The sequence below is a fragment of the Elaeis guineensis genome, chromosome 8, assembly GCF_000442705.2.
Source record: "Elaeis guineensis isolate ETL-2024a chromosome 8, EG11, whole genome shotgun sequence".
NCBI classification, from domain to species: Eukaryota; Viridiplantae; Streptophyta; class Magnoliopsida; order Arecales; family Arecaceae; genus Elaeis; species Elaeis guineensis.
The window spans coordinates 133,799,760-133,854,266 of NC_026000.2; the positions used below are offsets into that span (position 1 = coordinate 133,799,760).

The following is a 54,507-nucleotide window of genomic DNA, read 5'->3' on the forward strand; positions in this document are numbered from 1 at the left end:
CTCTCCAAAAAAATCATCGATTAAATTGTTATTTCTCTTCCTTCATCTCATCCTATTTAACCAGTGATTTGATCTTACTTTGGTCATCAAAAATCCAATCAAATCCAATCAAATCCCATCAAAAAATCAAGTAAATTCCTCTAATCATCTTCCACTCAATCTTCAATATGTTTTAAGTTACGATTTTTGCCAATTTTTCGGACAAAAATCTGTTGAAATTGTGGATTTTTGGGTTCCCCTATTTTTCTATTTTGTTTTGATTTTCCATCACCATTGGGCTGCCGCCAGTCATCGGACCCAGCCAATTGGCATCATCGGGAGCTGCCCCACTGGCTTGAGTGGTGGTCGGCTGGAGGGAGAGGTCTCTTAGTTCGGGAATAAGAGGGAGGAAGACCTCTCCTGTTCTGAGAAAGAAAAAAAAAAGAAAGAGAGAAGACGCATGCGGTCCTCTGCTTTCCCGCAAAGAAGAAGAAAAAAAGAAAAATAAAGAAAAATAAATAAATAAATAACTAAAAAATAAAAATGAGAGAGAATTTTTTTTTTCTCTCTCTTTTCAGTCTAAATCTTAATTTTCTCTCTCTAAAAATTTTTGCTTTCTCTCTCTACTTTTTCTTTAAAATTTTTTCTCTTTAGAATGTTTCTCTCTTTTGATAGATTTTTCTCTCTCAAAATTATCTTTCTAAAATTAGCATAGTGAAAAAAAAAATTTTGATGATTTTCATTGAGCTTAGTGAAGGATCCGATCTTAAATGAAATTTTGATTTGAGATTTGTTTAGATCTAATTCTTAATTAAAATTAATATAAGAATATAATTTAGAATAATAAATACTGAAGAATCTCTTAAAGGTTAATCGATCTGTTCGTTCAGTGGTCTGTGAAAAGTAAGTAATGAATCATCTTCTCAAGATATTTCATATTTATTTTGAAAGTAAATAGCTATTCTTTAAAATTATATATGATTTATAAAATTGTGTTTCGACGGAAAAGTAATTCTGAAATACTATGATTTATTGATTATACATATGTTCAATAAAAATTATGATATGTTATGATACAAAAGTATTTTGATATAGATCGAATTTATGTTCTCAGCCTAACTATGTTTCAATAGGCCCCGTCAATAGAGATTATATATTGGTACTCAGTGAATCCTGCCAGCAGAGGTTATGCGTTAGTATTTAGTGGACCCTGCCAGTAGGAGTTGGGTGCTGGTATTCAGAGGATCCCGTCAATGGAGATTAAACGTTGGTCATAGTCGAGGCTGTTGAGTTATGAGTGTTTTAATTCGAATCAAATTTATAATTATATTGTATATAAATATTTAAAAAGATTAGATTTGCATTGAATTAGCATGAAATATATTTTTATATTTATTCATAATATTATTTTTGAATATTATATAATATCTGAAATGTCTGGTTAAGATATTTGTTACTTACTAGGCTATCTAGCTTATTACCTCTCTTTTTATTTTTTTTAGATTCAGATAATTAATTAGGAGCATGGATAATAATATTGAAATAGAGCTTTTAGAGGTGAGATTTAGCATTATCAATTTCATTGAACTTAGATCTATTTTTATATTTTTATTAGAATTTTATTGGATGTAAGATATTCGATTTAGTTATTTGAATTAAACTTAAATAATAATTACTTAAATTTTTATTCTATTGTGATGCATTGATATTGTGATGAGATGCCTTGCATGCTTATGGAGAAAGTTTTTTATAAGTATGCGATGATTGCCATAACCCTCGGTTCATGATCTCAGATTGAGGGCGTGACAATTAATATGGTATTAGAGCATAAGTGAGCAAATTATGACATCTAGAATCAATTATGAGTGTAGGTGGATAGACGTTAGGGATATTGTGGATGATAACTTATATTGATTGTGATAATTTAGAAATTTATATTTGACACAAGTGTATTGATAAATTTGAATCAGAGTGCGCAGCAGAAGCATAATAGACTGAATTATTTTCAAACTGATCAGAACGGTAGCTTGAATTGAAAGATATTATGATGAAAGTTTTGATTTTGAAATTAGAGAATGATTATGATTTGAGATAAAAATAATCCTGAATTTTCGAAAACCTAGATTAGAAAAATTTCGAGGATGAATTTTTTTTTAGGAGAAAAGAATGTAATACCCTTAATTGTACAAATCTCCAAGCAGTAAAAAGATCAAAAAAAAAATGAAAAGAATCCTGTGAGAGTTCTATTCCTTCTTCGATTCAAAGTCCTAAAATCACTCAAAAATTCGAGTAAAAATCAAACTAAAATTCTTCTTTTTGTGATCTATTTAAAGGCCCTCAAACCTTTTGATTTCTTCTCACCAGAAAATCACCAAAAAAATCACCGATTAAATTGCTATTTCTCTTCCTTCATCACGTCCTGTTTAACCAATGATTTGATCCAACTTTAGCTATCGAAAATCCAATCAAACCTCGTCAAAAAATCAGGTAAATTCCTCTAATCGTCTTCCACTCAATTTTCTATAGGTTTTAAGTTAGGATTTTTGCCAAATTTTCAGCCAAAAATCTGTGATCGTGGATTTTTGGGTTCTCCTATTTTTTTTGTTTTGTTTTGATTTTCCGTCGCCATTGGGCTGCCGCCAATCACCAGATCCGACCAGTTGGCGTCATTGGGGACTGCCCCACCAGCCTGAGTGGTGGTCGGCTAGGGGTGAGGCCTCTTAGTTTGGGAATAAGGGGGAGGAAGACCTCCCCTGTTCCATGAAAGAAAAAAGAAAAAGAAAAGAGAAGACACGTGCAGTCCTATGTTCTCTCGCAAAAAAGAAGAAAAAAAAGAAAAAAAAAAGAAGAAAAAAAGAAAAAAAAGATAAATAAATAACTAAAAAAATAAAAATGAGAGAGAGTTTTTTCTTTTCTCTCTCCCTTCACTCTGAATCCTAACTTTCTCTCTTTAAAAATTTTTATTTTCTCTCTCTACTCTCTCTCTAAAATTTTCTCTCTCTAGACTATTTCTCTCTCTTGATAGATTTTTCTCTCTCAATGTTATCTTTTTAAGATTAGTGTAGTGAAAGATTTTTTTTTGATGATTTTCACGAGCTTAGTGAAGGATCCGATCTTAAGTGAGATTTTGATTTGGGATTTGTTTAGATATAATTCTCAATTAATATAATTTTGAATAATAGGCACTGAAGAATCTTTTAAAATTTATTCGATCTGTTCGTTCAGTGGTCTGTGAAAGGTAAGTAATGAATCGTCTTCTCGAGATATTTTATATTTATTTTGAAAGTAAATAACTATTTTTTAAAATTATGCATGATTTATGAAATTATGTTTCGGCCAAAAAGTAATTCTGAAATACTATAGTTTATTGATTATGCATATGTTTAGTAAAAATTATGATATGTCATGATACAAAAGTATTTTGATATAGATCGGATTTGTGCTCTCAACCTAACTATATTTCAGTGGACTCTGCCAATGGAGATTATATGTTGGTACTCAGTGTTTGGTTGGAGAGTGTTTGGTTCACAACTGAAATCAGAATAGAAATGAAAATCGAAATGATTTGGAATCGAAATCGGAATGATCAAATCCTCAAAAGCATTTGATTCATGATCGAAATTGGAATCGGAATCAAAATTGGAATGAAAATTTGAATCCATATTTCGGAATCGGACTCCTCCCAACCAAACGGTTGGAATGAAAGTCACCTATTCTAATTCCGATTCTAGACCCCCACTCCTCCCAATCAAACACCTCTTAAATGTAATGGCATTTTTCCCGCTCTACCTTAAACAACCATTGTCCTTGAGGTTATCTAAAACTTGAATTGTCTTCATGTGGTAGTTATCATCTGCAAGACCTGCTTCTTTTGATAATGCCAATTGTGATTTGCATTGCTTTCTTGGGTTAACTTTCATCACAATCGTAAGAGAGATATTTCTTTGTCTTCCACACATCTCCAAAATGTCAAACTTCAAATATTTGATAAGAGTGGGCAAGTTCCTTTCTTTTTAGATACAAAAAATTGAGATTGTTGCAGGTGGCTTCAATTACACAGCCTCCCGCTAAGACATGTCAAGGAAAATGCTTGTGCAAGCATTTTTGCGAACCAAATCATCATCTTTAAGAACTGAATTAGAACAATTAGTCATTAAAAAAAAAAAAAAAGAAGAAGAAGAAAAAGGTTCCCAACTTTTTCTCTTTTTCTCTCTCTTTTTTCTTTTTTCTTTTTTTTGCTGGGACAAGATTGAAACTTGCTGGAACAAGATTCTGCTTTGAGAAGCTCCAACTAGATAAGAAACATGCTGTGTGAAAGAAACAATTCCGACCGGACAAGCATCCCATAGTTTAAAATTCAAATCACAGAGCTTCAGTTCAGAACACTACAGATAATTTAAATATGAAAGACAAAGGACAGCATCAGAGAGTGATTTTATTAATGCCACAAAGAATGTTATATGCTACAAACTAAACTTGTCTGCTCACATAATTCCTTTTCATAGAAGAATCGATCATTCTATTAGGCTATAAACAAGTTAGTATGTCCAACAGATAACACATAAAGCACTAGTTAAGAATAAAAAATCACTAGAGACACACTGAAGGACTTGAGGGATGAACTTTGCCCTCAAAACTAACCTTATCCACATGAAGGCCATGAATTATTCAAATCAAGAGAAGCTAGCACATGACAGGTATGGAACATATTAGTTGCATAGAATGCAATATGTTACATAAGAGACTTTTATGCAATAATATATTGATTCATATCTGCAACAGAGGTTTGGTATCACACGAAGCTTGGACCAGATGAAGCTCGACTCATTTTTTTTGAAAAGCAACTATATCTCTTTTCCATCTCATCAGAGTATTTAAAATTCTTCTGTCTCATTACCCCTTGATAACCAGGATAAGCATAGGCCCTAACTGACCAGGCCTCCTCAGTAGCACAGAGAATCTAAATCAGTCCACCAATTTAAAGTTGTAAAAGATTGTCTCAATCTAGTGGTATTAGAAAAAGCAATAGCTACAGCTAGAATTAAGATATGGACTCGGAGAAGAATTCTTGGGCAATCCACATAGCAAAGATCAAAGAACTCTCTCTTGTCCACCATCAATTCTCCTCATACAGAAGAATGATTATTCCAAGAGCAAGTATAGCCAAAAAAAAAAAACTAATGTCCGTACGTTCACATATGGCTATGCATTGGTTGCCAAGGAAACAGGCTTTTATCCAATCTATCCAGCATAGTAAAAAAACTGTACTAACTTCTCCAGGAGTAGTTCATGGAATAGGAGAAGGTATCTGGATGTTAATCAATGCAGAGCATAGCTCCCACTTTACAACATTCGCACACTGACCTTCCACATTCTTATTCCACATTAGCCAGATCCATAGCTGCCAAATATTGACAAATATTAATGAATTATCAAGAAGGATGAGAAAGAAGCATCTCCACTGGCCCACTCAAACTCAAATCAATTCTAGCTCTGTTCAGTACCCACTTAAATCAGAAGCATTCTTCTTACGTTCACATTGGTTTTCTTACTTTTAAACTTGGTGGATTAAAATACCTAAAATCTACAAGCAGAACAGCACCCACCACTCTGTCCCAATCAGAATTATGAAGTGTGAGGATACTAGGATGTTCGGATATAGTTGACATGGAGTTACCATCAGCAGTTGAAGGTTTGCATAGCTCTGTAGGTGTGTCAAGGCATCATATTTCATAGAAGAGACTTGAATGGAAGATGTCGAGGCTACACTTGGTTCAGGTTGTTTCCAATAAATCACCAGATAACTGGACTAAATCAGATTGCTGCATAGACTTCAAATCTATTTTCTGGATTGATTCAAGAGACTTCAACAATAAATCTTAATGTTTCATATTTATGAAACATCTCTAGTGTATAATCTGATATCAATTATGGATTATCACATTTTTGGCTTGACTTAATACCGTGTGATGGCATTGAACTATGGACTTTTCCATAGAAGATAAAAAAGCACAGTGCCATTTATTTTCAGTTTTCTTTCTGCATAATACATCGTAATAATTCGTTGAAGAACTCAAGTTCTTGTAAACTGCTGGAACTATATAAATGAGTCATGGAAGAAACAGCCAAGTCACCAAAACTCCCATCATTATGCAGATCATTTTTTGCAGTTAGTATATGCATATGTTTGTATAATCACCAATTTGTGAATCCCTGATATGAGATTCTTGATGACCCTCCTTTGCAGTTTCTTTAAGAGTGCATGTGGCAGAGCAAGATAAATCAACAAATGAATGCACACACAAAAAATATATATATATATATTTTTAAGAAGAAAAAAAAAGGCCCTTCAAGCACCTGCAATGCAACCACTCATTCTCTACTTTATGTTACACTAAATTTTCATTGGGAAGAGCAAGGCGTACCAATTCCAGAGGGGTCACTGCAGCAGAAATTTCCATCCAGCATAATGCTTTGGCCAGCCCCACCCTTTTCATGGTAGTGGTTGAATGCATAATAGTTGCATTTATGTTTCTTTGTGAACTCACTTACTATGTATGATAGTTGCATTAATGCCAACCCTTCTTCGTAAAAGCGGTAGGCTAATAAGTTACAGTAGGCGCAAAAAAACAGCATAATACCAATTTCACAAAGAACAAATCCAAACAAAAATAGTTGCATGCATGTTTGTTTGTGAATTCAATTCCATTTTGCTGCATATTATTAGCCTCCCATTTAAAAGCAGAGAGCCGGAAATCCAAACCCTCACAATCAGCATCAATGCCAACTCTGACTGAAAGAGGGGAAAAAAGGAGAAACCATTTTCTCTGCTGAATGTCTCCAGTGATGACAAAGGTTCTTCTAGCAAAAGTTGGCAATAAGATGGTTTTTTGCTCCTAAGATGTACTCAACCAATGTATAATTCTATTTTACCTCGTTCTCTACAATCTCAACATCAAGGACAGTGGCAAGTTCTTTGCCTTTAGTCAACAGCAGATGAACATATTCAATCATCATTCGACTCATTGGTGATCAAGAGAAGACTGAAGCATAATCAGAGATCTAGAATCAGCAGGATATGTATGATCAGGAGCTTTTGAGACAACTAATACTCAAGATCGAACAGGAGCAAGGCAGACTGACGCATAATCAGGAGCATCTGAAGAGGTTGTCGCTAGAGTATGAACAGCACTCACTTGCCTCCAACCTATGCTATTTATATGGTTCCAACAACCTTCATCATCAGACAAAGGAACATCTGAAGTGATCTCTTTGGCCTTGGACAAGGAGGAGGACAACACAAGAGAAGAAAATTCTCCTGTGGAAAAATATTTTGGAACTGTCTCCTGGTAATAGTCATACTGCTGCTGAGATTTCCCCAAAGCTTTTGCTTCAAACATATTTGTTCGTGATCCATGATGACTGTAAGTATTTATTGTTAGTGATGCATGTCCCTTGCCAAACAGATGCAGCATTTCAGTTTCATTCTTCTTAAGCTACTGCAAACTTAGTATTGGATATAAGTAGAGGCATTCTACAGAACTTACTAAAGGTAGTTCTAGCACTTCAGGATGACACTAGGAATGCGAAACATGGATAACCAGAATGTTGGGAAACTAAAAAGAACAGTCCCTTTTAACTCGAATCTACCAGCAAAAAATGAAGATTTCCCTCCAACAACGTTTCCACTTGACACTAAATTTTATGCATACAAGGAATGACTACATGCTGAGGGAGTGTTTCGTATATGCTGATATAAGGGACTACATATTGAGAGATGAAGCAAATAATGAGGGTGAACAGCAACAGCAAATGAGAGGATTGAATGGAGGTTTGGAAATTCATTAGCTGGGATAGACAGGCATTACAAGAACTAAAGATCTCATTGTTGCAGAATATAGAATATTGTTGAAGAAAGGGAAGATGTTGGTAAAAGAAAGAATAGCATTAAATAAGATGAAGATGATAAAAGTAGCCTCTGTTTAGGGTCGATTGATCACCAGATAACCTCCAGTTTAGTGATGCAGGATTAACAAATGAATAACAGCTATATACTCATGAAAGATGGGTTTATATCTGAATATCAAAATGGTGCAGAGTTATAGGTATCAGCATTTCATGTGTGCCTGCCTGTGGCGTTGGAGTCTTTAAAGTTCTAAGGCTATGAATTATCACTGACTTATCAGAACTTCATCAAAGTGAACATGTCTACTTTATGAGATCAACCTGCATGGTCCTCAGATTCATGAATATGATACAGACAATTCTGAACTCGAAAATGGATAGATAAAATATAAAAAAGGAAAAGAAAACAGGAACTTATATGCTGCAGCAATTTGATCTAAATAATGATAAAATCGTGAACCAATGAAGTAGATAATGAGAGAGTTGACAATACAACCCACTAGGGGGAAAATCTCAAAGTCAATAAACATGTTATAATCAGTACAACGTAAAAAGAATTCTTGCTTGCATAAATTTACCTCATTTTTGAAATCTTGATAGTATAGATGATAAGTCATCTTAATCCATAGGGGAGTCCACATCTTAAAATGGTTCAACATGCAACTCAAGTCATATCAGTGACTGAAGTTAGCAAAGCAAAACACACAAAAGAACATACCTTGAGATCATGGCCTAAAATCAATCCACCTTGAAAGAAATTCTTCTACTTATATAAATTGAATGGCCATCAAAAGAAACCAGTATAAAGCGAGAATTGATAATGCAAAAGGAATTTTATATGAAGATGAGAGAAACTGCATCTGTATCCTCCAAATCCCATAAGAATTTCAGTCTGATCAACAAAAGGAAAAAAACCATTAAACAAGCTATCACGACCTAAAAATCCAATGGAGGACATCTGAATGGATGGAGCGCTGTGCTTTCTTAACAAGCGCTGCATTCTATGATGTACATCAAACCCTAAGAATCAAGCTTATCTATAGCAGTCATGTATATTCCCTTCAGCATCCGCAAAAAAAAAAAAAAAAAAAAAGCAAGCACCACATTCTATGATATACATTGAACGCTAAGAGTCAAGCTCATCTACAGCAATCAGGTATATTCCTTTCAAGATCTGAACAACGAAAAGAACTAAAAAAGAGATATAGAAGCTGGCCGGTGACAGCAGAACTCACTCTGAATCAGGCTCGATATGTATACAAGTATGCCCTCCGGCACGGTAAAGCTCGAGCTGATAAATGGCTTGGCGAAGCAACTCTCTCAGAGAAGCATGGTTCGCCATCGCACTGCGACTGGCCGACTCGAGAGTCCCCAGTGCCTTGGCACGTTCCAGAGCTTCATTGCTGGGCACATGCATTGCCAGGTAACAGAGCAGAACCAGCCCCGGCAACTGCGTCTTCTCACCGGGCCGCAGCAGCCTCATCAGCCGCGGCACCCCCTCGAACTCCATGATAGCCTTGGAGTGCTCCACACACAGAAAATTCTCAGGGCAGGCAAACTTCCCCAACGAAACGGCCGCCTCAGCGGTCACGTTTGGATCCCCATGCCCGAGCTGCACCACAAGCGGCCGCAGGACCCGGGTCTCCCGCGCTGGGAAAATCCGTGCCAATGAACCGAGAGACTTGATGGCCAGAATCTGAAGCGATGGGCTGCTCCCCTCATCCGCTACTCTCAGGAGCTGCTCCACGACGGACTTGGCAGCCAAAGAGTTCATCTTGAAGGCCGAGCGACGAAGGTCGGCGTCGGACTCGGCGGCGGCGGCAATTTCCATCGCGGTCATCAGGCAATTAAGCTGAAGCTCGCCGGTCTCCAGCTCGATGAGCTTGGAGAGGCAGAGCAGCCCCTTGGTCTCGGCGATCTTGCGGCTGTTGGAGACGCAGTTCCGGGAGAGCATCCACAGGGCCTCGGCGCACGCAACCTTGAGCTGGAGCTTCACCTCTGGGCTCTCCTTCCCCCATTCCTTGCGGTGGTGATGGTGGTAGTAGTAGTATGCGTGATGGTGGTCGCGAGAGGCCGAGACGACTTTGGCGTCGGGCAGATTGTTAGAATTGGAAGTGGAGGACGTGACGTCGCGATTGATACGGACGAGGGAGGGGATGCTGCTGGTCTTCTTCGAATGGAGGCAGGAGTCGTCCAGCGGGACCTCGAAGGAGAGGATGGAGACGAGAGGGCGGATGGCGTTCTCCTGGGCGAACGCCTCCCGGGCGACGGGGTCGTGTTCGGCCATGCGGGCGACCAGGGCCGCGAGGCTGGCCTGGAGGCGCATAGGGGCGTCGGCGAGGACCTGGACGACGACGGGAACGGCAAGGTTCGCGACGATGAGGGAGACGAGGTCGCGGTCGGCGGCGAGGTTGGTGAGGGCGGTGGCGGCAGCGATCTGGCCGTCGAGAGAGACGGCACCGTCGCGGAGGAGGGAGAGGAGGGGCGGCACGCCGCCCTCGTCGATGATGATCTTCTTGTTGCGGCCGCTGTCGAGGGCGAGGTTGGCGAGAGAGGCGGCGGCCTCGGCGCGGTCGGAGGGCCGGGCGGCCATCTGAACGGCGGCGATGCAGGACCAGACCCAGGATAGGATGGGGTCGGTGGAGGCGATGGGCGGCAGGCTGAGGATGAGCCCGCCGGCGGCGGCGCCGCCGCCGTCGGATGGGTCGTCGGAGGAGAAGTAGACGGAGAGGAGCCAGCGGAGGTCGCCGAGGGAGGCTTCGAGGAGGGCGATGGTCTTGCGGAAGTCGGCGGAGCCGGTGGTGATGGAGACGACGCGGCAGAGGACCCCGGAGCGGCGGCAGCGGCGTGCGAGGGAGAGGGCGCGGTCGAGGGCCTTGTAGGCCTCGCCGGCGATGCGGAGGGCGGGACGCTCGTAGGGGGTGGTCATGGCGGAGAGGCGGCGGACGACGGCACGGAGCATGTCTGCGAGGAGGTCGGCCTGGCGGCCCATCTCGGCGCACTCGGTCTTGAAGGACTCGGCCTCGCCGACGGCCTTGCGGACCCGCTCGGCGAGGAGGATCGGGACGGAGAGCTCGTCCTCGATCGTCCTCTTGCCGCCGGTTCCGGGGTCGACTCCCGCGCCGGGGCCGACAAAGCGGCCATTGATGGTGGACATCATCGCCGAACCCAGTCTATCTCTCCAGTGGTGGTGGTGGCGATGGTCGGAGTCGAACATGGAGGAGGACTTGGCGTTTCCACTTTCCAGCATGTTGGACACCGGTGAGCGCGAAGCGGAGGAGAGGACTCGACGAATGGTTTCGGTTCACGGCGGAAGTTCCTGGTACGATGTGACGTCTTTGTGTACTAAAAGGAAAAAAAAACATATCTTTATAATTTTCACTGGCATGAGAATTATAAAAGTAATATAAAAAGAATAAAAAAAATCTCTAATAAATCGATTATAATAAAAACATGATTAAATATATGGATATTTTTATAGTATGAAACGGCCAGAGAATTCAAGCACGGAACCGATCCATATTGTCACAGTGCGGATACAGTGCATTGAGATAACCAAAGGTGCACACTCCCAATATGACAACCATCCATAAATAATTATGCATTCATATCATGTTTTAATTACAATCGATCATTGGTTAGTCATGAAATGGATTTATGGAAATTGTGGTTGGGCTAATCTTGCTAACCCAAAACTGCTCGATTTTATTTTATTACTAGATTCCAGTCATCATCAGAATTAGAGATTATGATAGGCGCATACGCCCTCGGAGATTTAAGAGTTATTAAATTTCAGAAAAGACTTGTAATTTATCTTCATGATTTTTTTGAAAATATTTAAGATTTATGGTAACCATAGTGGCTTGATAGTTATATATGATTAATTTAAAAAATATTAAAATTTTAAAAATATTAATTATTTATCTCAATAATTATTTTAAAAATATTTAAAATTTATTATTTATGATAATTATTTAATAACTATTAATGCATTCTAATATGAGCTATCCAACGTAAGATTGCCATGGTCCTATATTAATCCTTGATAGAGCGTGATAGAGTGTTTACCTAGCCTCTACCACATAGACTCCAACAACCATGCTCGGAAGAATTTGAAAGTCTTCCATCCTTGAGCAACAAGCTGTTAGCCATCTCAATGCCCTACTTCTTCCTCCATTCGATAAAATTCATAATCTCAACCAACTCCAGAATGTGTAAAGCTGTTATTCTCTAATATTTGGACTACGTCTATATGACTTTTATTTTTCGATTGAAATACACATTCTGAAAGACAACAAATATCCACTTTCATGTATAAAATCTAACTCTCTAAGACCCTCCAGATAAGAGAAAAGAAAGAAGGTGAACTCTTATTTTACATGTTTTCTCCCTGAGACGGATTCCACACAAATTGGAATCAATCTCTCCCTTATCAACACTCTGAACAACACTGACTCCATCCACAAGCTCGATCTCGCATCCTCTGAGCTCACCCTCCTCATTGTCTCACTCAAACTTACTCTACTTCATACTCTGACTCCTTTGCCAAACTCCTTAAAAGAGCTTGAATCTTTTTTATTTGCTTCTGTAGGAGACCGACTTAGATATCATAAACTCCATCGTTAAAGAACCTCCTCCCGAGCGTGAGGATTTTTCTATCTTTGATGATTTTGCAAGATTCGGCTCATGGAATCGATTAAGGGCTAGGTGCCAACGTCCTATTCAGAGATCTCATTTAGCCGTCTTGTGATTATCTTCCTCTCATTATCTGTGACTCCAGCTTAGCAGTCTAAGTCAGATCAACTCTCCGATGAAAACATCTATTATGATTAATTATTCGATCTGTTATTACCACATTACTAGTTGTTATATATATATATATATATATATATATATATAATCTTGATCTTTTTGGTTTTTGAATATTCCTGCATGGCTCTAAGATTCATTATCCCCATCGCCAACGATGTAAGCACGGACGTATGCTCAACAATAAAAATTAACGGCCATTTCAGGGATTATATCAGACCATATTTGAAACGAACCATTCCTTCCAAGGCTTTGATTTTATATCAATTGTACAATGTAGAAGAAGGATTTATAACAGACATGTGAGCGAAAACTTACGTTTTGGTCAAATCTCTCCACCAATTGGGATACCTAGTTCATCAGAACCGGAAAAGTCAAGAATAACTCACTAAGATCGTTGGGGATTTATAAGCTCATCAATATGTCAAAACGTTGAATATGCTACAAAGAATACATGATTACTTCAGTAGTTTATATATATATATATATATATATGAGTTCATGAATGTTTTTCCCTAACCACGTAATTTGATGGGCCTAACTTTAGTGGATGTCTATGTCCTTATGGACTTGTTGACTGATTGAGATTACCTCAAGCCTCGTATGAGCCAATGAACACCTCACACGACATTCCAAAAAGCTCTAGGTGACTTTCCTAAGAATAATTTAAAAAAAAAAGGGTGGACCAACCACCAAATTGGAGCACTGCTCCTAACTTTGAAATGGTCGTGCAGGTATATTTCTCTACATATATTTTTCATTAAGATTACATCAACTGCGTCAGTGGTTTTAACTTCCGTACGTCCGCTCGCTCTTGCTCCATATTCCTCTCACAAAGTTGTGGCAAGTGTAGAGAGGATCTAGACTCCAGTTTGACCACAACATCATCTTCTAACCCGACTCCTAAAGCCTGCCATGTCTCACTTCTAGACGCGCAGCCGACCTTAGACAACCACCTACCCGTCAGACATTTCTTCCCACATCCCTGATCCAACCGTTGGATGCCACATCATCTTAAATGACGTTCGCTGCAAAAACTCCCTTGGACATGGCCGCGCATTGGTGCTACGCGTACCCGAGAGTGTCCCCATGGGGGTATAAACCCAACCCAATGCGCCGCAATTAGGCAGAGTTGGTAGCGTTGATTCGTGACCAGATGCCGATTTTACCCTCCGAAGCTGTCCCTAAACCGGGTGTATCCCGGGGATGCGTAGCGTGTCTAAAGAAAGACAGAAGGGGAAAGGCGCGACGGCACAGCGATCCGTGAAGGGTTGGAGACGACGCGATACGGTCCCTGCCCCGGACCACTCCCCGGTCTATCGCCGCCTCCTTTGTGTCCGCTGTGGAGAGCCGCGCGGAGGGAGTCGTGGTGGCTCCACACGGGCCTCAGGGCCTCTCTCGCCGGACCATCCTCTCCTCCTCCGCCTCTTCTCCTCCGCCCCGTTCCCGAAACCACCGCGAATCCCCTCCTCCTCCTCCTCCTCCTGTCCCGTTGTGGCAGCAGAACTGGTTCTTGGCCCTCCTCCTTGTGATGTCTTTCTCCTTCTTCGCTTTCGCCTTGTTCCTCTACCTGGGCCTCGATGTCCCCGAGGCCTCTGTCTCCGCCGCCGCCTCTGAGGGCGTCGAGGTTGGTTCTTGGATCGATCGCTTGTTGCCCCATTTTTAGCTATTTTTTATGGATTTTTTATTGATTTTTGTGGTAGATAACCTATGGGAGCGTGATCAAGCTGATGCACGAGAGAACTAAGTGCCGGCTGCACTCGCATGAGGTTCCATATGGATCGGGAAGCGGGCAGCAGTCGGTCACCGGATTTCCCAATGTCGATGATTCCAATAGCTATTGGGTATGCGTTCCATTTATACAACTGGATTTGATTTCTTTTCCTTTTTTTTTTTTTTTTTTTTGAAGAAGAAATATTGAATTTTGTGTTTGTTCATACTTGGGATTTGATGTTATATTTATGCTTGGAGCTGGATGAATTTTGCATTTTTTCTTTAAATTGTTGTCCATGATAAAAAGTGGAGGTAATCCATCCATGATGTTAAATGGAATATTCTGCTTGCTCAGCCTGAAACACACAAGGATAATCTCATTTGAGATGATGATGATGATCCAGCTTTCAATTTTTTTGGAATGATAGTATGATACATAGAATGCTTGTTTGTAACTGTTAGCAACTATCTGGTTTTGGAACATCTGCATGGTGACTTATCTCTGAATGCTAGCTTCTTCATTTCTTTGTGCTCTTGATATTACTGCACTGGCAAAGGCACTGGTTTTTCATGAAGGGTTTTTGATTGTTCATAGTAAAGGTTCTGCTGGAACTCCATGTGCTAACTTGTTGTGCAACAAATTTGACATGTAACGTTAGTGCAACCTTTTTGATGAATGCATGGAGGTCGTTATTGTCAATTCTCAATTGGTAAGTGTGCTGCATTGCAAAGGGGAAGATTCCTTTTGCAACTTGTTTTGCCCAAGATGCAAGTGTTTGCCAGCTCCACATTCTTAGATAAACTTTCTGCACAAATTAGGGCGGCATGATCAAAATTTAGCATCAAAGAAGGAATTCCTAGAGCTACTGGAATTCTACTTTTCTAGACCAAAGGAAGGAAACTAAAAAGGATTTAAAAAAAAAAAATCTTTCAACTAAGGACTGATAATTGAACCCTAGCTTCTAGCATCCTTCATGATTTTCTTTCTATCATAAGATTAAAAATGCATAAAAACTTACATTCTAAAATCAATGATTCTACATTGTATCATATGTTCTGTGTATGAAGTTGTCCCTGTCTTCGGATATGTTAGTCTCACAAAGGCTCTTCATGTTGCTTTTTTTAATTCAATGAGCAATTGATGACAAAGTCCCATTTCTAGTGATACGTCTTTGCCAATATTTTTTCTTACAAGTTGTAGGATAGTTCCATATAGATGTGTTCTAGACCCTAATCTTGCTTTAGGTATATATTCAAGTCCAAGGTTTGTTGTCTCAATACCGAACCGTGTACTAATACAGTCCTATTATAATGTCGGTACGTAGTTCGATATAGTACCATAGTGTTGGTATGGTGCGAGATGCCGTACCGGTATTGTACGGTATCCCCCATATCCGGTGGTACGGGGTGGTACGACAGACCTTGTTGAAGTCCATGATGGATGCTATAAAATGATGAACTTTAGTTAAGGATCCTAAGATATGAATAAAATTCATGCATATTGCATGAATCACAGCTATGTTATTCTCTTTTTATATAGAGAGATCCTCATAAACAACTTCTAGGACATCATTTTTTTTGGTAATCATGGTTGATTTCGATTTTTCTAATGGAGGTTGAACCTTCTTATTAGAGGTTCATCTTCTTTGGAATATTCCCTCCCCCAACTTTGTTAGGTTTCGTGCATGAATTTTTCTTGCATATGTTTCATTCTTGGCTGGATATCTTATCTTATGCGGTTTCAGATGAATCACTATGACTCAAGTGGATTGTGTTAGATTACATCGGTCTTGCATCATGTACTATGTATAGATAATGAATTAGAAATCACCTTTGACATGCTAAACATCTAATCATGCTGAGAATATAAATTTGTTTTTATTACATTATAGAGTTTTAGATTTTACCTTGATAAGTTTGATCATGTGATCCTTCATGTTGCAGCAAAATGTGCCATTTTACCTGATGATGATCATTGATATGTATCAATTGTTATAAGTGCCTCTCTATGTACCCTTGATGGTTCAGTCTTCTATCACATTCACTTCTTTTTATGACCAAATCCTCTATGATCAAATTTCCATGTATTAGTTCTGTAACAATTAGATAGTCTTCTCTTAGTTTAGTCACAGTTTAGTAGTACATATGTATCATCAGCTGTCCACTTCTTGCCCATTGCTTGGCCTAAAAGGTCTGTCTTTCTAGATTGCATGCATGCCTCCATGATGTAGATAGCTTCACTATGATTTTAGCTTGATGAAAGGATCAAAGTACACTGAGTACAAGTTGGGGATTGGGTCAATGAAGTAACAGTAGAATACCATGTAGAATACCATGTTACCACTTGGCATTTTGTGGTGCCATTTGCAGCATCAATACCCAAGCTTTTCTCCTTTTCCAGTTTTCATGCTGTTCTGGGGTTGTTATTAGGGCTAAGGTTAGTTTAGAGTCTAAAAGTGCAGCACATTGAATTTATGGTGTTGATATATGGACAGGCGCTATTTTTCTGAGGTCCTTTACCCATAAATCGCATATAAAAAACAGAAAGCACACTCAAAAAATACAGCATGTTGTATGTTGATGCATAATCTACAAGAAATCCAAAATTCATGCCGAACATGGAGAATTTGGCAGGGCTTCTCTTTAATTTGGTGATTTTTAGCCACCTTTACATGGGAAGGAAATTAGAGTCATGAGCATTTTTCCTTGATCATGACCTCTTCTAGGCCTGGAGTCAACTGGATCCACATTGAATTGGCCAAATTTGAGCTCTTCTAATCTTTCCTTGCTCTCTTTCTCCCTGTTTGAATGCATAATGCAAAAACCAAAAACAGAAAACAAAAGTAAAAAGAAGAAAAAGAAGCTGAGGTTCTTTTGAATCGATATGGGTTGATATCTAGTGGAACTTGCAGGTGCCAGTCTGTATTGTACAGATTGGGATGGGCCAATTCAATTAGGAACTAGGTACCATTGTCATTCCATGGCTCTTTCCCTACTGGTTTGGTACAGTTATCCAATATGAACCAGATTTGCAATCATCTTTGATGACAATTGATCATTTAGATCAAACCTGAAAAAGGCTTGCATTTGATTTTGTTCCATACTAGAAAAGGTTGGTTGGGGAATTTGATCAAATCTATGATCAGACATTAGAAAGAGGAGTTAGGCCCTTAAACTTATTCTATGCACGAACATCAAAATCCACCACACTTTGATGAAAAAGAGAATATTATAATTTTTTCATTACATTCATTAGATCTTTAGATGGCTTTACATCTACATATACTAACCATAATGATTTGAAGCACACAAAACCAGAACGTCATCTAAACCATTTAGTTAGCTTAATTGTAGTCCTTCAACTGAATGATGACTATGGAAGGCAAAAAGGAGAAGATATTTACATATCTTCTCTCTTGGCAAAACTTAAAGGATTTCATAAGTTGCTTTAAGCATGATGCTTTTAATACAACATGAAAGGTATATTTTATCAAGGTACTTCATGTACATATATACATATACATGTATATATATGTGTGTGTACACATATAATAAAGAAGATGAATAAATTTTTGAATCTTGTTAGTCATAAAGCTCGAAGTTACAGTTACATCTGCTTGTAGAGGATTTATTTGAATACAAATGCAGACATAAAGACTCACTAAATTCAGTCATTTATATACCTATTCTTGTAGTTATTAAATCTGCTAAATCCTATGTTTCACTAAGCACGAAAATATATATGCTGAAGTTCTAGCTACCATGGGTACCATTCGCAGATGGATGCTGATGATCACTTCATGAAAGAAAAAAAAAAGCGGTTATCATTCTTTCAAAAATTATCCTTTCAAATTTTGTCTCTGATAGTTGTTTATTTTATTTGTCTCTGCTTTGTCACTTACAATACAATAAATTCTGCAGATTATAAGGCCTCTACCAGATTCATCTGCTCAACAGGGTGATTCCATACCAAATGGATCGATCATACGAATGCAACATATGAGAACTCGAAAATGGCTGCATAGCCACTTGCATGCATCGCCCATAACTGGTAATTTGGAGGTGAGTGAAGTTTTGGATCTTCTTTTTACGTCTTCCTTTGTGACTTGAGGAATATATGCTTATCATGATCTTCATATCAGTTTAATTTGATGGAGACAATTGTTATGAAAGTAATTATTCCAGTTTCCCTATATCATTATCAATTGATAACAGTTCTCTTCTTGGCCTACACCATTCTTCATGGTCTAAAATGTCCAACGTGGCAATGATTAAGATTTTTCAGATGTTTTGGAGGCTAATTACCTGCATATGGAATGATCACTCAAAAAATGATCTTCAAAAATTGAAGAAGAGGTTTGTTTCATCTATGGTCAGGAACTATCTGAAGTTCTGAACCGCTTGAATTTTAGTCCACATGTATTTGAAAATATATAGAACTTGATGAATGGTGTAGATTATCAATTTGGATGGTGCACCATGATGTCCATTTTCCTCCTTGTTGATGTAAGTCGGCACACCTAGAAATATCAACCAAAATGTTCCTATACATTGGTTGAGATGTTTGCAAATGTTGGCAAATCAAATATAAGTCAAGATCAATTTGACATGATGATAAACTTAACCTTTATTTTGGCAATATAAATATTTTCTAAATGACAAATTTTTAATTGTATAAGTTGTTGGCAATATCTTGGTGATTCTGGTTTTTAACTAAGATAGAAGCAAACTTTACCATTTCTCTTATATCACTGATTTAATGAGAACAAGAACTATGATCTGATTATATCTAAGAAGCTTTCAATTATAAAATTGTAAAAAGGACTATGTTATGAAATTCAATGAAAATGATTTATTAAAACAAGGTGATATAACTATATTTGACCTCCATTTTCTAATCAGATGAATGAAATGGACTTGAACATTTAGAACATAGTGTAAAATGATGAAAGCCGTCTGCTTTTAAATACAAGCGATCTTGGGTTTTTTTGATTCAGTTGGCCAATGTGGATTGCCAAGACTTGGACTTCAACAACCTTGCAACAGACAGGAATGCTCAGATCTCTTACTTTTTCATATTCCATTTTTCTTTTTCCCCATATATATTGTGAAGCTTTTCACTTTATCAACAAACTTCCTTAATTTGATTTTTTCTAGTCAGGGTTCGCCGTATCGGGCGGTTCTCGGGCCGAACCGCCCAGTACGAGGCGTACCGAGCCGGTCCGATACTTTATTGGTCCGGTTCGGATCTTTTTTTCGAAATACTCTCCGAACCGCCCCCGAACCGCTCGGTTCGGTCCGGTTCGTATCCATATTGCTCAAAATCGGACGGTATGGATCGGTTCGGTCCGGTTCGGCGTGAACCGAACCGTACCGACATGCCCACATGCATAAAGTGAGGAGGGGGGAGGGGGGTGGGGTCGGAGACCTTTTAAACCATTGAGCCTGTTAAGAGTTCTCTGAGAAGTATCAGAGAACTCCCGAGGACCTGAAGCTTATGAAGGTCTCAACGAAACCGTTGAGACCTCCGAAAAATTAGAAAAAAAGAAAAAAACTCCGTCAAATTGTAGGAGTGGTTCGAAGAGAGGCTGATCTTTGGTCGGAGGTAAGATAATATGTTATTTTCTTAGTAAATATTTTTTTTTATTTTTGTTGTTAAAAATAGGATAAGAATGAGAAAAAAATGAAAATTAGAGAAAATCATGCTAAAATCTTGTGATTTTGGTATGATTTAATTATATGTGATAGATCTTTGGAAGATCTACACGATGACATCAAAATTGTTAATTTTCGTTAATTATATATTTTTTAAATATTTTTAATTATTTATTTATTTAAAAATTAAAAAAAAAATTTAGGGAAAAAAATTAGAGTTTGGGAATCATGTTTAGAATGGTTCAAGCTACTTAAATCTAATTTCAAATTTTTTTTCAAATATTTGAAATAAAAAAATTATTTTTTAATTATTTAAATTAAAAAATTTAATTATAAAATAAAAAATATATAAAAATAGTGTTATATTTTAGTTAATTTAAAAATATTATTTGAAGCATATAACATATTTATTTTGAATTTATAAGTTTTAAAATAATTATTAAAATTATTTTAAAATTATATATAATTATTTTAATTATCGTTAAACTATCGTGTTTTGTTGTACTTGCATATATTTATAAGAAAAAAAATTAGAGCGTGACGTTCGTTCACTTTAATTAATCAGCTATTTTATAGTATATATTTATTTATATAAAAATTATTAAAAAAATAAAAAAATAAAAAATCAGTGTTAGTTTTGAAATTGAGAATAATGTTTAGAATGATTCAAAATAATTAAAATATTTGAATCTAACTTGAGATTTTTTTGAAATTTTTTTTGTAAATATTTAAATAGTAAAAAATATTATCAAATAAAAAATATATGTAATTAGTGTTATATTACAGGTAATTCAAAATAATTAGTATTTTGTTATACCTGCAGAATGAGTAAGAAGAAAGATCCAGAGCGTGACATCGGTTGGGATCATGGCGAAATGCTCTTGGCTCGACATCATTGGAGATGCAAATGGTGCAACACAGAGTTCAAGGGAGGAGGGGTGACTAGGTTGAAGCAGCATCTGGCTGGTGGTTATCCTGATATGTCCATGTGTCGGAAATATCCGCAAGAGGTCCGACAATTGATGAAAAAGCACTTTGCTGATTCGAAAGCAGCGAAGGAAAGGACAAAGCAGAAAAAGATCGAAGTAGACCGTCGAGCTGCAGAGCCACCTTCTTATCACTCTAGAGAGTCAGAGGAGGCTTTTGCTCCAGATGATGAGGAGGCACAGATTGAGGCTGCCATTCAGGCGAGCTTGGCAGATCAGTACTAGCAAGAGGAGATGGTCCGGTACAGAGAGTGATTCGGACCATCATACTACGAATCAGGATCTGGATCAGCGACTGGTAGGAGAGAATTCGAGTTAAGGAGGACTACCTCAGTCAGAGAGCCTGGTGGTAGAGGGAGCAGACGCAGCATGTCTTCTTTGTTGGAAGCTTTTGGCAGTAGGAGGAGGTCCTCCAGAGATATTCTAGCAGGAGCCAGCATTCAGAATTTGGATCCACATGCTTTGCCCAGCAAGGATTCAAAGCAGCAGAGAATTGACAGTATGCTGAAAAAAGATAAGAAGAAGGATATGTGGTGAGCTATTGGATCATGATTTTATTTCAGCCATATTCCAGCAAATGCAGCAGTCAATCCTTACTATCGATCTGCTATTTCAGCCATAGAGGCTGCTGGCTAGGGTGTAGATCCTCCAGGACCTAAGGACATCTATGATCAGCTTCTTGACAGCAATAAGGAGGATCTGCAGAGATGGATTACTTCTTACAAAAATAAATGGTCTACATACGGTCTGACAGTAATGTGTGATGGTTGGACAGGTCCTACTAGGCGGAGCATCATTAATTTTTTGACATACTGTGATGGAAAAATATTTTTTCACAAATCAATCGATGCTTCAGATAAGATGCACGATGCCACATATATTCTTGGTCTGATAGAGGAGATGATTGATTCAGTGGGTGAGCAGCATGTCGTGCAGGTTATCACAGATAACGGACCACAATATAAGGCTGCCGGAGAGTTGCTGATGGAGCAACGACCGCAGATATACTGGACCCCATGTGCTGCACATTGCATTGATCTTATATTGATGGATATCGGAAAGATTCGCAGGGTGCAGCAGGTAGTGGAGATTATCCAGACCATTACTAGATTCATCTACAACCACACATAGGTTCTTTCATTGATGCGGACGTATACTGGAGGGAGATCTTACGATCGGGTATCACACGGTTTGCTACCAACTACATAGCACTTGATAGTCTTCTTCAGAAGAAAATAGTCCTACGTCAGATGTTTGTCAGTGCCGAGTGGCAGGAGAGCAGATATGCGAGGGTCGGTACTGATGGAAGTCATGTGGAGAACTTGGTGACAAGTCAGTCATTTTGACAGCGGACTGAGAAGATAGTGAAGACTATCAAGCCTTTATATGAGGTGCTTCGTGCCGTGGACAGCGAGAGATACCTCCAGATGGGCTTCCTATATTACATGATGGAGAGGGCAAAGAAACAGATCAGTGAAAATGATCCCAAGCATGCTCAAAAATTCATTAACATTATTGAGCGCCGTTGGGACTATCAGATGGGCAGAGCTTTGCATCTAGCTGGTAAGTTTGGATTAAAGAATGTTTTAAAATATTTTTTCGAAGTATGAAAATAAAATTGTGCTTAATCAGTCTTGAAATTTATCTGCAGGTTATTACTTGAATCCGAGATTTCAGTATACTATTTCGGAGATAGATATGGATAGCAAGCTTCTTGCTGCTCTTCGCAATGTCATATATAAGATGGTACCCGATCCAGAAATCGCATCGTTGTGTCTGTAAGAGGTATGCTAGTTTAAAACAGATGTAATTATTCGACTGAATTTGATCTGATATATTTATAAATAATAAATATATTTTATTTCAGACGAAATAGTTTAGAGAGGGATCAGACAGTTTTGGAGTCCCATCAGCTGTCGTAAGTAAAAAGCAGATGAATCCAGGTAAATTACATATCAATAATAAGCAATGTAGATTGATATGTAATTTTGCTTAATAATATCATCAAATTTGATATATAATTTTGCTTTTGTAGCTGAATGGTGGATTCATTTTGGAATGTCAGCAGAAAATTTGAGACATATGGCTGTCCGTATTCTTTCTCAGACGGTCTCTGCTAGTGGCAGTGAGCGTAATTGATCCACTTTCATCCTTATCCACAACAAACAGAGAAATTGTCTGACACAAAAATGCCTCGACGATCTTGTATATGTTCACTACAATCTGAGGTTGAGGCTAAAATGTATTCAGGAGGAAGTTCAGTTGAAGTACACTGATTCGACGCTGGATGATTATGCCGACGAGAATGACGATCCGATCATCGGATGGCTTGCAGATCAGCAGTAGGAGCCAGAGCTTGATGAGCCAGGATCTCCTCCACGACCAGCCAGTGTGGTGGCGAGGGAGATCAGGGTGGATCCAGGGCAATGGACAGAAAAAAATATTCTACATAGGGTTCCAGCTGATCAGCCACAGTCTGAGGAGACACAAGAGACTCATTCATCACATGACTCGCTATCCGATACATCTTCTCAGAGATTCGAGCGACAGATGTATAGACGATCCTCCCGACAGCCAGCAAGAAGGTATCCATCCTCCCAATCACAGGAAACTCAGTCACAGAGGGGCACAAGGGAAGAAAGAAAAAGACAGTTGTACATGCACTACTCTCGAGAGTACAGGAGCTATCTGGTTCAGATACGGACACCAGGGAGAGTGATGATGATACTGGTAGTAATAGCCATGGATCTGATGATCAGGGAGGAACTGGAGGACAGGAGACCACCGTTTATGAGACACAGCTACAGGGTGATATTTGATTCACCGGTGAGTCTCAGTTTACGCATGTCACACAGGATAGGGATCATGGTGGACGAGTTGGCAGAGATCGTGGGGAGCCGATTTCATATAGACGATGGGCTTCTAGAGGTCGTCCAGCACATGATGCAGCTGCGGACGATCTTGCACGTAGAGTAGGATCCATAGATGTATTTGGATCATCCTCGCATTATGGATCCTATTATCAACAGCCACCTTATGATCCATATGCATATGGTGCATCCGAGGCATCATCTTCTAGTGGTTACTACCCTATGCAGTCTGGAGCATCTTATGGATCAGATTTTGCTACTGGCATATTTGGATGGGCTCCTCCACAACCGTACCATCATCTCGAGAATACTTCTCAGAGTCAGAATTTTAGCGAGAGGTCTGAGATGTCTTACAATTAGGATGCCTTATGGGATGATGAATATTCGAGAGTACGGTGCAGCTTGGCTAGAGGGTTGGACTGATATCTTTTCAGACTATGTTGATGATCCAGACATCTACGAACGTCACAGACACTCGACAAAAAATTAAATGCAGAGTACATCTTAAGGTTCGTATATCAATTATTGCGCTTTGTACTTAAATATTTAGATACATTTTAATACGTATTTTATATATATATTTTTTAGTTTTAAGATGATATAGTTGAAATATAATGTAAATAAATATATGTTTGAAATTTTGGATCAAGAGTCTTTGTACCGAAACCTAACTCCAAATAGAACCCAAATATATCAATAATATGCAATATAATGTCATATTGAGGTTGTATTTATCAATTATTAACTTTAAAAATTCAAAAAAAAAATTTGAAAATCGAAAAAAATATTGTGTACCGGTACCGGACCGGTACGCCTAGGCGTATCGTGTGTCGGTATGGTATGGTACCGGTATCATATCGTACCGGTCCGGTACCGGTACAGCAAACCTTGTTTCTAGTAAATACATTAGTGCACCCTAGCTACCATTTGCACTAGCTTAATAAATGATTTGGATGCCAAAGGAAACTATTGTGCTGTGGCTCTTGTTTTTCAGAAGTCTTGCTTGTAAAGCAACAATGGCTCTTTTGACTTTTGAATGATTAGTTGACTTCTTTAAATATGGAGAGGAGGGCTGCAAACACAATCTCAAACTTTGACTTTGAAAACTAGATTATATTAGATCATTCCTTGCAATTTGAAGCTTCTTGGATGCTTAATAGTTTAGACGTATCAACATTGAGCTGCTTATGGTTCATAATACCATATATAGTTAACGTACAAATTTAGTCAATCAAATCATACCTTGCTAACAGTGTGGGTGCTGATCCGACTTGTAAGAAAGACCATGCTGATTAGTCCCAATGAACTCAGTAATATGGAACATCACAAGGACTTGATGTAATGTAAGTCGATCCTCTGTTTCGTGCATTGAATGACTACGTATACAAGTGCCTCATATATGAGTTTGGCTTTTTGCTATTTCAGATACAGGCCACTATATGATTTTGTTAACTCTGTTGGTTTTGTGCAACCTTGATTCATATTCTTTTCAGTTCAAGCAGAGCGGACGCTTGTCCAGCGCCACCTTTTTGTCTCAATTGAGACCATTGATATGCTATAAGTGAATCCTTTGATTTTATAGACATGTTTATGTTGCACCATTAGCATTCGTTCGATGCTCATTCATGTGATTGCTGTGACAAATTATCAAGTACACCTACGTTATCCAAAGAAGTTTAAATTAGTCGAGAATGGTCAACTGCTCAGGGGCGTATTTGGTGTTCATGATAGAACCAGTTATTTCATTTGTATGATGGAGTTCATGTTTATGTTGATTCATGTTAGTTCTGATGATGATGTCAATATTGATGTGGTACCACTTATCATGCTTGAACCTATCAAGTCATATCATATTGTTATGATTAACTATTTCATTAGATTGGTCTTGCATTTCTTTCCAATTGAGTTGAAATGTTGTTCTTGAACATATTGAACATTGCTAAAAGATCACACATATTTCTAGATACATGCAAGTACCCATTTTTCCATTTACGTGCTTGTTTACTAGAATTGGGAGTGGATGCGGGTGTGTGGAAGCCAATCTTTTAAAAAGTTTCGAAGTGCAGAAGAGCTTAGAAAATGGGTGCAATAGCAAGTTTGAAGAGAGGTCCCATAGTGGGTACAATGTCCTAGATCGAAGTTTTTTGGCTCCTAGATATTTCTAATCACTCTACAGAATTGGCAATTGCTGTCAAATCCTGTTTCTGTTTGTCCATGCGATGCCATGAAGCTTGAATGTATCAGTGCAAACTGGGTGATCGACTGTTCCCAGTGCTAATTGTATGTATCAAAGGAATTACTGCACTGGAGATTTTATTTTATTCATAGTTATATATAAATGAAAAGACACCTGCTAATATGTAGAAGAGTTAAGAATAAAGAAAAATCTTTCTCAAAGATTCCAAAGTTAAGGATGTCAATAAAAAGGGAGGTATGGAAGTAAGTCTGTTTACTGGGAAAGATTCATATACAACAGACGTTATACCATCTGTTTGTGATTGGGTGTGTGCTTCTTAAAGAAAATATATTTGGAAGCATGGTATTCCAGCCTACAGATCAGATGGTTGACAATAATGTTTACAGCCTAGGGTTTGTGGGTCCAGTCCCTGCTTGGAAGGTGGATTCTACCTGCAGAACTGACATGGTAGGACTAAAATTTTGTCTGCACATTGGTCGAGGATGTCATTCCTAAATTTGGTCTGAGAACGTTATAGATTCAGTTGTTGAGCTAACAACAGGGGCTTAGAACTCACCAATCTTGATATTTCTTAAATCTGTGCCTTTATCTTTTTACTGGAAGAGCATATAGAATTTTAATTTTTTTTAAAAAAATCTAACCTTAGATAATTGATAATTGCTCTTCTGATGAAAACTCCATGGCATGTTGATGCTGTGCTTTCCATTCTGGAATTGTATGTTTTCAGTTTTCTGTATTCCTATCATTCCCTTTCAAATCCTGCACCTTTTGGATTGTCATAACTCATAATTCCAGGAACTAATTTTCCTGACACTTATTTTACCATACCTGTAGGTTAGCTGTTTTGGAGGTGATAGAGAGTCAGATACTGGAGATTACTGGCGGTGAGAAACTGCTTTTGACCTTAAAGGATCCGACTAGCATTTAATCATGCATCAAAATGGCTTATCCTGTTTGGTCCTGGCCTTCTCCTTTCAGGCTTGAAATTGAGGGGAATGGGAAAACATGGAGGCAAGACCAGAGAATAAGACTGCAACATGTTGATACTGGTGGTTATCTACACAGTCATAACAAGAAATACTCTCGTATAGCCGGTGGGCAGCAGGAGGTAAAGTGATATTTTAGGTTTCTTTGTCATCATGTCTGCTAAATCCTATTTGTGTCTGCATGGCCAGAGGATTTGACAATATCATTTCTTTGCCAAAAAATATATTGGAACAGAAATATGGGAACCTCTCTGGTGGAAATTTCATGCAATTCTTCTCTCCTGATTAAAATTTTCTCCATCAAGCTGTGTCATGCTTCCATTATTACTTGCATGGGGGGTATTTGTTTGGCTTATTGTAGGTTTGATGCCCTTGCAGGTCTGCGGTGTTAGAGAAAAGCGTCCTGACAATGTCTGGCTGGCAGCAGAGGTGTCTATCTCCCAGTAAATGGAAGCAAGTAAACAATTACTTCATTTTGCAAATAGGTGCTGATAACCAAACAGGACAATTATCAAAGTGCGATCACTGGTGAAGCTGTTGTTGCTGATGTAACTAAAATATTTGTATCAACCTTCTAATTCAAACTAGCTTATACCAATTAGTCAGGCACATAGATCATTCTTGTTACACAATGGTTACTATTTTGTACAAGATTCACCGTCTTAATATCGATCTCATAATAGTACCATTTTATTATATTATCAGTATGTAATATAATATGAAACGGTCGGATATATTAAAGTGTCAGTACAGTAAGAGATTGTACTGATATGATACATACTATATCAACTGGTATGACAAATCGTAGTTTTATGTATCTTGATTTGTTTTGGGCTATTTACGCTATAGAAAAAAAGGGTCTTTGGGACTATGATCAGGACAAGCCTTAATGAGAGCTTTAGATCAGCTATAGCAGGGCCTCTTCAGCTGCCTTAATGCCTCCGTATGAATAGAGATGGTTGCAATTGACAAAGCAGAGGACATCTGTGAAAGATGAGTTTTAGGATAAGAATTTTACCGTTATCATCCCAAGCTTCCGTTGCAGTCGTGGTTACGAATGACTGCTATAAGAATTATCACTTTATTCCAGAAATCCCAACTCAGCTCCAAAGTGTCTGATAGCACGGCAATGTTGGCGATCCAGTAAGCTGGAACTAAAATGCACAGGCAGCCGTAAAGTAACCTGTCAACCAGAGATACGAAAGATGGGGTATAGTAATCATCATGTATCAATCTATCAAATAAATCGCAAGTTTCATTACCATATCACAAATCTACATATCAAACTCACAAATCTACATATCAATCTCTTACCGCTAACCATAAATCTTTCCACCACACCATGATTATCAATCATCCTTCACAAAGGCTAGCTTTTTTTTTTCCCGAAAGTTAATGTGCACTTCAAAGAAAACACTATCAAACTCTATACCAATACCATCCTATCATTATATCAGTGCAGACCAATTCTATACACACCCTATACCATATACCAATACCGAATCAGTATGATCCAGTACAGCCCCAACTGTCAACCAATCAAATCAGGTGTTCGGATCCTTTAACAATGCACTGCAAGATGTAAAGTAGTCCATCTCAAGAAACCCAAGAACAACCAAATTCCTCACTTCATTAAGTGCAACGTCTTTTTAGCAAAGGACAAAAGAAGGGAAGCAAAATTTCTAGATTACATGGCTACACCGAGGAAAAACAACAACGATATGCACTTCTAATCATTGGCCACCAATTGATCTCCCGGGGGTCCATTTTCTAGTTTCCTGATAACCAGCTTATTTTGTGGGGGAAGGTCTTTTGACGCTGGGGTGATGTCGGCATCCACGATGACCGAGTCCTCTTCTTTAAAATCTCCTCTCAGCACCCCTAGAGCCAGTTCATTTTCCACCATCTGCTGTATCACCCTCTTCACCGGTCTGGCCCCGAAATTTGGGTCAAAGCCAAGAGTTCCCAGGACTTCAACTGCTTCTGGGGTGAAATGAAGATAGATCTTCTTCTGTTTAAGCCTGTCTTTCAGACGGCTCAACTGCAACGGTAGCATAATTAATGTTAGAGAAGGCTAAGATGGCAACAGGTTTGATGATATCGTCAAGATTTCAGCAGGCTAGAGAAAGATACGATAACATGTTTGATGAGGAACCAAATTTCTTTAAAGACTAATCAAATAGCTAAACCAAGCAAATTTGCTACGATTTAACATGGTAGCACTCTTCAAGCAATAGATACGAATAAATAAAAATCCAATTGAAGTAGCTTACAATAGGAAAGCAAGATGCAGGAAAAACTATAGGTTGAACTAACAGAAGAAAGAAGACTTTATGACACAACCGAGGTAATCCAAGTCAATCTCCTGCCTTGACAATAGAATCAAAGGGTCACAGGCAGCAGAACTTGAAGTAGTTACACTGAATTAGCTTAAAGAACTCCAAAATAGAAAAAGATTAAATCAAGAAATGCTAGGTTAAATAACCTCTACCAGTAGATATTTGAAGGTAGACACAATCTACCTCAAGTACCTAGCACAAGCAAGGCATAGATAGGACAATAATTTGAGAAACAGTAATCATGACTGAAACTTCAAATAACCATGAGATATAGAAATTTCATCATGTTACTTCCATGGGACATTACCTGTAACTCAACAATACGGTTGATCTCTTTAGTGTCAAGTGGCTGGAAGACGATGTACTCATCTATTCGGTTCATAAATTCTGGACGAAATGTTTGCCTGGCCAACTCAACAACCTGCCTTTTCATCAGTTCATACACTGCATCCTTGGTATCTGTTGTGTTACGAAGAGTTTCTAGGATGTAGTGTGAACCAATGTTTGATGTCATTATAATAACACAATTTGTAAAACTGACTGTCCTTCCCTGTGAATCTGTAATCCTCCCATCATCCAATAGCTGCAAAAGAATGTTGAAGACATCATGGTGTGCCTTCTCAATTTCATCAAAAAGAACGACAGAATAAGGCCTCCGTCGAACAACTTCAGTCAGCTGGCCCCCTTCCTCATAACCAACATAGCCAGGTGGTGCACCAATCAAGCGGGAGACTGCATGCTTTTCCATGTACTCACTCATATCGATCCTTACAAGGGCATTCTCTGTGTTAAAAAGGTAACCTGCAAGGGCTTTTGCAAGCTCTGTTTTACCAACACCTGTAGGTCCCATAAACATGAAGCTTGCTATAGGTCGATTTGGGTCGGAAAGACCTGCCCTAGAACGACGGATAGCATCAGCCACTGATTTAACTGCAATATCCTGACCCACCACCCTCTTATGGAGGAAATCTTCTAACATAACCAGTTTATCCCTCTCTGACTGTTGAAGGTTTGAGATCGGGATGCCTGTCCACTTGCTGACAATCTCAGCAATATCAAAGTCTGTGACCTCTTCTCGAAGCATTGAATGTCCTGACTGCTGGAATTCGGCAAGATTCTTCTCAGCCTCTTCCAGCTGTCTCTGTAAAGACATCAACGTCCCATACTTGAGTTCGGCAGCACGGTTCAAATCATATTCACGTTCAGCAGCTTCCATCTCTAAGTTGACTCTATCAACCTAATGACAAGATTAAATGCCATTAGCTGAAGAAGGTTCATCCACTGTTGATATATTCTGCTATTTTATTGTCGAAAACAATTACCTCCTCTTTAATTGATCGAATTCGAGTCATGAGTGCTTTTTCATGTTCCCAATGTTGTGCAAGCTCCTTCTGTTTTTGTTTAAGAGATGCTAGATCAGCTTCCAGCTTGCTCAGCCGTTCTTTAGATGCTTTATCTGTGTCATTTTTCAATGAGAGTTTCTCCATCTCTAACTTCAACACTGCTCTATCAACCTCATCCAACTCTGTAGGCTTAGATGTTATCTCCATTTTCAGCTTTGCAGCTGCTTCATCAACAAGATCAATGGCTACAAGCAACAAAAGTCAAGGTGTTTGATACATGTCTGTAGGGTCACCGACCACAGAAAATGAAATTATTTTTAACCCATAAAAAGATCGAAATTAACAAATTTTCAGATGCTAACATACCTTTGTCAGGCAAAAACCGTTCAGTTATGTACCGATCTGACAGAACGGCAGCTGCAACAAGGGCACTGTCTGATATTTTAACACCATGATGCAGTTCATAGCGTTCACGAAGCCCACGGAGTATAGAGATGGTGTCATCCACAGATGGCTGACCACAGTAAACCTGCTGGAATCTACGCTCCAGAGCAGGATCCTTCTCAATGTATTTCCTGTATTCATTTAGTGTGGTTGCTCCAATACAACGGAGCTCCCCCCGGCCTAGCATAGGCTTTAGCAAGTTGCCAGCATCCATTGCTCCACCAGTAGCTCCTATAGCATTTGCCCAGAGAGCAACAGATCAACAGTCAGATACCATGTTTATTTATATACCGTTGATAAAGAAAAGATTAAACAGAAGAGTTACAGAGTAGAAGCTCTTGGGGATTAGCCGTTTATCACATTAGCTATGTTCAATATGCAATGATAAGGTTTCATATAACTGGCATTGAAAAGAATATAATGTTAGTACTGAATATGGAAGTTAAGAAAGATCAATGGTGTTGACAACAAAAAGAAAATGTAAACAAAACTTCTAGATTAAACACTATTAAAGGCATAATATGTCTTTTCAAATAAATGATCTCAATCAACAACAAATTCATAGTGTATATTCCATAACAACAGGACATTATTATTGAAATCTAAGGGCCACTATATCATCCACCTCAAACAAGAAATCCATTAGTTACCCACTAAGGATTGCCCAGTTGTAACCGGACCCATGCCGGCCGATCTGCGGTACAAGTTGGTATGCCCCCCATACTGGACCATATCGGGCCCAAATCAACATGGAAACAAGGGATGAACCAAGGAGGCAAAGAGAGAGAAAGAGAAAAGGGGGAGGAAGGGAGAGGGAAGGAAAAAAAAGGATGCCGGTGGAGACGCCAGTGGTGGCCACTGGAGAGCCGCGGAGGCCCTTGGAGGACCGCCAAGGCCTCCCAAACTCCACAGTCCTCCACAAGAGGAAATGAGAGCAAAGAGAGATAGAGAGGGGGGAAGGGAGAGAGGAGGGGAAAGCGTGGGGAGGCCACCATAGGGCCTCCAGATGGCCCAAATCCAATCGGCAAATCCATTATCGGCTTCAATATTTATCATATTTTTAAAAAAAATGCGATCAAATAGGGGCATCACCTCTGTTTTAAACCCATGGCGACTGCGAGGTGGATTTGGGCCGTTCGGTAGCCTCCACGCTGCCTTCCCCTCACTCCTCTTCTCTCCCTTCTCCTCTCTATCTCTCTCTCTTCTCGCATCTCGTGAAAGACCGCAAAACCCCGAAGGCCTCAACGGACCACCACCGGCCTTTCCCTCTTCTCTTCCATCCTCTCTCTCTCTCTTCCTATTTTTCCTTCTCCCTTGCTCGCCAAAGTTCTGAATCGAATCCCTAGACCGCACCGGTTAGCCGCCGGTAATATTTGGCAACCCCGAACCAGGGCTTGCCTCAGAGATCACACCCCAATCCCCATCTGCTTAGCAACCAGAGGTTTTGGATCTGATTCTTAGATGGTGCATCCCTAAAAATTTGGATCTTGGTAATTATAGCATAGGTGGATCTCTCCCTTTCTCTCAAAATAAAGTAAAAATAAAAAGTCTCAATTTCGTATTTTAAATAACTTTTTATCATTGACAAGATAGATAATATTGAAAGTAGAATGGGAAGTCCAAGCAAAGCCTTGGAGAGACTCTAACCTGCACCAACAACAGTGTGAATCTCATCAATGAACAAAATGATCTGTCCATTGGACGCAGTGACTTCTTTAAGAACAGCCTTCAGTCTTTCCTCAAAATCTCCTCGAAATTTAGCCCCAGCAACCAAAGATCCCATATCCAATGCAATCAGCTGTAAATAAATAATGAAAAGACTAAAGGCCTGTAACCATTACAAATAATGGTCCACTTGACTTATATCAAAAGGCATAACGACCACGAGGAAATATAGAGAAATAGAAACTCCTACAAATAGAATTATCTACTTTTATATGCTCAATAAAGTTGATTGTAACATGCACAGGATATGTAGAAATAAACATTTTATCCACTAGCTGGATCAGCTCCTTGCCAGGAATTTGGTTTCTTTATATCTCCTATTAAAAGATTGAACAGATTTGTTTGCATATCTATTACTACCAACCAAGTTTCTAAACATCATGAACGGAAACACAGGCCTATTGACTGCTGCTTAATTTCAACATATATACAAAAGCCAACATTGCATTATGCAAGTGCATTGATATGTCATATTTACAGGCCCTTGGCACAACCACTATTCCTTGAGACCTCATGCGATCCATGGTTTCAAATATGATACTCTTAACAAGAGCAAACAAAACATTACGAAATTCAAGATAAGGCACAAAAAGATGCCGCTTGAAGGTCTGATATTTTGACAGTGTCATTTTCATTGCAACCACCACAATTTCTATTCCTGTGGTCGTCCTATTTATAACATTTTTCTAATGCAGGAGGCAAGACTAAAAGTGGATCAGGAGCTATCTTGAGAATGCTGAAATCAAATTTTAAACTATCCTAGATGGAGAATGGTTTCAATTATTCATTTAAAATATCCAAGCCTCCAAACTGAGAATGACAAAGTATTAAGTGGCATAAGATGGAAATTGAATTTGAATGAACAACTTGAAGGAGATAACCAAATAATAGGATAAAAAGTTGAATAAGAAATAAAAAAAACCTACATGATGAAAAATTCAACAAAGATGCATAAATGATATGTTAGATTAAAACTAAACCATCAAAGAGCAATGAATAATGGATTTCAAAGTTCCCTTAATTTCTTCCACGGACTTCATCAATAAGATTTCCATCTCTATCCACGTTCTTCCTTGCTTCTGGTAACACGGTTGCGTGGCATTATTTTATCTTTCAAAACTAGGAATCTAACACCACAACTATAAGACATATTTTCCCCATATTGCAGCATGCACATTTATGCCTAGCATTTGGCACCAATAGAAGGGCTAGAAAGTTAATCTGTAAATTGCCAGTAAAATTTTCATCACAGATAAATAGATATCTCAGAATTATCAAACACAACATTTGGAGTTCTATCATATTTTCTCAAACCATGAAACTGATATGGGTCACAGTAAATGAGAACCGCTATATACATAATATATATAAAAAAAATTTAATGAGAATTGTTTGAGAATGTAGAGTAAAGAACAAAGACCAATGAAATGAAAAATATATAGCAATAGAAATGTAAATATTGGATTATCAATGTGTTTTGCCTTATAATAATAGAACAGAAGCAAATGGAACAATGCTTTTTGGCTAAGGTTACTGCACAGATTAGAACCAAGCCCTTTAGAATCTGCAGACAGTAACCACGATTATAATATAATCAACAATCAAGGATGTAGTGAAAAGAAAACCAATAAAAAGATGATGATAACAAATTCAATCAGACTACCTTCCTATTTAATAATGGTTCAGGAACATCCCCTCGCACAATCCGTTGGGCTAATCTGCAAGATGATAAGATCTAACAAATTAGAGTGTCAGATGATGTTGCTGCATATAGAAATCAATGAGAAACTTCAAAAACTTCTAGGCATCTTGATATAAGAAGCTCACAACAAATAAAGCAGTAACACCTTATAATATACAATAAGAAACAACTACATTAGTCTCACAAAAAGGTCAATGTAGAAAGATAATGCTCACTGGTGGAGGACATCCATTAGTAGAACTAATGTGGAGGAAAACAAGATGACCGAGCATCACATTTCCAAAGCAAAGTTTAACAAAAAAATATATGAATCTGAGGAGCTATACCCTTCAGCAATCGCTGTTTTTCCAACACCAGGCTCACCAATAATGACCGGATTGTTTTTCGTTCTCCTAGATAATATCTGAATGCAACGCCGTATTTCGTCATCACGACCAATAACAGGATCCAGTTTACCTCGTCTAGCAAGCTCTGTCAAGTCATTCCCATATTTCTCTAGTGCCTGATATTTTCCTTCAGGATCTATAGCGAGAGCAGTACAGTGCATCAGTCCATTATAAATGCACAGCATTTAGCAGAAAACTCTGAAAAAGTATGTTGAATAATAATAATTATATCGTTTTAAAATTTGTGCAGATCAATGAACACAAATTTGCACATTTTAGGCTTTTAGCAGTATATCGCATAATATGAAGAAAGATCTCAAGATGATAAAGCACGCTATCAGAATCCACTGTTATGAGCTTTATTTGACAAGAACGAAAAAATGACTAATGTTACATAGATATCAACAAGAAAGTCCCAAGAACTTTAGGAAAAAATTACACAGCAAAGATGTCATGGGATGGGCTGATACGCAAGTCACCAACCTGGTCATAACCTACCCTTTCAACCAAAATACATATAATCACATATCATCTTACACCTCTTCCTAGTTACTGTGTTAAGCTAAGTGCTTTATCTTCAGAATAGATTGAAGAGTAAAAGGCTGATACCCACTTATGGTCCCAGACTCCCAGCAACCCAGGGTCCTGAGATGGCAGACCGGGGACAAATCTAAACCTTTGGCCCTTTTCCATGCAACCTGGCTGCCCTAGGACTTGACAAATACCATTTTTAATTACTCTTCAATTGATCATTCAGAATAAATTGAAAAGTAAAAACAAAGTATTCTTTGGCAACATTATGTTATGTGCACAGGCTACTGGTCGAAGTTGTAATTAAATATAATGAGGAAACAAATTGAAGAAAGTTCTAACCTAATAGCCAATATCTGTTTTACCATTAGTTTGGTACTACTCATCTGTCAGTTTCTGTCTCTTTTTTGTATTCCTTATATCATCCTTTCTCAATACTAAGATGACCTACTATCTTTGGTTGGGCATAGTTAGGACTGGCCTGTATCTAAACAAGTACATAAATATGGATTTTGAATGGGGAGTTAACATTTTACTGCACATTTGGACTACATCCGTCACATGCAAAATTGTGTTTATTAGCATGATGGTCTGCCACAAACTAGTTCCGGGCATTAAAAGCCAACAATGGTTCCTCTCAGCATACAGCATTCAAGCATTGAATTCGGCCACACACTTCTCCAAAATACTGCTGTAATATGAAGAGAGTAATGGTCATTGAAAGCAACATCAATGGCTATGAGATGAGGATTAACCCTACTAGTTACAATGGCAACAAGTCGTGACCTAAATCATTCATAAAACACAAATTATACAGATTAACTATATCCTTTTCAGTTTGTAGTCCACCTGTATATATATTCCTCCCAAAATAAACTAAGCTCACTGACACTATCTCTTGTGCAAGTACCAAACACAGGTTCTTTCCTACTTAAATTAAACAAAGTGCATAAATGTTAACAACTTGTACTAGACAGCAGCCACAGGAAATACAACAATGAAAACAAAACAAACTAAAACTTTCAAATGCAGATCAGCCATATCCAATAAGCGAATCTTAGATTTCCACATACGAAAGGGATATCTCTCCTACTAAAATTGAAAATCATGGACAACATTATCAACTCCTACTACTCAGTGGAGATGAACCATGAAAATATAAAAAACTGAAATATCTAAAGCATTTTATCTTTAGTTATTTTCTTCTTCTTTTTTTTTTGTGGGGAGGGGTGTTATGGGGAGAAAGAAGGGATGTGTCATACTCTGATCAGTGACTCTTTGATTTCCACGTACAGCTAATACAGCATCCTTCAACTGTTTCTCACTAAGTTGGAGGTCCTTGAACAACTGTTGTCCAAACCTTTTGTCTGAACAGAATCCTAGCACAAGGTGCTCAACTGACTGAAAATCATCATTGAACTCCTTTTTATACTTCTTGGCACTGTCCAATACAGTTACAAAACTTGATCCTATTATCGGCCCACTTGTATCACCAACTACCTGGCAAATCAACAACAGTTACAAAGCTTTTGTTTATCGTCTGTTCGCATGATACTGCAAAGCAATGGTGGAATGTACCTTGGGCTGCCCAGATATAAACTGATCCGTAGCTTGCAGCACCGATGTGTTGTCGATTCCAGCCTTGGTGAATATTCTCCGAGCCAAACCATCCTTCTGCTCTAAAAGGGCTTTCATCAAATGCTCAGATTCCACAACCTGCTGCTTGCACTGTCGTGCTGCTTCTACAGCACCAATTATCCCCTCCCATGCCATTTCAGTGAATTCTCCTTGGTTGATCTGGTGCAAGCAAAAAAATGTTAAAAAACAAAGTTAAATGAGTTAAACAATCAATGACAAACACCATGATGTTTTTGGACCCGAACATATGATTATCCCTTTTCTATGAGAAATTGCTAAAGCAATGGACGCTCTAGTGGCCGATACTATTATTCGAGTATTCATTCGATATAATCCCTGAGTTAGTAAATGTTACTAAGAAACACCATGGGTTCCATGTCTAACTCAGAATCTGAGCAGTATGTCTAATGAAAGTTTAAAACCCACATAATTACCAGACAAAGTCATCAGAAAAAAAGCAGGGGATAACCTACAATAAAATTCGGGAAATGCTTACTTACAATCCCTGAGTTAGTAAACGTTACCAAGAAAACATCATGGGCTCCATGTGTAACTCGGAATCTGAACGGTATGTCTCATCAAGGTTTAAAACTCACATGAATATCGGACTATGTCATCAGAAAGGCAGGGGATGAACTACAATAAAAGTTGGGAAATGCTGAAACATATGAAACCAAAATTGACCATAGTGACACCTAACTTGCTATTGATTGGTGCACAGAATAACACAAAATGGAGAGAAAAAAGAATGCCCCAAGCTCATGCATGAATTGGTGGCTTTCAGCACTACAAGTACATTACTGGATGGGTACCGTTCCACACACTGCTCCATAATTTAAGTTTTGCAGCTCAGAGTCAAGAAAGGAAGAGTCCTCCTTCCCTTTCTTCAACAAAGAGCCAACTTTACGGGACTAATGCTTTATCATTGTGCTTTCTTGGCAAGAATACTCCAACATCAAATACCAAGACAAAATCTTGCTACCATAAATCATTAAAAAATTAAAAAAAAAATAAAAAAAAAAAACACACATAAAGAACATATCTCGGCATGAATACAAAAGAAAAAAAAAAAAAAAAGGAGCAACCTCGGGTGTACATTCTTGTACAATTAAATAATGACAAATACAATCATGTATCCAATTCCAGCAAAATAGATGATTAGAAGTAATACCTGAGAAGAGCTTGCATAGCTGTACTGAGAAGGAGAAGTCGAGTGGAAGTGGCGACAGAGGAAGCCCTTCTCCCGACTCCCGATAGAGCCCGGGGCTCTGATCACATCTCTGCCTCCGATAGAAGGCGGGAATGGAGCACCAGGACGCCCAAGGATCGGCGGGGAGGGCGAGGAGAGAAGGCGAAGGGAGGAGTGAGGGGAGTAGCGGCGACGGGCCGCGGCGTAAGCGGACCTTGCTAGCCTTGTAGTGGCTGCCCTGCCCACCATGGCGAGAGCTTCTCGAGCGATAGACTTGGACTCGAAGAAAGAGACGAGAGGATCTTAGAGAATATTGGGAAGAAGGGTTTTAGAAAGTTCCCGGCGGTGAGGAGAAGAAGGCCGTGGAAGTTTACAGAATGCCCTGAATTTGACGCTCAGCTTCTACGGACTTCTGCGTGATATACGCCTTCTGGATAACTATGTTAAGCAAGGTTAATTCGGACAACAAATAAAAATTTAACAAATAAACAAACAAACAAATAGCCTGCTCCAGCCTGAGATGCACGATCTCAAGTAGTCAAAAGCTTGTTTGGTGCGCCAAAAAAATTTTTTTTTTTAAAATATTATTTTAAAATATTAATTTTAAATAATATAATATTAAAAAATGATTCGGATTCAAATAAAAAAAATACATGAAATACTATTCTCATCCTATTTGTTAGTTTTTTTTTAGATATATATTTTTATATATTATTATTTATTAAATATATTTTATTTATATCTATTATATTTAATATAATTTAATAATTTATGATTTTATTTTTATTATTTATTAAACTTGTATTATGAGTTTTCAAAATATTTAGAAAAAATTATGAGAATGTCTGTCCGATTTTATTTTTCATTGCAAAAGATGAAAATGGCATAGCAATCTTCTGAATTCTAAGGGTTATTTGTTTTGATCTCTTACTTTGACTTCTTTTTTTTCCATAAAATTTCGATGAAAACCACCATCCCACCCTCCACTCGAATTCGACGGTCCCCCTCCTTGCACAAGTGTAACAGCCTCTCAAGAATTCCATCTCTCCATCGTGACAGTGAAAAGTAAGATGTCATAACCATAGATTTAGGGATGAATTTAGAGTTTCCTTGCATAATATTATAATATCATTGATTTTTGGTTATGTATCATATTTTAATCTTTATTATTTGCATGTAATATTTATTGATATATGTTCTATAATTATCCCGCTTATCATAGTCTTTATTTTCATTATTCCACAACCTATTGATGAAAAATTATGGTTCCTCTATGTGTATGTTATGGTCCCCTTTTTGTCATGCATATACACAAAAAATGATATTTGGACTGATATAATCTCTTGCAATATTTTTTTTTGAATCTATCACTTTTTATTGTGGTCTCATTGTGGGATATACCATATCTTTTTCAATACACAATGGAAGCATTAAAAAAGTATCCAATAATATTCTAATTCAATTTTTAAATATGGAATGATATTTTTGATATTTTAAAATATATAATATACAGTGAAAGCAATTTTTTAACCACCTTTGGGACTGTTGTTCAGTGCTTTTTTTTGGATTGATGTTTCACTCTTGCTTTTTGGATTATTATTTGAGTTTGTTGATATTGAAAATATTAAAAATTTGTTTGGACTTATTTATACAAATTGTTAAGCACTGTTTTTCAATGCCCAATAATTCTGTTTTAATTTTTTCAATTGAAAGTTGAATTTATGTATGTTTGAACTTTATATATCTCTTATTCATTATAGCAGAGATGGATAGTGATTTTTTCACAGTATAGATCTATTATGATAGATCGATCAAGTACCAATGGAACTATCACTATAGTAGAGGATATGTCAGATATTTTGATAACCATAATCCATATAGATGTAGTATTATAGAGCTGAAGGATATGTTGGGTTAGTTAGAATATATAAATTGTATCTATTTTTATTATCTTATGTCTAAACGGATGTTTGAAAATAGCTGTAGAGAATTAAGATATGATGCAAATATTCTAAAATGCCAACTCTATGAGAGGGACTAGCATAGTGCGAGTATTTGTAGAGCACTAGGAGAAGTAGCTACTTATGCCATTGCTTGTACTACTTTGCAAGCTACTCTAACTATTACAGAGATATCTTTAATTATTACATCTTTTACAATATTATAGAGATGCCCACCATTAAGGAAATAGTTGTATCCATACCAAAGATCTGAATAAAAAGTGGCAGTAAAAAAGATTGGTGGGAGAAGACCACTAATATTTGGAAGGTTTAAAGTTGATGAAAATCAAAAGAGATCGCAACTGTCACTTCGGAGCATATACTTAGCAGTAATAGCAGTAGTCATGCATTACTTAGTGGGCTAAGTGAGCCAAATAACCACGATGATGATCTATTTGATGAGTATGTATATAGAGATGTCATCGATGAGAATTGAGATCTTGGACACAGCATTCTCCTCTCTACAAAGGTGCTGGTTCTTTTGGAGAGGAACAACTTAGTAGTAGAGATGCATAGAGTAATGGTAGCTCTCATCTTCATATCTTGGATAGTGACAGTGATGCAAATGTGAGATTCAAGTTTCAATTATCTCAAATTTAATGAATTTACAAATATAAAAAGAGTTATCAAACTTTAGTTGGAATACGGTTTAGCAATGTCGCATAGTTTAGAAAGGTATGTGCTTTATAGCATACATGAGGGTTTGATTTTGTAGATCAAAAAATGAGATAAGTGGATTTTGCTATATGTAAGTAGGGATGTGGGTGGAAGATTCATTTTTTACCAGTATTGAAAGAGAATATTTATCAGATAAAGACCTTCAGCTTATGCATAGTTGTGAAAGGCAATTTAAAAATCATAATGTCACATCAAATTTCTAATAGAGAAGTACCTTAAGGAGATTAGATCCGATGCAAAGTGGAGTTTCAAGAGCTCTGAAAGTATGTAAGGAGGGATATGAAAGCTTTTTTTTGATGTCACAATGCTATAGAGCCAAGACTAAATATTGGAGATTGTTCAAAAGAGCCATAAGGAGTAGTATGCCTGCATATAGGAGTATTGTTAGATTATTAGACAAACTAATCTTGAAAGCGCAATGTTGATAGATGTCGGCAGGCTGATGAGATTAGTTAGCCTATATTTAGAGATTATACTATTATCTTACAGCACACAAGCATGGCTTCGTTAAAGGCTGCAAACCTATCATTAGACTAAATGGATGTCATTTGAAGGGCTCATTTAGAGGATAGCTCCTAGCTACAATGGAGAAAAATTATAATAAAAATATATTCTTCATCACATGGGTCATGATCGAGGCAGATATGAAAGATAGTTGAAGCTAATTTTTGACATACTCATTAGAAAATATTGGCCTTAGAAGAGTATGGTTTGACCTTTATGTTGGATAGACAAAAGATAAATTTGTATTATTCGATATATGTATTTTTTATTATTTTTAAATACTTAATTATTTATAACTTGTTCACTTGTTCGATATTTGTGTAGGACTTGTTGAGATCCTTACGACTGCTATTTCTAGCATGGACCACGAATTTTATATGCGATATTTGCAAGTCAATTTTAAAAGCACTAAGTTCAATGGCAAGAAATATAGAGACATCCTTGGAAAATGTACCAGGACAACTATGCTTGATAACTTTAAGATTGCTATGAAGGAGATGCGGCATTTGAATGAGACCACATGGCAGTAGCTCGGACCGCTTGGACAAAATTACAGGCCTCTTTGTCTAAAGATTTAAAAAAAGTTAAAGAGGATTAAGTTGGAGGCTATGGACTACTATTACATATAGGGACGAGACCATAAATTTGAAGTTGAGCATCGTAATGATAAATGTGTTGTAGACTTGGATGAGTGTTTGTGGTTGTAGAGTGTGGGATTCAATTAGCATTACATGCTACCATATTGTGGCAGCTATTATCTTTCTAGAAAGGATACAAAATACCTTGTTAGTATATGATACATTGAAGATATATTTTTTTAGAACCTATGAGCATATCATTGAGTCGGTTCCAAGCATAAAACCTTGACCAAAGATAGAGTATCCTATTGTATCCTCTCCTCCTTTAAATGCTCATTCAGATAGATCCAAAAAGACAAGAAGGAAATAAGAGGATGAGCCGAAGAATTATAGTAAAATCAAAAGAAGGGGTACATTATTAAGATGTAGAAATTACCAATAATAGGATTATAACTCTAGAACTTGCAAAGGTCCTAAGAAGGAGAAGGTAAAAAAAAAAGAATAAAACATTGCATCCAATCAAACCAAGAGTCAAGTTAATAGAAAAAGAGAGAGATCACAGATATTATAGCCTCATTTACATTCAATAATGTACTTAATTAATATTTACTTATATTTTAGCACTATTTTTTAGATTGAAAGGGTTGGAAAAAAAAGAAGACAGTAGTCTCAAAAACTACCTCCTCTCAATCAGCTCTCTTCCAACCTCCCTCCTTCCAGCCAACTGCCTTCCAGTCGACTCCTCTCAGCCAACAACCTCCCTCCTATAACACTACCATGATTTTCAGCTTATAACATTATAGCTAGTTTTGACTTCATTTGTGACTTGCGCATGAAAACCTTATAGCTCCCAGCATCACAGCACATCAGTAACAATAATTATACTTTTGATGTAATGCATTTAGGCTGATAGCTTCAGTATTTATATAATGTATATTCTATTGTGATATCATATAATATCTTTTTTTATTATGTGATATCTTGTGATGACACCTTGTATTACCTTATGTTTATTAAAATGTTTGACAGATTATGATACATTGTGATACAATATAATGCATTATGAAACATTATGATACATTCTGATATATTATAATATATTATGATAAATTATCATATATTATAATATAATGTAATACATCAATATAGTGTGATACAGAATGGTTTACTGTCACTAATTATGATATAGAATATTTTGATTCTATTTTTGGATATTACATGGCAGTATATTGAGAAATTTTTAAATTTTATTTTGATTTATGATTATAATACCTAAAATTGGTTGTGAAATTGGAATAGCATATATAATTGGATGATGTATAGGTTATTTGTAGTTTACAAATATTCTCCAAACTACATATGCTAAAAATAATTGAACCAGAGGGTATATGTGCAACTAGTTGAAAGTAGAGAGGTGTAAGTAGAATAAGAGAAAAGTCTAGAGGAGATCATCAAAACTTTTTAATTTTGAGGGGGCGAGATTGTTGATATTCAAAAAAGAATAAGGATATCATCGAAACTTTATAAATTAATTTAATTTATTACTTTATAATATTTTTACTTCAGAAAATGAATTTTATATTGGTTTTCTTTTGCTATGCCACTAGTTTTTATTTTAGCAAATGCATTCCTCGCCCGTATGTACAAATTGGTATACTTATTTGAAGAAATGCATTATATGTTTGCCTTTTTACTATACCTCCAAAATTTACTTGAGATCAAAATGCATCAGTAGCATGAACAGCGTAATAATTCTAACGAGCATATATGTTGATAAATTAGAAAATATTTCTCATTATATAATTATTAGAGATTACAAATTAACCTTTGAATGTCTCTAAAATAAAACATCTACTTTTAGAATGAATCTCAAACATTCAACCAAGCATACTTAGTATATTTAAAACTCAAATCCGATTAAATAAAAAGCCATAACAATCCAACATACTAGCATATAGCAAACAATCCATTTGGCCTTTCTTTTGTAGCTTGAAACTAGGTCCTCAAGCTTTTTATTCTGTTATAGTAGCCTATTAATAATATTCTTGTCCATTGCATTTGAAGGTGGACCATATAAATGGAAGTAATCACAGCCTCATTTGCTTGAAAAAATAATTTGGGATGGAAAATTAAAGCCAAAAATCAGATAATAAATAAAAAATAAGAAAACTGACAACATATCTCATAAATTTTGTATTAAAAAAAATGCAATCAGGATCTCCATCGATCTATAAGGTCCTCAAAGGCGATTTGATTTTAGTATGGTAAAAATCGACGGTTCAAAAGGAGTAACCAAAAAAACTTGATTGAGAACTCTTCATGATCTTCTTCTCCCTCTACTGTCTCTAGATTTCTTCTCCACCTATGGCTTGATGGAGAATTTTTTCTTCTCTACATGTAGGTTGATTGGTGATTTCTTCTTCTCCATCCGATCTAATTTAGGATTTCTTCTTCATTCGATTTGATTTAGATCTCTTTTCCTTTCCATTTAAATTAGGATGATCAGTATCCAAAATCTTGGGTCACATGAGGCACGTGTTTTGAGATTTTTGGTGCTATAACTAACACTCCACTAGCATCTGATAGTAAGGGTATTTTGTCATTTTATAAAAATATGATCTCATATCAAGGTCATGTGACATCATTTTATTAACGTAGATAGATGGCAAGATCATATTGGAATAATTTGTTAAATATAATAATTCATTTGATATTTTTTAAAATACATGGGTGTAAGTGAAATTAAACTAAAGTTGAAGAATAATTCTATGATTTTTTTAAATATTTAATATTATTAACAAAAATGCGAATGGTCGATTGTTTATACTGGGCATATGCCATGCACGAGATTGGTTTGCATACAAGACCTATGCATTGCATGGTCTCTATAAGCCCCATGATGCAATATATAGGTTCTGATGATGTGACATTCGTCATAATAAGAGTTCTTGCTTTTCTTTCTTCATTCAGTATATTTTTTTTTAAAAAAAAATAGAAGAAATGATTCACGGGGGTCATTTATAAGATAGGAGTATCCATTTCAATTAAAAAATCAAAAAAAATAAGAGAGAGATCTACGAACTTAGAAAAGAATTCTAGGGCACTTAGCTTCTGTCATGAATGCTTCAAAAATATGTGTGCAAATTGGAAACTTCTTTAATTTTCTCTTTGCAAGTATAGCTATTACATTTAGATAATTCATCAAACAAAAAAAAAAATCATATCTAGTCTTAGATGAAATATTTTGCATGCATGCTTACTGACTGGACTCAGAAGAGTTCTCATTCGGCATTTGAGAATTTTACTTATTACAAGAAACCATCTTTCCTCTTATGCACCGATTTTATGGTTATTTAAGATAACAGTTATTTAGCCATTTTCTTATCATAATGACCATTATATAATAAAAAAATAATAAATAATATTTCACATTATAATTATTCCTTATTTGAAATTATTTTTGAACAAAAAATAATTTTTTTATGTCATCTTGAGCTTGAAAATTGCGATATGCTTGTTGTTATCAATTTGAATCTAATTGTGGTCGTATTTTGAATCAAGTCAAACTCGGGTATTTTTGTATCCATTAGATAACTTTTATCAAGCTAAATTTAAGTTGATTCAATGGTTGAATTGTCTAGTTGTCACTCACAAAGAGAAGAGCCGATTTCATAATGGAATATGCTAACGAAGAGAGATAGGCCATAATATATTTCAGATTTGTATGCATCTTTGTGAGAAGAAAAAAAAAGGATGAGATTAGGTTTGTTTTGATAGGAGAGAGGTGTTGGAGTGAGATCCCTTCTATTCTCCATGGAAGAGCTTTTTTGTAATGAGAACTTGATGAAGGAAGCCAAGCAACCCAACCATATGGCTTTTAGCAAGATTTTCTTTCTTTCTTTTGTTTTTTTAAATTTTTTTTTTGAGAGAGAGAAGGAAAGAAGTAGGTTTGCCACCAAATATATGAAATCATCCACAAATCTTTATTTGTGAACCATAAGTTTGGCATTTCCAAATTGATATTTTTGGAAGAGTTTTCAGAACTCAATGTGGGTTTAATTCAATGCTTCATCATTGTATCCATTGGAATGCAGATATATATCCATTGTTATAGTTTCAAATACGTACATTAGCTTTTCATCCCTTTTTTATATATAGTGCATTTCTTTTTAGTGCACAGTTTTATCGACTCAAACCCTATCTTTCCCGGCGAACCTAAGAAGATGATAGGTACCAAAGCCATCCCCAACATGATTATATGCTAACCGGGCCAAACATTGAATCAAATGCAATGATTGAGTAATCATAACTAATATATATAATTATAGCATATTATATATATATATATTTTTAATGCCCGGTTGTACCGAAGTCCAAGCTCAAGTATGTGCGAGTTTAATTCAGCCTTATTTCAAGCTGGAAGTGAGCTGCTTGAATTAATTGGCAGTTGGGCAGTCGTAACCAGGAATAAGTGGCCAGGAGAATAGAAAGAGTTTTTTTTTTTACGCAAAGCCATTTGAATTTGTGACAAAAGGAGGTCATTTTTGTAAGTTAAGCCCCAAAACCCTAGGAAGCATCCAGCTGCGGTAAATAAAACGGAAAGGCCGCCGCTCCCACTCTGCCCAGGTCTCAGATTGGAGGTCTTCCAAGATGTCGAAGCGAGGTATCCCTCCTCTTCCCTCGCTTCCTGTGGATTTTAGGGTTTCTTAGATCGCTATATCTCGCTTCTCCCTCGTTCTTCTTTGCACGCTGTGATGCATCCCCCCGGAGATCGACTTGTTAATCTGATGATTTCCGGTGGCGTTAAGGGTTACTGAGAAGTTTGAATGGGATCTTTTTGATATCTTGTTGTAGGGCGTGGAGGGTCGGCGGGGAACAAGTTCCGGATGTCGCTGGGTCTGCCGGTGGCGGCGACAGTGAACTGCGCGGACAACACGGGGGCGAAGAACCTCTACATTATCTCGGTGAAGGGGATCAAAGGGCGGCTCAACCGGCTTCCCTCGGCCTGCGTCGGGGATATGGTGATGGCCACCGTCAAGAAAGGGAAGCCCGACCTCAGGAAGAAGGTCATGCCTGCCGTCATCGTACGGCAGCGCAAGCCATGGCGCCGAAAGGACGGCGTCTATATGTACTTTGAAGGTACCTCTCTTTAGTTTTAATTTGGTTTGCTCCCCTGCGAATAAAGTTTGATAAATTTCAGTTTTCTAGTGGTCTTTGTGCTTCACCGCTTTATATAGTGTTTATTCGTTTTAATCTTGTATACATTTTTTTTTTAAAATGAGGTTGAATCCCTCGTAGGGACTTTTATTAGATCATAGCAGCAAGAGTGGCACCTCCACACGCTTTAAATCAAATACATAACAAACATACATTAGCATAATCATTGGGCGTTGCTTGTCCAACCCTAACCCGAAATTATTGTAAAAAGTTACACATTTGGCATGCCTCTATCCTATTACTCCCTTCACAGCCGGTATCATTCATTTTGCCAGATTGGGGAGCAATAGGAAAGTAGCTCCAATCACAACATAGAGGCACTCATGCTTATGCTCTTATAGATATTTGCAATGACTATCTATGATTATGTTTCGAGATTTTTTTCATATTTCATGACTCGCCCATCCCTGGACAAGCTTATGTACTCGATATGCTTTAGGAAGTGTTCCTTTCTGAAATGTTGGTGAAACTCAGGCTCTAGGTCTATGCAATCTGGAACTATTAGAGCATATTTTAAAGATAGTTTGCTGGAGGAGTCACTAGATTCATGATTCTTCTGTCTTTTGAGTGAATGGTGATATTCATGACCTTGAGTAAACATAAGAAAGCTATTCTACACAAGGTTTTATGTCCTAGCGGGATGGGGTGGTGTTCCGACCGTCCCATTCTGTTTTTGTGAGAAAACGGGATCGGGACAGTGTTAGGACTCTGAAACCCATCAATGCAGGGAGAGAAGAAGAAAGAGGAAGGAAAGGAAGGAAAGATGAAAAAAAAAAAAAAGTGAAGGAAAAGAAAAAGAAGAAAAATGAAAGAAAGAAAGAAAAAGAGAAGAAAAAGAAAGGAAGGAAAAAAAAAGGAAAAAAGAAAGAAATGGATAAGAAAAGAAAGAAAAAAGAGAGGAAAGAAAGGAAGATAGAAGAAAAAGAAAGAAAAAAAGAAAGAAAAGAAAGAATTAGGGGAGAGAGATGGATGATATCTACCCGCATGATCGGACAGACGGACGGACAGCGGAGCATCCTATTCCATGAAAAAATTGGGACGCCTCCGTCCCACGGGATTTAAAACCTTGATTCTACGTGCCAATGCTGTTTAATTTCTTGCCTCCCCCTCCCCACCATGAGAGGTAATGGTACTAATGGTCCAGCTATGCAAAAAATGATGTCTTTATTTTCAGTGTTATTAAAAGTTTAGTTTCTTTCTTTCTTTCCTCTTTTTATAGATAAAGTACAATTTCTAGTTTACATTATTTAGTACGGTAATGTCTTGCAATTCCTATTTCATACATTCTTTTGTTCTCTTAAAGCTCTTCTCATGTTGCTTCATTATTGAATGAGTTCACAAAAAAGGCATATATATTTTTTTTAAAAATGGCCACTATTAAACACTATGATGGTTTACTGTAGCATATGTTATCTGTCCCGGTAAATAATGTTTTCAACTATGCTTCATTTTTAATCATATCAATTAATGCATTCTAAAGTTTTTTTTTCTCCTTGTTCCTTATGTCAATCTGGTTTTTTTTTGGTTTTGCTAGATATGGCAGTGGTGGTCAGCTGTTTGTCTGTGTATGGGCTTTCATGATATTCTGGTTCTTTAAAAAGATCAAAGATGTTCCCCAAACACGCATCACTACCCCTCCCTCCCCCCACCTCAACCCCAACCTCCACACACACACCAAAAAAAAAAAAATCATATAATAATGTGTTACTGACAAGTGCCAAGCATCAAATTCTGTATTTTTTGGATTTCACGGTCCATGACTGAATTCAGTGGCTCGCTCACAATAGCAGTGTAAATGCATTTTGATCTCTGTCATCATGCGTTCCTCATTTTGTCTTGCTGAAAATTTGCTACCATGAACAGGCAAATGAAAAGCTGTCTTGTAACGTTTAAATAAAAACTTGTATTTGCAGGTACTGTTCCTTTTGTGAAACTTCTGTGTTTCTAATGCTGTTACTTCGTTGCTATCTGTGCAGATAATGCTGGAGTTATCGTGAATCCAAAGGGAGAAATGAAAGGTACGGTAGATGCTATTTGGCAAATTTAAGCACAATATGATAATAAGTAGCAGTCTACAGCGTTTTGCCACCTGAGTTTGCATTATAGAATTGATAATTGGATGTCAGGTCTATTGAACTAATGAAATACCCTTCTGACAAAGTTCTATATAATATCATGAACCAGAATTTTTGGAATCCTGATTTTCAAGTTAAGTAGAGCAATCCATGATTTCCAGGGTGATTCTTACTCATGAAATATATGTCTACTGTAACCATAAAATGGACATGTAGCGTGTCAGGTTGAAATGTGACTCATCGTTACTTTTCACAAACAAGATGGGGTGCTGATCAGGCTCTGTTGTGGTTGCAGGCTCTGCCATTACCGGACCCATTGGAAAAGAATGTGCTGATCTGTGGCCAAGGATTGCCAGTGCCGCCAATGCTATCGTGTAATGGCTAGGTGTGCTCAAAATCAACAGCAGGGATTTTGATCTGGAACTTTTTTGTTTCGGTGTCACAGACCAACTTGTTAGTTTGTGTTTTGGAAGAGTTGTTTTTTGCTTTTGAGCACATTCTGCTGTTGATCAAGATCAAAATTATTATTTCATGGTACGGATCTCTGATACAATAATCTTGCTGATGTTATCTGTGCTAGTAGTGTTGTAAGCTATATTCTGATTCGGGAACAACCTGTGGTGGTAATTGGCTACCACCTATTGTGCTATTCTTTGGAACTGGAGTTAGACTGCATTGGTGTTATTTATATTCCTGCCGGATCTTACAGGCTTCAGTTATAATTAAGAGTAACTGCTCTACTTGGCTTTTGGCTGGATGGTGAGTTTGAGAAAAACGTTCCTATGGCTGTTGCTCATGACCCTGTGAGAGGCGATGACCATGCGAAAATGCTGAACAAAGCCTTGGCAGTCGAGTGAAAGGTTCAGCCCGTGGCATCATGCTCCGTCCACAGGATCTTGTGAAATTTTTGGTTTCCAATGAGGTCGTCATTTGGAGGTGGGTAAGACAAATTGCTCCTAGTGTTTGGCAGACGGCAGACTCGTGTCTGGATGCTAAACCCCCTTGGTTGAATGGTCACGTCAGTTGTCCATCTCTCCAGCCAGCCATCATTTAGTGAAATGGGTAATATCTCCATTTATTCTTGCTGGCTATTCTTCCCCTCTTAATTATCTAATTTTTATGTTCAAAGCACAATATGATAGTCCACTGGCCAAGATCTATTATAGAAAGTTGGCCACTGTTGTCCTACGTTATGTTGATAGATAAATATATTACAGAAGCCATAGAAGATGCGTACATTAAAGATAAAATGATGGATGGAAAATTCATTGGGATTGTGTTTTTTCATGTTTTGAATTAACTTTATATCTTGACTTATTTTAACATATAATAATAAGACGGAATCATCGAAATAGAATAAAGAGATGTAGGCTGAGATATTGGCCAATACTATTGGAGCCAAAAAAAATTGAAATATCAAGTAAAATCTAGTTAACCATCATTATGAAATTGAGCCTTGTTCTGGTGGTGGTGCATTCGTGTTTTGGATGGTGCATCATTAAGATTGAGGCCTGGATATTCGTTATGTGGAAGATATAATCATGATAAAAATTTTGAGATATATTCAAGCTTTGTATGCTTCTTTTATTGGAAAAAAGGGGCATGTTCATCATTTCATATGTTGCTAATTTTGCTTCTTATTGATTCAGACTAGAGACGTGATTAGCTCTTACTCAAATGGTCATGCCTCTCTATTTACCAACTAAAATTTTAATGTGGACGATTACAATGGATTTGGCTTTGCCTTCCTCTCATACACTTCTAAACCACACAGAAGTCCATGAAAAGAATAATCATGTATTTATTTATTTTTATAAAAAAATAAGCCAATTAATTTTTTAAACACTGCACGCTTCCTCCATAGAAGGCACATCACCCGTCAAAAACATTATTTTTCTATTAATCATCATGCATGGTGGGTTAGATAAATAAAGATAGGTTCTCCAATAAGTAACGAATAAGGAAAATTGATCTCAGATCCTTTTCCGTGGTGGTTGGTCAAAATTGTTCCGGAAGGACATTATATCTCAGGAAGACTCCCACCTCGGGAGATCCAAAGGAGGGAAACCCTGCCCCTTTTCTTCCGGAATTCCTCCCCATTTCTTCTGTTTTTTCCGCATCCACCATAGATTTTTTACCGCCGTCGCTCGATCAAGTGACGCCCCAACCTCGGGACAGAAGAAAAAATGGTACTTCTCCTCTCTTTGCTCTCAGTGATATCGGGAATAAATTAATTCTATTTTCTTGTTCTTTTTATTCAATTAATTAGGACCAATGCTTGATATCGGAGCATGTAATATTAAATGTTGTGTTGTAATTCAGTAATTTGGGGCTACACCATCCTGTCGCTGACGTGTTTGCCCTAGATCTAGATGGGAATGATGAAATCGCTTGGTTCAAGAATCATACAATTGACTGATTGATGATTCATGTCAAGTTATATTTTTTTTGAATGCCACAATTTCGTGGGAAATAAGTTGATAGGGATCTCTTTCGTTTGTGTTGTGGTGGTTGAATCGGGTTTCGTGATTTTTTTTTTTTTTTTTTTGTTGCGATATTTCGTGTTGGTTTCTCTTGTGCTTAATTCTTGATATTGGAATGGGTAGCAGAAAGAGGGATAAGAGAGCTTTTGTTGGGTAGTTGATTGATATCCTTGCTTATGAAGCACTTTATGGACGGTAGATTATGGGGTTGAGTTCGGAGATTTGTTGCTTCTTTTGATTTTCAAACCACCAAGATGCTTGTATCAAGATTGGACTTGAAGAAACAAGATCAAAGGAGATTTACGAGGGCGAGCTACCTTTCTATCGGACAAGTTCTATGGAAGATGGGATTGCAGCACGACAACACCTGTAGATAATTGATTGGAAGGACAATGTACCCAGAGAAACTTGAACATACTGATATGAAAAATTTCTTTGGAAACATATGAAAGTTTGCTTTTGAGACATCTGAAAGCTTGTAGTAATATTTGTCACTGCCAATGGTCTCATGAATGCCCTGAACATCTTCTTGTTGTTGATGAATTAGGTGCTTGACCCATTTATAGACAGGTTGCTTCATTTGATGATATTCTTGTTTATAGTCATTTCTGAACAATGAAGAGTTCTAATTATCAAGTGTCTTGATGGGGAACTCTGTGGACTAAGACTTCTTTAGCGAAACATTATATTACAAATGTAGTTTTTCTTTTTCTTTCTTTTGTTAATGACATTTTTTTAAAAACAATCGAATATCTCGATGAGGACAAAATGAAGCATAACTGATAAGGATGGCATGTCAACATGTGCAAGATGTGAGAGCTGAATCTTCCTTTTACAATTCATATCGAGAAATTTTCAACAATGGGTCATCTTATTTCACCAATCGCATCAAGGATATTTCATATGGACCTTAGGAGTCAAAAAGAGATACCATGCCTAGCAAAGGAGATGTTGTTTACCTTCTTGCTCACAATCTTTGACTTCAGTGTGCTGTTCAAAATGATTTTTATTCCTTATATGTGGGCAACAGAGGCTTTATTATTCAAAATGGCAATCAAAAAATTGTGTTGACTTGTGAGAATCTCAAGAGGGCAAGCCAGAACAAACATCATCTCATTCAAAAGGAAAATGGTTCTATATGGTGGACCATGTGTTTACATGAGACAGGATAATGAATTAGTAGAACATGCTGATACCCATGGAAGCTTAAAAAGAATGTAGTTGGAGTGGATATCATCTTTATGGTAGTATAGTTTTTCCAGATATTCGAATGACTTTGGCAAGTTGTGGTTGGACCTCAAGGGCGAAAAGTGATTTGGAACTTAGTATATTCTATTCATCCTTTTACAGTTTGATGAGATCAAGGAGTTTTTTTCAGTAATCATGTTTTATGCAATTCATGGAGGCCACATTTGAGACACCATGAAGATTCATGGACCAATTATAATGTACATATATATATGCATGTTTCTCATATACTTGGGTACCTGCGAGTTAGGAAGTATCATAGGAACCTTCATATTGAAGGCTTGAGAAGACATGTCAGGTGCAGCAGAATGACCTTCTTGGCATGCTTTTTCATGCTGGACTTGATATGGATTTATATCGGTATCAGATTCTCACCAATGCAATATAATAAAATGTCGGATCATATTTCCTTAGCTGGTAGAAAGTAATATATGCTGAGAAATCCTTTTGAGGGAAATATATGCTGAGATATCAATCGACATGAAATTAATATATTCCAAAGATATTCTAATATCTTTTTGACCATATTATCATATAGCTTTTTAAATTGCTAGATATTAAATCCAATGATTAAAGGAAAAGTCTCTTGCATTTACTAAATTAGCTGACATCATGACATCTAGAATGTGATACATTGGCAAAAGGATTCAAGCATCTCGATACTTTAAATTTTTTTTCCAACATTCCATATTGACTAAGATAAAGATTATTTCTTGGTTTAACTTGGTACAAGTTGCTTACTGAGAAGCTGAGATATTGGATTTACAAACCTTGCGTTCTGGTGAAGGAAAATTCTTTGGGCTATTGATATATTGCGACATGAGACATTTGAAACAGTAGAGGCTTGTTTCAAAAGCTCCATTGGAAGTTCAAGGCATACAATTAGTGCTTGAATTGCCAATGATGTGAAGGGATGTTATTTCTGCTTGAGTTCAAGGCACTTCATTCTATTTTTTCAGATGACAAATTTACTCCATGTGACAAGATATTGCTGAGCATTATTGTAATGGTGTAGTTAATTTTCATGATCTCCCTATTTCTGTTGATTCAAAGAGTACACTGAATGCCTTATTTGTAGCTTCACATGGTCTACTATGATGCTTGGCAGGAAAGAGGCCTAAACAATGGATGTGGATTTCCCGAGTTGAATTCACTCTCAACTCTTTGGTTCACCACCAATTTGGAGTCTGTTTGAGGTACTCATTCCTCCGGTTAGGTGGAACATTGATCCAAAGTTGTATCTCATAAAGCATAGGAGAGGTTTGAAACAAAGAGTCTCAGGCAGTTTTAGGAGAAATAAGTAAAGTGGTTGGGCAGATTAGGAGAT

General features: G+C 37.4%; 5 protein-coding genes and 1 long non-coding RNA gene across 7 annotated transcripts in view; 4 read left to right on the forward strand and 2 right to left on the reverse strand.

Moving 5' to 3' along the window:
• Positions 1 to 8,729: 8,729 nt before the first annotated feature.
• Positions 8,730 to 11,208, reverse strand: LOC140851125 (uncharacterized). Its single transcript, XM_073242678.1, has one exon. The coding sequence runs from the start codon at positions 11,132 to 11,134 to the stop codon at positions 9,116 to 9,118; it is 2,019 nt and encodes a 672-aa protein (XP_073098779.1). The 5' UTR covers positions 11,135 to 11,208; the 3' UTR covers positions 8,730 to 9,115.
• A 2,691-nt stretch (positions 11,209 to 13,899) lies between these two features.
• On the forward strand, positions 13,900 to 27,883 carry LOC105049550 (stromal cell-derived factor 2-like protein). Its single transcript, XM_010929227.4, has 6 exons — positions 13,900 to 14,320; positions 14,397 to 14,537; positions 18,328 to 18,468; positions 26,949 to 26,998; positions 27,093 to 27,222; positions 27,479 to 27,883. The coding sequence occupies exons 1-6, from the start codon at positions 14,225 to 14,227 to the stop codon at positions 27,545 to 27,547; spliced, it is 627 nt and encodes a 208-aa protein (XP_010927529.2). The 5' UTR covers positions 13,900 to 14,224; the 3' UTR covers positions 27,548 to 27,883.
• On the forward strand, positions 20,772 to 25,916 carry LOC140851079 (uncharacterized). Its single transcript, XR_012133892.1, has 4 exons — positions 20,772 to 22,610; positions 22,699 to 22,832; positions 22,915 to 22,990; positions 23,083 to 25,916. It is a non-coding gene; the product is annotated as an uncharacterized lncRNA (long non-coding RNA).
• Positions 27,884 to 28,710: 827 nt separating the features above from the next.
• LOC105049549 (chaperone protein ClpB3, mitochondrial) lies at positions 28,711 to 38,804 on the reverse strand. Its single transcript, XM_010929226.4, has 10 exons — positions 38,380 to 38,804; positions 37,149 to 37,367; positions 36,833 to 37,070; positions 34,980 to 35,175; positions 34,615 to 34,669; positions 32,874 to 33,024; positions 31,149 to 31,457; positions 30,762 to 31,027; positions 29,747 to 30,676; positions 28,711 to 29,141 (listed from the first exon to the last, which is right to left on the reverse strand). The coding sequence occupies exons 1-10, from the start codon at positions 38,644 to 38,646 to the stop codon at positions 28,830 to 28,832; spliced, it is 2,943 nt and encodes a 980-aa protein (XP_010927528.1). The 5' UTR covers positions 38,647 to 38,804; the 3' UTR covers positions 28,711 to 28,829.
• A 7,821-nt stretch (positions 38,805 to 46,625) lies between these two features.
• Positions 46,626 to 50,098, forward strand: LOC105049547 (large ribosomal subunit protein uL14). Its single transcript, XM_010929225.4, has 4 exons — positions 46,626 to 46,820; positions 47,012 to 47,296; positions 49,351 to 49,392; positions 49,745 to 50,098. Exons 1-4 carry the CDS (start codon positions 46,808 to 46,810, stop codon positions 49,825 to 49,827), a joined length of 423 nt encoding a protein of 140 aa, XP_010927527.1. The 5' UTR covers positions 46,626 to 46,807; the 3' UTR covers positions 49,828 to 50,098.
• A 1,259-nt stretch (positions 50,099 to 51,357) lies between these two features.
• Positions 51,358 to 54,507, forward strand: part of LOC105049546 (actin-related protein 2/3 complex subunit 3) — a 6,787-nt gene continuing 3,637 nt past the window's right edge. Inside the window, exon 1 of one of the 2 annotated variants that reach the window (XM_010929223.4) lies at positions 51,358 to 51,638. In XM_010929223.4, the coding sequence (XP_010927525.1) occupies positions 51,636 to 51,638 (3 nt within the window). In that variant the 5' untranslated portion in view covers positions 51,358 to 51,635. The remainder of the gene's footprint in view (positions 51,639 to 54,507) is intronic. The other variant, XM_010929224.4, reaches the window with a different exon arrangement.

Excerpts from the sequence above, each read along its gene's own strand:
- LOC105049547 (XM_010929225.4), top strand. Across the intron at positions 47,297-49,350 it reads CGTCTATATGTACTTTGAAG|ATAATGCTGGAGTTATCGTG; the intron begins GTACCTCTCTTT and ends CTATCTGTGCAG. Across the intron at positions 49,393-49,744 it reads TCCAAAGGGAGAAATGAAAG|GCTCTGCCATTACCGGACCC; the intron begins GTACGGTAGATG and ends TTGTGGTTGCAG.
- LOC105049549 (XM_010929226.4), bottom strand. The coding sequence starts at position 38,646 with ATGGTGGGCAGGGCAGCCACTACAAGGCTAGCAAGGTCCGCTTACGCC. Across the intron at positions 33,025-34,614 it reads AACCATTATTAAATAGGAAG|CTGATTGCATTGGATATGGG; the intron begins GTAGTCTGATTG and ends ATTTATTTACAG. Across the intron at positions 31,458-32,873 it reads TCACACTGTTGTTGGTGCAG|GAGCTACTGGTGGAGCAATG; the intron begins GTTAGAGTCTCT and ends CAAATGCTATAG.
- LOC105049550 (XM_010929227.4), top strand. The coding sequence starts at position 14,225 with ATGTCTTTCTCCTTCTTCGCTTTCGCCTTGTTCCTCTACCTGGGCCTC. Across the intron at positions 26,999-27,092 it reads GATACTGGAGATTACTGGCG|GCTTGAAATTGAGGGGAATG; the intron begins GTGAGAAACTGC and ends TTCTCCTTTCAG. Across the intron at positions 27,223-27,478 it reads TAGCCGGTGGGCAGCAGGAG|GTCTGCGGTGTTAGAGAAAA; the intron begins GTAAAGTGATAT and ends ATGCCCTTGCAG.
- LOC140851125 (XM_073242678.1), bottom strand. The coding sequence starts at position 11,134 with ATGCTGGAAAGTGGAAACGCCAAGTCCTCCTCCATGTTCGACTCCGAC.